The sequence below is a fragment of the Sapajus apella genome, unplaced genomic scaffold (assembly GCF_009761245.1).
Source record: "Sapajus apella isolate SASKATOON/1434 unplaced genomic scaffold, GSC_monkey_1.0 scaffold233, whole genome shotgun sequence".
In the NCBI taxonomy this organism is placed as follows: domain Eukaryota; kingdom Metazoa; phylum Chordata; class Mammalia; order Primates; family Cebidae; genus Sapajus; species Sapajus apella.
Window position 1 is genome coordinate 173,122 of NW_022437173.1, and position 72,089 is coordinate 245,210.

Consider the following 72,089-nt stretch of genomic DNA (forward strand, 5'->3'; position numbering starts at 1 on the left):
CAATTAGCAGCAAGCATCTGTAACCTGGGGACCCCCACCCCCTCCCCCAAGTTGCCTTTGATTTTACTTCCTCCAAACTGCCTTTAAAAACTTGTGAGCCTCGGATGGTCCGAGTATGACCTCCATCTCCCATGTGGCATGGCCAGCTTCGTGTCTATCAAAGTCTCTCCTGCCATGCCCTGGTCTCCCTTTATGCAGAGGGTGAGAAAAACCCCTGGCAAAGCGACATTAGAATCGTGTTGAAGAGGGGATAGATAGCTGCAGGCTCTGCCCGCGCTTATGCTGGCCAGGCCAGGCTGACCAGCTTGGGCCCCCAATACAGCTGTCTCACCCCGGCCTGAGCACCCTGGTCAGTGGCCTCTCCACATTCCTCTGGCAGGGAACTCTCAGAGGTAAGTCACAGGCCTTCGGTGATGGCTGCCACTGGGGTCCTTCCCTTGCTGCCCTCAGGTTGGGGAGGGAACAAAGAACCCGAACTCTTCTGTGGCTCCAGACTGTCCACCACAGCCTCCCTGCCCAAAGGGGCTTGCCACCTCCTGGCTTCCAGTGCCCACCCCCCACACATCCTGGGCATTTCAGCCGAGACCCAGAGAATGTCCTGCCAACCCTATCCAACAGGCCTGGGATCTTCCCCCAGGCTCTCACCACTGGAGTGCTCTGCCTGCCCAGGCTGGAGAGTTGGTAAGTGAGCAGCGGACCAGCCCGCCTCTCCCCATCACAGTCAGCAGCTGAGGCCAGGCACAGTGGTTCATGCCTGTAATCCCAGCACTTGGGGAAGCTGAGGCAGGCGGATCACGAGGTCAGCAGTTCGAGACCAGCCTGGCCAACACAGTGAAACCCCATCTCTACTAAAAATACAAAAATTAGCTGGGCGTGGTGTCAGGTGCCTGTAATCCCAGCTACTCGGGAGGCTGAGGCAGGAAAATCACTTGAACCCAGGAGGCGGACGTTGCAATGAGCTGGGATAGCAGCATTGCACTCCAGCCTGAGTCACAGAGCAAGACTCCATCTCCAAAAAAAAAAAAAAAAAAAAATGCTGGTGCGGTGGCTCATACCTATAATCCCAGCACTCTGGGAGGCCGACGAGGGTGGATCACAAGGTCAAGTGATGGAGACCATCCTGGCCAACATGGTGAAACTCCATCTCTACTAAAAATACAAACATTAGCTGGGTGTGGTGGTGCGCACCTGCAAGCCCAGCTCCTAGAGAGGCTGAGGCAGGAGAATCGTTCGAACCTAGGGGGTGGAGGGTGCACTGAGTGGAGATCATGCCACTGCACTCCAGCCTGGTGACAGAGTAAGACTCCATCTTAAAAAAAAAAAAAAAAAAAAAACCACAGTCAGCACCTGAAGCTGCACTGGCCCCACCTTTGTTCCAGCCCCATCGGGACTCATACACACGTTCCAGTGGGCCATCTAGGGCTCAGGGACTGGGGAACAGCCCACCCCATTCCAACACTGCTGGTACCTGACCACTTCCCCCAGACCCTGAGGTGGGGCCCACGCAGCCAGCCACCGCCACAACACACACCTGCACAGGCCCAGAGGTGGAGCCCCTTCTATATCAGGCAGCAGTGCCACTGGACCAGGCTGAGTGACCCTGTGCAGTCCCCCAAACCACTCCATGGAGTGCCATGAAACACATGTTTCCCGGGGCTCTCCACCACTTTGTGGTCCTGGGAAAGAGTACAGTGTGCTGGCTGGGAGCAGTGGCTCATGCCTGTAATCCCAGCACTTTGGGAGGCCAAGACGGGTGTAACCCCTGAGGTCAGGAGTTCCAGACCAGCCTGACCAACATGGTGAAACCCTGTCTCTACTAAATGCAAAAAATTAGCCGGGCGTGGTGGTACATGCGTAATCCCAACTACTTGGGAGGCTGAGGCAGGAGAATTGCTTGAACCCAGGGAGTTGGAGGTTGTAGTGGGTGGAGATTATGCCATCATACTCCAGCCTGGGCAACAGGAGCAAAACTCTGTCTCAAAAAACAAACAAACAAAATATATATAGCATGTAACCCATAAATACATACACCTACTATGTACCTCCAATTTTAATTAAAATATTTTTTTCTTTTTTTGGTAATTAAAATAATTTTAAAATGGCCATATTACCTCAAAGCAATCTAGAATTATCAAACTACCAATATTATTTTCCACAGAATTATAAAAAACTATTGTAGGCCAGGTGCAGTAGCTCAAGCCTGTAATTAGAGCACTTTGAGAGGCCGAAGCGGGCGGATGACTTGAGGTCAGGAGTTTGAGACCAGCCTGGACAATGTGACGAAACCCATCTCTACTAACAGTACAAAATTAGCCAGGTGTGGCAGTGTATGCTTGTAATTCCAGCTATTCAGGACCCTGAGGCAGGAGACTTGCCTGAACCCGGGAGGCGGAGGTTGCAGTGAGCTGAGATTGCACCATTGCACTCCAGCCTGGGTGACAGAGTGAGACTTTGTCTCAAAAAAAAAAAAAAAACTATTGTAAAATTCATACAGAGCCTCAAATGAGCCCAATAGCCAAATTAATCTTTTTTTTTTTTTGAGACAAAGTCTTGCTCTGTTGCCAGTCTGGAGTGCAGTGGTATAATCTCAGCTCACTGCAATGACTGTCTCCTGGGTTCAAGCGATTCCCCTGCCTCAGGCTCCCGAGTAGCTGGGACTACAGGTACCCTCCACCATGACCGGCTAACTTTTTGTACTTTAGTAGAGATGGGGTTTCAACCATAGCCAGGATGGTCTGGATCTCCTGAACTCACGATCCACCCACCTCAGCCTCTCAAAGGGCTGATTACAGGCGTAAGCCATGGGGCCTGGCAGCCAAAGCAATCTTAATTAAAGAGAACAAAGCTGAAGGCATGACATTCCAGACTGTACAGGGCTACACTAACTGGGAGCTTCCTGATAGCTGAAGATTTGGGGCTCCTGGAGGGAGGTGTGCTGAGGGAGGGCATGGAAGGTCCTCACCCCATCTCCCATACCTTGTCCTATGCATCTCTTCATTTGTGTCCTTTGTAATGTCCTTTATGATAAGCCAGTAAATGTAAAACAAACAAACAAAAAAGTATACAGCAACCAAAACAGCATGTTATTGGTACAAAAAGAGACACATAGGCCAAGCGCAGTGGCTCATGCCTGTAGTCCCAGCACTTTGGGAGGCCGAGGCGGGCAGATCATTTGAGGTCAGGAGTTTGAGACCAGCCTGGCCAACATTGTGAAACCCCATCTCTACTAAAGGTACAAAAATTAGCTGGGCGTGGTGGTGGGTGCCTGTAATTCCAGCTACTTGGCAGGCTGAGGCAGGAGGATCACTTGAACCCGGAGGCAGGGGTTACAGTAAGCTGAGATTTCACCACTGCACTCCAGCCTGGGTGACAGATCAAAATTCCATCTCAAAAAAAAAAAAAAAAAAAGAAAAAGAGACACAGAGAGTAATGGAAAGAATAGAGAACCCAGAAATAAAGCCACATACATATAAGCTTCTGATGATTGACAAAGCTGACAAAAATGAGCAATGGGGAAAGGACCTCAAATTCAATAAATGGTGCTGGAATAACTGGCTAGCCATATGCAGAAGACTGACACAGGGCAGGGTGTAGTGTGGCTCATGTCTGTAATCCCAGCACTTTGGGAGGGCAAAGTGAGATAGCTTTGAGTCCAAGGTTCAAAACCAACCTAGGCAACAACATGGCCAGACCCTGTCTCTGCAAAAATTAAAGAAAAATTAACTGAGAGTGGTGGTGTGTGTCTGTAGTCCCAGGTATTTGTGAGGCTGAGGTGGGAGGATCACTTGAGCCTGGAGGCAGAGGCTGCAGTGAGCCAGCATCTCACTGGTGGGTGCCTGTAGTCAGCTACTTGGGAGGCTGAGGCAGGAGAATCGCTTGAACCTGGGAGGCAGAGGTTGCAGTGAGCCAAGATCACAGCATTGCACTCCAGCTTGGGCAACAAGAGTGCAGCCTGGGCAACAAGAGTGAAAATCTGTAACAAAAAAAAAAAAAAGATTTGAATATGAGACATCAAACCATAAAAATCCTAGTGGCTCATGCCCATAATCCCAGCGCTTTCGGAGGCTGAGGCAGGCAGGTCACCCGATGTCAGGAAGCCAATGTGGGAGAATGCTTGAGCCCAGGAATCCAAGATCAGCCTGGGCAACATGGCAAGACCCCATCTTTTTTTTTTTTTCTTTTTATCTTGACTCACTGCAACCTCCGCTTCTCAGGTTCAAAATATTTTCCTGCCTCAGCCTCCCGAGTAGCTGGGATTACAGGCACCCACCACCACGACGGACTAATTTTTGTATTTTTAGTAGAGACGGGGTTTTGCCATGTTGGTCAGGCTGGTCTCAAACTCCTGACCTCAGGTGATCCACCTGCCTAGGCCTCCCAAAGTGCTGGGATTACAGGCGTGAGCCACTGTGCCCAGCCCAGAGTCTTGCTATGTTGCCCAGGCTGGTCTCAAACTCCTGTCCTCTAGTGATTCTACTGCCTTGCCTTCTAAAGTGCTGGGAGTACAGTTGTGCACCACTGTTCCAGGACCTCTTTTTGTACATTCTAGGGGATAAGAGTGGTTTTCGCATTTTTCTTTTTCTTTTTTTTTTTTGAGGCAGGGTCTTTTTCTAACACCCAGGCTGGAATGCAGTTCTGCAGTCATGGCTCACTGCAGCCTTGACCTCTGAGGCTCAAGGGATGCTCCTACCTCAGCCTTTTGAGTAGCTGGGACTACAGGTGAGTGCCACCATGCCCTTCTGAGCTTTTTATTTATTTATTTTGTAGAGACGAGGTCTCTTGATGCTGCCCAGGATAGTCTCTTGAGCTCAAGAGATTCTCCTGCCTTGGCCTCCCAAAATGCTGGGATTAAAAGTGTGAGTCACCAAGCCCTGCCAGTTTTCACATTTGTTAAAGCTTGTAAAAATTAAGAGGAGTACGTGACAGAGAACAGATGTGCCCTGCAAAATATGTGTCTAGTAAAATACTAACTGGCCTTTAACAGAGAGTTTGCTGAACCTTGGTGTTGTGAAAACTTGTGAAATAAATAACTCCAGGTTTAGTGGAAGCTCAGGTGAGGATGCCCCATACGTTTGTCCAAAGACAGAGCAAGTGAAATGTGCTCAGCGTTATTTTGTTGGTCTTGCTGTGTGCATGGGTTCAGATGGGGTTTGTTTTGGTGATGAGTTTCACGCAGCCACAGGTGCCTAAAAGACATCAGAACCTTCCCCGTTGCTCTTCCGCTTCTATAACTTTGTGTAATTACTGCCTCTCTACACCATGATGTCTGCTCTGCAGTAAATAATTTCTCATGAATTCTTTTTCTCTTTTTTTTTTTTTTGACATGGAGTCTCACTGTTATTGCCCTGGACTGGAGTGAGGTAGCATGATCGCAGCTCACTGCAACCTTCACCTCCCAGGTTCCAGCAATTCTCCTGCCCCGGCCTCCCGAGTAGCTGAGATTACAGGTGCCTGCCACCATGCCCAGCCAAGGTAGCAGCGAGCTGAGACTGTGCCATTGCACCACTCTCCCCTGTGCCTAAGGTTCTCCCTCAGGCTGTAGTGTCTGCCCTGGGTCTCCACGGCTGCTCTCATGAGCACTCCAGTCCTCTTCCAGCCTTAAGACCTCTCTCCTGAACTCTATCCCTTCTCTCCCAGAATTCACCCCTGAATTCTAGCTATCCTTTCCCATGAGCCAGGACCTCCCATGCCCATGAGCCACTCATCTGCCCCCTCGAACTCACTCCCATGCGGTCTAGAGTCCTTTCCCAACTATATCCTCCAATTCCTACTGTGGACTCTGGTCCTTTCCCTGAGATAATCCTATCCTCAGGCCAGAACCATCTTAAGACAACTCCCAGGTCTCTCCCCTGAGTCTGTGTCCTCAACTCCCCCAGAACTCTGTCAGAGGTGCTGGAACCAAAGCAACTCCATTTTGAGTGCAGGCTAGGAAAATGAGACTGAAACTTGCTGGGCTGCATTCTGAGAAATTCAGGCATTACTAACCTCTCATGTTTACGGTTTCGGGAACAAGTTAATAATGGTTACTAAGCAGACCCAGACTTGGGAGTGTCCACATATCCTGATACCTGGAGAGCAAAGGCATTCCTAATTTTGCTTTAAAGATAGTATCAATTCTTGCAAAAACAGTAATTAAGAAAAGTAACCCTTTATCATAAACCCTTGTGGCAGAGCACATCTCCCCATACATATGCGGGTAGAGGCATTCCTCCTTGTACTTTCGGGAGCATCCTATTCTGTCTAGGGAGCAGCTGCCCTTTCACCACTTTTTCTGTTTTTGAGACGGAGTCTCCCTCTGTCGCTCAGGCTGGAGTGCAGCAGCGCCATCTCTGCTCACTGCAACCTCCACCTCCTGGGTTCAAGCGATTCTCCTGCCTCAGCCTCCGGAGTAGCTGGGATTACAAGTATGTGCCACCATGCCTGGCTAATTTTGTTTTTATAGTAGAGATGGGGTTTCACCATGTTGGCCAGGCTGGTCTTGAACTGACCTCAGGTGACCGCCTGCCTCGGCTTCCCAAAGTGCTGGGATTACTGGTATGAGCCGCCGCACCCGGACCCACCACTTTACTTTTTTTTTTTAACGTATTTTTAAATTTTTTCCTTTAGTGATTTGTGAGACGTTTTACTTCCTTAATAAACTTGCTTTCGCTTTGCACAGAGGACTCGTCCTAAAATCTTTCCTGTGTGAGATCCAAGAACCCTCTCTTGGGGTCTGGACCCGCACCCCTTTCCTGTAACAACTCTCCTCTGGGCGCTGACCCCTTCCCTAGGACCAGTCCACTTGCCTCCCTTCCGCCCTGTCCCTGCTGTGGGGCACCGCCAGGATTTGGTAGAGGTCCGGTCTGCTGGCGCTGTTCCTTCTTGAAAAGGTTGTGTCTGACTACCCAACAAAGAGACCTGCGCATCTTTGATTTTATTTATTAATATTTTTGATTGACAAATAATTGGATTACACTGATTGAGTGGAACGTCATGTTCCAATGCATGTACACAGTGCGGAATGATTAAATCAGGCTGATTAACGCGTCCATCACCTTGCTTCCTTCTCCGTTTTCCCTGTGGTGAGACATCTGAAATTTACTTTGTTACTGTGACTTTAATTGAATCATTCTGGTCTCTGCCTAGAGGGTCAGCACGTTGTGGTTGTACTCTACATTTCCTGGAGGAGCAATGACATTGAATACATTTTCACTTGTTGATTGGCCATTTGCAGATCTTCTCTTGTGATGTAAGTTTTCTCCCCTTTAAATTGATTTGTTTTTTAAACATGAGGGATTCTTTATATTTTCCACGTGAGTTCCTTTGTCAGGTGTAGTAGAGCAAACATCTTCTTCCAGTCCTGTTTCTTGTCTTTTTTCTATCTTAACCACATCATTTGATGAACAGAATTTTGTACTTTTGCTGATGAAGTCTAACAACTTTTTAAGTCTGCTGTGTTTTGCCTACTAAGAAATCATTGCGTAACTCACGGTTGTGACAATAATCTCTTAATGGTTTCTTCTAGAAGATCAACAGTCTTTTCCAGACTCACAGCAGCCACAGGGCGTTTTCTTGTAAAAATTCACTAATGGCAATACTAATGGTAGTAATGATCATAAAAACAACAATAGTTATTTATTGAACTTACACAATATTCCAGTTACACTTTCAAAGACTTTACATGTACCAAACATTTAATTTCCAGTTTCCACAACAGCAGTCTCGGGTAGATGTGATTATCCTTATGTACAAATAATGCACATGGTGTCCACGTGGCAAACATTGCACAGGGGTAGTGAGCCTTTAGCCCATGTCTCACAGGGAATAGGGTGGGGGATGGCGGGGACAACTGGTAGAGCGGGTGCCATGACTAAAGGCTTTCTCACGTGTTACATTAGCAGGGTTATTCCACAGATGCCACGGAATAAACACAGGATGGTATGGGTAGTCTTTATGTATTCATTAAACTAACCTACACAATAAAAACGTTTACACCAAAAACACAATCATTAAGAATTAAGAAAAAGTGATTTTTCCACTCTTCGAATTTGCCTCTAGAATAACTTGATATTCTGTAAGCAGAAGAGTGATCAGTGGGCTGGGCATGGTTGCTCATGCCTGTAATCCCAGCACTTTGGGAAGCCGAGGCAGGTGGATCACCTGAGGTCAGGAGTTTGAGACCAGCCTGGGCAACATGGTGAAACCTGTCTGTACCAAAAATAAAAAAATTTGCCAGGCATGGTGGTGCCTGTAATCCCAGCTACTGGAGAGGCTGAAACAGGAGAACTGCTTGAACCTGGGAGGCAGAGGTTGCAGTGAGCCAAGATCGTACCACTGCACTCCAGTCTGGGCAAGAATGAGACTCTGTGTCCAAAAAAAAAAAAAGATCAGTGAAGGCTTTCCTATGTTCAACAGTATCATGAGTTTTTCTCATGTTGAGGAAGGCATGAATGTAGTCTAGAGGCCTTCATACATTCTTTGTACAGAAGCCCCCTCTCACCTGAGGGGGATACGTTCCAAGACACCCGGTGGATACCTGAAACCATAGATAGTACTGACTGTGTTTTTTTCCTGTACATATATACAATATTATATACTACATTTTTTCCCTGTACAAACATATCTAAAGTTTAATTTATAAATTAGGCACAGTAAGAGATTACCAACAATAACTAATAAAATAGAACAATTGTAACAATATGCTGTAATAAAATTATGTGAACGTATCTCTCTCTCCCAAAATATCTTATTGTCATGTAGCTCTTAGCAACCTCAGTATACACTTTTTTCCCTTTTCCTTATTGAGAACTTTCACCTTTTCACTTAAAAGGAAGCACTTTGTGGCTTCTCTTTGGCATATCCAAATTACCAGCATCACTACTCTTGCGCTTTGGGGCCACTGTTAAGTGAAGTAAAGATTACTTGAGCACAAGCACTGTGATGCCATGATAGTCGATCTGATCACCAAGGCGGCTACTAGGTGACTAGCAGGGTGGCAGCATATACAGCGCGGATGTGGCGGACCAAGGGGCGAGTCGCATCCCTGGCTGGCTGCAGCAGGACAGCAAGAGATGTCATCACGCTACTCAGAAGGGCACACCATTTGAGCCTTACAATTTATTTCTGGAATTTTCCATTTAATATTTTTGAACTGCAGTTGACTGCAGGTAAAAAAAAACGTGGAGAGTGAAACCACGGATAACAGCGGGCGGCTGTGTTCAGAGGGCGCTTCAACTGTTGTGGATCCTCTGATGTTCTTGGAGGAGGTTTAGCTGGTGACATGCCTTCCCACATTCCTTACATTCATAGGATTTCGGCCCACTGTGTGTTTTCAGGTGCTGTGTAAGCTGATGGCCATGACTAAAGCTCTTCCCACATTCTGTACACCCGTAGGGCTTCACCCCGGTATGAATTCGCTCGTGTTTCACAAGGCTCGAGCCGTAAATGAAAGCCTTCCCACACTCCTTACATTTATACGGGGTTTCGCCCGTGTGGATTCTCTCATGCTGAGTGAGATGATAGCCACAATTGAAAGCCTTCCCACATTCTGTGCATTTGTACGGCTTCTCCCCCGTGTGTATCCTCTCGTGCTTCACAAGGCTGGAACCCCAGCGAAAGGCCTTCCCGCATTCCTTACACTCGTGGGGCTTCTCCCCAGTATGGATCTTCTGATGCTGAGTAAGGTAATTTACTCGAGTGAAGGCCTTCCCACATTCTTGACATTCATAGGGTTTCTCACCTGTGTGAATTCTTTTATGCTGAATGAGGCTTGAGCCACAAATAAAGGCCTTCCCACAGTCTTTACATTCGTAAGGCTTCTCCCCACTGTGAATTCTCTTGTGCTGAATGAGTTTGTATACGCGGCTAAAAGTCTTCCCACAGTCTTTGCACTCGTAGTCTTTCTCCCCAGTGTGGAACCTCTGGTGCTGGGTGAGCTCGTCACCTCGCCGGAAGGCCTTGCCACAGTCTTTGCATTCGTAGGGTTTCTCCCCAGTATGGATTCTTTTATGAATAACGAGGCTTGAGCCCCATCGAAAAGCCTTCCCACAGTCTTTACATTCATACGGCTTCTCCCCGGTATGGATTTTCTGATGCTGAGTAAGCTGATTGCCCCACCGGAAGGCCTTCTTACATTCTTTACATTCGTAAGGTTTCTCACCAGTATGGATTTTCTGATGTTGACTAAGTTGATAGCCACGACTAAAGGCCTTCCCGCAATCCTTACATTCAAAGGAATTCTCCTTATGATGTCTCTGATGGGATCTGGGAGGGGTGCCTTCTCTGGTAGTGGGCCTTTTTACACAGTTGATGACCATTCGATTGACATACCTGCCTCTCGAGCGCTGTGGTCTTTCAGGCGTACCTTCATATATCCAGTTATGGCCAAGGGATTTACTTCTTCTATCTGAATTCCTTTTGGAAACGCGTATTTCATGAAGGCTTTTTTCTGTAGGTAAATTCTTAGTCTCATAGGCTGACTCCAAATCTGGAAAAAAAGAATATTTTGTTTCCTTTAGAGGGACACAAACACAAATAAACCTAATCACAAACCAAAAACTCTTCTAATAGAAAAAAAAAATTATCCAGTAGAATAAATGTGAATCACCCAGGGTTCTTATTCAATGTAGATTCTACTTCTGGCACGACGATACTTAATAAGAAGTAATCAGAGACATTTGTTCTAAAGTGAAACATGAAAAAGTCCCGACAGTTAGTCTCATGATTTCCTATATCTATTATTTCCTATTTTGATGATGAAAACACGTATTTGTAGATGATGTGATGATATACTTGGAAAACAAAAGAAAACCATATATAGAAGTAGCGTAGCAAAACAAAGTGCAGTTGGATAGCTGCGTGTAAAGCATTCTGAAACTGATACACACATGTTGGCAATATTATTAAAAGTAACTGGGTAAAGGCCCGGGAGTGGTGGCTCATGCCTGTAATCCCAGCACTTTGGGAGGTCAAGGCAGGCAGATCACCTGAGGTCAGGAGTTTGAGACCAGCCTGCCAACATGGCAAAACCTTGTGTCTACTAAAAGTACAAAAATTAGCCAGGCATGGTGGTGTGTGCCTGTAATCCCAGCTACTCAGGAGTCTGAGGCAGGAAAATCGTTTGAACCTGGCAGGCAGAGTTTGTCATGAGCTGAAATTGTGCCACTGCACTCCAGCCTGGGTGATAGAATGCGACTCTGTCTCAAAAAAAAAGGTAACTGAGTAAAAGGATACAACATTCAAAAGCAACAAAAAATATAATTTACAAGACTAAAAAAAAAAATGTAAAAAAAAAAACGATAAGGAAAACTTTGGAACTTGAGCATCAATAAGGGGGCTAACAGCAAAGGACTGAGAAACATCTAACATTTAAATCTATGAGTTCATAATGATACTACAAAATGTTCAATGGCCAGCTTTGGAGCATGCTAGGAAACCAGTCCTTTATTATAAAAACTGACAATTGGCTGAGTGCAACGGCTCACACCAGTAATCCCAGCACTTTGGGAGACTGAGGTGGGTGGATTACTTGACCTCAGGAGTTCAAAACCAGCCTGGGAAACAGTGAAACCCTGTCTCTATAAAAAAAATACAAAAATTAGCCAGGCATGGTGGTGTGCACCTATAGTCTCAGCTACTCAGGAGGCTGAGGTGGGAGGATGGCTTGAGCTCAGGAAGTCAAGGCTGCAGGAAGCCCAGACTGCATTACCGCACTCCAGCCTTGGTGGCAGAGTGAGACCCTGTTTCAAAAAATATAAAAAGAGAGAGAGAAAGAATACAACATAAAAACTGACAAAGAAAAAGAACAAAGTTTTTATCCTTCTTATCCAATACGAGCAGTGCCACTGCAGAAGCACTTAGCAGATGGAATAAACTTTCTCTTTAAATTATGACAGCTAATAAATGAAGGAGCAGTGATAAGCGTGCAGCATTTGAACCCACAGTGTAATGAACTGTAAGCACTGTCAATGACTGACTGCCAACAGCAAAGAGCTATAACCAGGTATTAGGTGCTTTATGGTAGAGGAACATTAACAGCACCCAGGAAGCAATACTGCCAACACTTACATATAAGAAAAGGCAAACAGGCACTTAAAGCGAGGCTAACCAACTTTCAGGAATGATAAAGAACAGAGGAGGGCCGGGCGCAGTGACTCATGCCTGTAATTTCAGCACTTTGGGAGGCTGAGGTGGGTGGATCACGAGGTCAGGAGTTTGAGACCAACCTGGCCAACATGGTGAAATCCCGTCTCTACTAAAAATACAAAAATTAGCTGGGCATGGTAGCATGTGCCTATAATCCCAGCTACTCAGGAGGCTGAGGCAGGAGAATCGCTTGAACCCAGGAGGCGGAGGTTGCAGTGAGCCGAGATTGTGCCATTACACTGTAGCCTGGGTGACAGAGTGAGACTGTCTCAAAAAAAAAAAAAAAATAACAAAGGATGATGTCACCTCTACCCCTGCTACTAAAGGTGTGGCCCACAGACCAGCAGCACCAGCAACACATGAGATGGGGTTAAATAAGACAGGAAAAACAAGGTGACAGGGACATGGGGTGCAGAGGCTTTGGGCCTAAACCTTTGTAGAGAGCTTCTCCAACACCTCAGGGTACCCCTGGCTCCCTGCTCAGTGGGGATGCTCTTTGTAAGGATGGCTGACGGGCTCGCACTTTCCTTTGTATGGTGGTCTTGTCTTTTCCCTCACAACTATCAAGTCTCATTCCCTTAATTCTATAAGACGATGCAGTTGGCTTGGAAATGATATGGTCTGCTTTAAAAAAGACAAAAAAATGCCAAAGGATGTAGACCTTAAGGAAGAATTTCAAGCTCAAAAATTAAAAGAAGAAATTATTTTTATTTTTTTGAGATAGTGTCTTGCTCTGTCACCTAGGCTGGAGTGCAGAGGCACGACGTCAGCTCACTGCAGTCTCTGCCTCCTGGGTTCCAGTGATTCTCCTGCCTCAGCCTCCTGAGTAGCTGGGATAACAGATGCAAGCCACTGAGCCTGGCCTAATTTTTTTTTATTTTTCAGTAGAGATGGGGTTTGACCACGCTGCCCAGGCTGGTCTTCAGGTGATCTGCCCACCTCAGCCTCCCAAAGTGCTGGGATTACAGGCATGAGCCACTGTACTGGCTTTAATTTTTATTATTTTTATTATTATTATTTTTTTTTTTTGAGACGGAGTTTTGCTCTTGTTACCCAGGCTGGAGTGCAATGGCGCGATCTCGGCTCACCGCAACCTCCGCCTCCTGGGTTCAGGCAATTCTCCTGCCTCAGCCTCCTGAGTAGCTGGGATTACAGGCACGCGCCACCATGCCCAGCTAATTTTTTTTTTGTATTTTTAGTAGAGACGGGGTTTCACCATGTTGACCAGGATGGTCTCGATCTCTTGACCTCGTGATCCACCCGCCTCGGCCTCCCAAAGTGCTGGGATTACAGGCTTGAGCCACCGCGCCCGGCCCAATTTTTATTATTTTTGAGACAGAGTCTTGCTGTCACCTAGGTTGGAGTGCACTGGCATGATCTCAGCTCACTGCAACCTCCACTTCCTGGGTCCAAACAATTCTCCTGTGCAAGCCTCCAGAGTAGCTGGGATCATAGGTGTGCACCACCATGCCCAGCCAATTTTTAATTTTTAAATTTTTTTTGTAGAGATGGGGTTTCTCCACGTTGATCAGGCTGGTCTCGAACTCCTGATCTCAGGTCATCTGCCTCCCTCGGCCTCCCAAAGTGCTGGGATTATAGGCATGAGCCACCACACCCGGCCCCAGCTAATTTTTTATATTTTTAGTAGAGATAGGGTTTACTATGTTGGCCCAGCTGGTCTCAAACTCCTGAACTCAAGTGATCCGCCCACCTCGGCCTCCCAAAGTGCTGGGATTACAGGTACGAGCCACTGCACCCGGCCAAGAAAAGGTCCTATTTTAAATTTCTGTACGCATTATGCCTGGAGGCAAGTGGAATATGACGGCTGGCAGCATGGAATCTGGGGCCCAACATTGTTAGATTCAATTCTAGCTCCTGCTCTGTCTGACCACTCCACTTTGTGCTTCAGTATCCTCATCTCCAAAATAGACAATGATTGTGCCTGTCTCATCTGCTTGTGAGAACGAAATGGTATGTACTCACATACATAGTGCTTAGAACAGTGTATGGCACAGAGTAAGTAATACGTATATATAGCTTACATGTGTTTATATATATTGCTTGTGTGTGTGTGTGTGTACGTAAATATACGTATATATATTTAGTGATGGGGTCTTGATATGTTGCCCAGCCTGGAGTACAGTGGTGTGATCATAGTGAACTGCAGCCTTAAACTCCTGGACTGAAGTGATCCTCCTGCCTCAGTCTTCCGAGCAGCTGGGATTACAGGCAGTGTCACCATAGATGGCTTAGCTATTAATATCGTTGTTATTTTACTAGAAGAAAAATAAGTTTCCAGAGATGTTTACAAGATACTGTCATTCAATGTTTAACTCAAAGTTCAGGGACTGTAACTTTCAACCTTACTTCAGGTATGACATGTAAGAAATGAAATATGGCTGGGCACGGTGGCTCACGCCTGTAATCCCAACAATTTGGGAGGCTGAGGTGGGTGGATCACAGGGTCTGTAGTTCAAGACCAGCCTGGCCAACACAGTGAAACCCCATCTCTACTGAAAATACAAAAACATGGCGGGCACCTGTAATCCCAGCTACTCGGGAGGCTAAGACAGGAGAATCACTTGAACCCGGGAGGCGAATGTTGCAGAGAGCCAAGACCGCCCCACTGCACTCCAACCTGGGCAACAGAGTGAGACTCTGCCTCAAAAAAAAAAAAAAAAAGAAATGAAATATGCTCACTCTGGTTTTACACAAATTCTGTTTGTCTAATCTACTCTATTTCAAGCACATAGGCTGGCTCACTGGAACAAATCAGGGCACTGCATCCACATGTTTTCCCTACAGATAGGTCCCTATAGTACCACAGACCACCAACAGTAATTTGGGTATAAACATAATATTATAGGACAAACTGGTTCCTTTGAAGATGGTCATGAAATAAATATCCCAGAATTCCAACTCACTCCATGGACATTAGGAAGAAAGCTGATTACGGGGGAGCCTGACAAAGGTGGGAAGATAACCGATGGATTTGAGAGGAAGGTGTGTGATGCTCATGGCCACACCAGTAAGACTCAACACACTCCTTGGGAACAGGAAGAAGAAATTCAACTAGTTTCTGGAAAGATGGTCCTGACATTCACAGTGGAGAGCTGATATTCCAGGAAGCAGTCTAAGTTATGTGGGTTGTGCAACTCACCCAGTGAGACCACATTACTGTAGTTTTCCAGCATCACATCCCAGTACAGGTCCCTCTGAGCAGAATTCAGACAGGCCCACTCCTCCTGAGAAAAGTCTATGGCTACGTCAGCGAACGTCACCAAATCCTGAAACAGAAACCCACATATGCGTGATGATGTGAAAGGAAACAGCTTCCAGCTGAAGGAGACAAGAGGCCACCCTTATGCTAAATATCCTGCTAGTAAAAAAAAAAAAAAAAAAAAAAAAAAAAGAGGCCACCCTCTGGGTAGGTTGAGCACCATGAGTAGACTGAACGCCTGTAGCACAGGCAGGGAGCGGAGAGGACATCAGCGTAACTGACGGAAGCAGAATACCTACATGTCACTCAAAAGCCATACCACTGCAGAGAAAATGACTTCTACTGTGCAGAATCCTCCATTAGTCAAACCTGCCAGGAAGTTTACAAGCAGTGTCTGCTCCGTGCCTGCCTTAAAAGTTCTCAACAAATGTGGGTTCCTACAGCATCTTTTTTTTTTTTTAAGGGGGGAAAAATCAAGATTTTTAAGTTTTAGTTCAGAAAATGGAGTTTGCATGTTTAAATGTTTTCAATCCTCAAGTTCATCATGCCGAACTACATTTTAAGCAGCCTTCCTTTTAGGCATTAAAAAAATTCCCACACAGATAAGCCAGACTGTTTATTATAGTTATCCACTTAGATTGACCAAAACACCTAAGGCTTTCTCCAATTCTGGGGTATGTGATCATCTCCTACTTCCATACTAGAAGATCTTCACATTTGTTGCCATCTACCAACCCTGACTTTTTTCTTTTTTTGAGAAAAAGTCTTGCTCTATTGCCCAGACTTGGCTCACTGCAACGTTCACCTCCTGGGTTCAAGTAATTCTCCTGCATCAGCCTCCCAAGTAACTGGAATTATAGACACGTGCCACCATACCCTGCTAATTTTGGTATTTTTAGTACAGAAGAGGTTTTACCATGTTGGCCAGGCTTGTCTGGAACACTTGACCACAAGCAGTCTGCCCACCTGGGCATCCCAAAGTGCTGGGATTACAGGTGTGAGCCACTGTACCTGGCCCCCTGTTCCTGATTTAGAGGATAAGAATGTCAGATTATTTGGAATCATCTTGCAGTCTGACAGGTCCATTCAATAAGAAAATTTATCTTCCAGTTTCCCCGGCAAGAACATGAGCTCTGTTCAAAGGTCCTAATCATAGCCCTATCTACTTCCAAAAGTCCCATGAAGCCTGGGATCTCAACACACATTAAGACTGACGCCAGGGCCGGGCGCGGTGGCACACGCCTGTAATCCCAGCACTTTGGGAGGCCGAGGCGGGTGGATCACGAGGTCAAGAGATCGAGACCATCCTGGTCAACATGGTGAAACCCCGTCTCTACTAAAAATACAAAAACTTAGCTGGACATGGTGGCGCGTGCCTATAATCCCAGCTACTCAGGAGGCTGAGGCAGGAGAATTGCCTGAACCCAGGAGGCGGAGGTTGCGGTGAGCCGAGATCACGCCATTGCACTCCAGCCTGGGTAACAAGAGTGAAACTCCGTCTCAAAAAAAAAGACTGACGCCAGCGAAGGAGCATCCCCTCCTAACTACGCAGAAAACAAGACCAGTGGAGGATTTGTTTCTCATGTGGTCAAATGGGACCAACATATCTAACTTATCAAGCCATGGACTTAAGTATTTTCTTCAAAGGACTTTGTTACTTCACTGCTCTGACATTACTTTTGCCAAAAAAGTGAGTAATAGGACATACTAAGGTGCTCACTCATTTCCCAAAAACGCAGATACGGAGCTACATGGCATTATCATTCACTAGGAATAGAAAGAATCGGCCAGGCGTGGTGGCTCACACTTGTAATCTAAGCACTTTGGAGGCCAAGGCGGGCAGATCACCTGAGGTCGGGAGTTCAAGACCAGCCTGACCAACATGGTAAAACCCTGTCTTAAAAAAAATAAATAAATAAAAATAAAAATTAAAAAAAATGAAAGAATCAGGAAATAGGTAATTATAAAGAGTTTGACTAGATAAAAGTCTTCAGATAAATCACAAGCATATGCACAAAACCCAAATATCACAGTTCAAGAAGGAAAGAGAAATACACACTTACCTGGGCCATTGTTTTAGAACTGAACAACTGATCAGTCTTCTTGGGGTTGCCTCTGCAGAAGACACAGATTCCAACAGGCTAGAGCTAGGGGTGGAAAAAGAGAGATTAAAATCAGGGGTGGCCAGGCACGGTGGCTCACGCCTGTAATACCAGCACTCTGGGAGGCCAAAGCGGGCGGATTACCTGAGGTCAGGAGTTCAAGACAAACCTGATCAACATGGAGAAACCCCATCTCTACTAAAAATACAAAATTAGCCGGGCGTAGTGGCACATGCCTGTAATCCCAGCTACTTGGAAGGCTGAGGCAGAAGAATCACTTGAACTTGGGAGGCAGAGGTTGCGGTGAACTGAGATCTTGCCACTGCACTCCAGCCTGGGCAACAAGAAACAAGAGTGAAACTCCATCTCAAAAAGAAAAAAAAAAAAAAAAAAAACGGTGCACCCTGGGTCCCCAAAGTGATATAATATGACCTTTCGGCTCCTCTGTCTTTGCTTCCCAAAACAAACACGTAACTGTGACATATCTGGGAAAAATTAAAGAGTATTATGGATCAAACCTAAATCAAGCTCTCAATGAAACCTCAGGAAATCTAGCTGCACGAAGCAGAGGATGCTTTACTTTTTCTTTCTTTCTTTTTTTTTTTTTGTCTCAAAGGCAGGCCCAGACAATTAAACAGAAGGATTTAGTTTCTGGCCAGCCCCCTATCAGGGACTGACAGGTGGGATGTAATAAAGTATGCGGTCTTGTCCAAAAAGAAGTCTGGCCTTTGCCCTCTGCTTCTGAAAAGTAATCTATATTATATCTACTAGGAATGTCTTTGTTTCTGATGAGGGCATCCGTTTATCCCAACAAAGAGTCAGTATATTCAGAATTATCTGGTCATGAACCTGACATCAGTGGCTGTCCTCAGGATGATGTCCCATTCCTGGCTCCTTTCTGAGTGTGTGACCTGGAATTATCCACAGGCCTTGACCACAGGCTGCCTTGCACTTCTTCTGTTTAGTTTCCATTGGTGCATTATTGACACTGTACAGGCAGCAGCTGAGTCCACTGAATCAGACTCTCATTCCAAGTACTAATAGCCTCAGCATCTGACATATTGTAGGCACTGAACAAATGTCTAATTTTGACTCAAAATTCTACATTCTGGAATTTATGACAAGGAAATAGCTATAGTAGTCTACAAATGCATGCCTAAGAATGTTAAAAAAAAAAAAAAAATAGGGCCGGGTGTGGTGGCTCATGCCTATAATTCCAGCACTTTGGGATTATAGGCACAAAGAGGGCAGATCATACGGTCAGGAGTTCGAGACCAGCCTGGCCAATAGGGGAAACCCCATCTCTACTAAAAATACAAAAAAATTAGCCAGGTGTGGTGGTACATGCCTGTAATCCCAGCTACTTGGGAGGCTGAGGCAGGAGAATTACTTGAACCCAGGAGGCAGAGGTTGCAGTGAGCTGAGATTGAGCACTTGTACTCCAGCCTAGGCAACACAGCAAGACTCCTTCTAGGGGTGGTTAAAAAAAAAGAAAAAATAAAGGAACAGTGAAAAAAAACCCACCTTACAGAACCTATCCTGAGAAATCCAACTTGAAAACATTAGCAAGAGGGTGAATCTTTTTTTTTTTTTTTTTTTTTTTTTGAGACAGTTTTGCTCTGTTGCCCAGGCTGGAGTGCAGTGGTGCAATCTTGGCTCACTGCAGCCTCTGCCTCCCAAGTTCAAGTCATTCTCCTGCCTCAGCTTCCTGAGCAGCTGAGACTATAGGTGCATACCACCACACCCAGCTAACTTTTGTATTTTTAGTAGAGATGGAGTTTCACCATGTTGGCCAAGATGGTCTCGATCTCCTGATCTCAAGATCTGCCTGCCTTGGCATCCCAAAGTGCTGGGATTGCAGGCATGAGCCACCACGCCTGGTGTGAATCTTGTGTTCTATGTGAAATGAAAGATACATGTGAATATTTTTAACTATAGTCATCTTATTCGTTTATCTTGCAAATGTTACTTACACAGTCCGAATTTGTTACCTGTATCTGTAACCTTGCTAATGCTATCCGGAAAGCCCATATTTGTAAGACACCCAATGATTTATTAGCTTTTACCAGTGATTACTGTCATGTTCTGGAAAAGAAACATGAAAATTCTGAATCTCTAGTTTTTTTGTTTTTTATTTTTTATTTTTATTTATTTATTTATTTATTTTATAGCTGCCCATCACTGATGTTTTTATTTTTTTTTGAGAAGGTCTCACTCTTTCACCCAGGCTGGATGGCAGTAAGCAGCCTTAACTCACTGTAGCTTTAACCGTCTGGACTGTAAGGAATCCTCCCACTTCAGCTTCCTAAGTAGCTGGGACCACAGGCACACACCATCACGCCTGGCTAATTTTTTAATTTTTTGGAGAGATGGGGTCTCACTATATTGCTCAGGCTGGTCTCAAACTCCTGGCCTCAAGCAATCCTTCCACCTTAGAATCTCTAATTTTAAAGGCTGTCTTTCTTGATAATTTGCTGCCATAGATTAGATTCAAAACTAGATTTAAAGAGTCTCTGGTGTATTTACATGATTAATTAGCAAGATTCCATGCTCCAGAAAGAAAATACATACATGCTTAAAGGCAAAAAGGAGGACTAGAAACATTAATTACAAAAACGAGGACTAGAAACAGTAATTACCTCTGGATTGTAATTATGGGTAATTTAGAGACTTTTCTCTAAGAGCTCTTTAGGGACTAATTTTTTTTTCCCCCAAGCAAGCCTGCATTAAGTCCATTATAAGAAATTTAACGAGATAGTCTCAAAAAAAAAAGCAAACGCAAACATATTTATGGGGGAGAAGGCACACTGTAGTCGTTAAGGAAACTCTGCACGGATAGGCCTGCCTCTTAAATGTGTGTATGCGTGTGCTGTGTGTACATATATTTTGAGACAGGGAGTCACTCTGTCACCGCTGGAGTATAGTGGCGTGAACACAGGTTACAGCAGCTTCAATCTCCTCGGTTCAAGTGATCCTCCCACCTCAGCCTCCCTAGTAACTGGGACCACAGGTGCACATGCCTGGCTAACTTCCGTATTTTTGTAGAGGTGGAATCTTGTCATTTTGCCCACCTCTCAAATATGTCTCTTTGGTAATTCCAGTACTTTCAAATGTGTTACCTTGCATGGCAAAGGAAAATTAAGGTTGCAGATGGACTTAACACTGCTAATCAGCTGACTCTTAAGATAGAGAAGATTATCTTTATTTTTTTACTTTTTATTTTATTTTTATAATAGAGACAAAGTTTCTCCACGTTGGTCAGGCTGGTCTCAAACTCCTGACCTCAGGTGATCCGCCCGCCTCAGCCTCCCAAAGTGCTGGGATTACAGGCGTGAGCCACTGCGCCCAGCCGGGAAGATTATCTTAAAGTTATACCGGAAGGCACAACACATAATGACCAGAGTCCTTAAAATTAGAAGAGGAGGTGGGCCAGGCACAGTGGCTCATGCCTGTAATCACAGCACTGAGGGTGGGAGGATAGCTTGAGCTCATGAGATCATGAGCAGCCTGGGCAATGCAGTCAGACCCTGTCTCTTAAAAAAAAAAAAAATTAAAAAAAAAAAGTTTGCCCTTTTAGCCACAGAGTCTATGGTATTTTGTTATAACAGACTGAATCAACTAACACAAAAATTAAGAAGAGTGTGCAAAATAGAAGACAGGCTAGATGCAGTGGCTCATGCTTATAATCCCAGCACTTTGGGAGGCTGAGGCAGGTGAATTACCTGAGGGAAGGAGTTTGAGACCAGCTGGGGCAACGTGGTGAAACCCCGCCTCTACTAAAAATACAAAAATTAGCTGGATGTGGTGGTACATGTCTGTAATCTCAGCTACTGGGAGTATGAGGCAGGAGAATTGCTTGAACCCAGGAGGCAGAGGTTGCAGTGAGCTGACACCACACCACTGCATGCCAGTATGGGCAACAGAGTGAGATTCCACTTCAAAAAAAAACAAAGACAGAAGACAGTTTAGTACAGAAAATGTGCTTAATAAATGTGATCAGAGGCCGGGTGCGGTGGCTCACACCTGTAATCCCAGCACTTTGGGAGGCCGACGCGGGTGGATCACGAAGTCAAGAGATCGAGACCATCCTGGTCAACATGGTGAAACCCCGTCTCTACTAAAAACACAAAAAATCAGCTGGGCCTGGTGGCGTGTGCCTGTAATCCCAGCTACGCAGGAGGCCGAGGCAGGAGAATTGCCTGAACCCAGGAGGCGGAGGTTGCGGTGAGCCGAGATCGCGCCATTGCACTCCAGCCTGGGTAACGAGCGAAACTCTGTCTCAAAAAAAAAAAAATGTGATCAGGCTGGGGCAGCAGCAGAGACGCTGGGGCTACAGGTTGCGCTGTCACCTGTCACACACACCTCCCTTCACTGAATACAACTGTCATGTTGGATAGGTCTTATTCAATAGAATTTCTAGGTACTTTTGACACGTTCTGTTGTTTATAACTATTAGCAGTGCTTAATATTATGCCATATGCATTTTTCTTTCTTATGGCTATCTCTAAATTTACTTCCTTGTAGCTGCAGTGTATTCTATGAAATAAATGTGGTATGATTACTTAACATTTGAATCATCCTGAACAGTAATTGTGGTCAAGGTAACACAGTCCTTGATTCTCTATCAACGGTCTAAATGTCTTTGAGAACGATAAAAAGTCTAAATGTCTTTCATGGCCTTCTTAATGCCATGAAATTACAGAATATCTCCTCAGGGGAAAAAAAAAGACACTGATAAACATACACAGTAAGTGTATATAACAATGATCCTTGGAAAATTATAAATGGAGTTAAAAATCAGCTGGACCTGCCCAGGCATCGTGGCTCACACCTGTAATCCAGCACTTTGGGAGGCTCAGGTGGGTGGATCACCTGAGGCCAGGAGTTTGAGACCAGCCTGGCCAACATGGAGAAACCATGTGTCTACTAATAACATAAAAATTAGCCGGGCATGGTGGTGGAGGCCTTTAATTCCATCCAGCTACTTGGGAGGCTGAGACGGGAGAATCGCTTGAACCCAGGAGGCAGAGGTTGCACTGAGAAGAGACTGCGCCACTGCACTTCAGTCTGTGCAAGAAGAACTAAACGTTGTCTCAAAAAAAAAAAAAAAAAAAAAAAAAATCAGCCGGACCTGTAAGCACATGTCTATAGTCCCAGCTACTCAGATAGGAAAGGAGAAAAAAATCTCTTGAGCCCACGGGTTCAAGGTTACGGTGAGCTGTGATCGCACCACTGTACTCCGGCCTGGGGGACAAAGGGAGACCTCATCTCTTTTTTTAAAAAAAAAACACAGAACAGCTTGTGCATGGTGGCTGATGCCTGTAATCCCAGAACTTTGGAAAGCTGCGGCGGGCAGACTGCTTGAGCTCAGGAGTTCGAGATGAGCCTTGGCAACATAGTGAAACCTGTCTCTACAAAAAACACAAAAATTGGTCCCAGCTACTCAGGAAGCTAAGATAGAAGGATCACTTGAGGCCGGGAGGTTAAGACTGCAGTGAACTGTGATTGCACCACTGCACTCCAGCCTGGGAGACAGAGTAAGATCCTGCCTCAAACAAAAAACAATCCCACAAAACAAAATGAAAACAAACAACAACACAAAAAATAGGACTTCAGGTTAAGGATTCCAATTCTAAATCATTTAAAGCTGTGGTTCATTTTGTGGAAGGCCCTCTGGTTAAGGATAACAGTTCTAGACCATTTGAGGCTGTGGTTCATTTTGTGAACTTGCGAACACCCATCCCAGTTACCTTCCTATGTACGTTGCTTCTGATGTACAGACATCCAGACTTAACACATAACAGCAGCACTCACTGCACACTTACACTCCGGGGTGCTCGTCTGTGGGTTTTATGCATGTTCATGTATTTCACCCTCCTCACAAGCCTATCTTCTTCAGAAGGCTCAAAAAGCTAAGAGGCAGAAACAGGACTCAAATCTTGGTCACCTACATTCAATGTTTGGTCTTAAGTCTTATAAACACATATCATTTAATTAAAAAACAAAAGGAAACACACCTGAACCTGTAAGATTTTTAAAGATTCGTCTTCCTCCTCGGGGATGCTTTTTCTGAAGGATGCTGGCCTGGGGGAAACAGAATTTCGGGAGGACAAGCAACCTGCCATACCTAATGAAACCAATGAGAAATACGAGGCCCCGAGATGGAGTTTCTGAGATTCCTGAAGAGCAGGCTGAGGTTAATGAGATGATGAAGCGCGGAACCGCCTCTCTCCCCGTCTCCCACACCAGGGACTTGTCCCTCTACAGGAGAAGAAGTACTCCTAAGGCCACCATCTCCTGTCACTCAGGCGGCCTGCATGGAGAGCACGTCTGGCTCTGAAAGTGTCACCTCATGGCTGTTTCTGCCTTTTTGTTGGTGAATTTCCCGGTGGGGCTCAGGTGCTCTCCTCTCTCTGCAAGCCCTTGTTCTCAGGCAGGTAGCGTTTGGTTAGAGGGTGAAGGCAGGCGCTGCAACAGCAACGCTGGAGCTACAGGTCGCGCTGCCACACACTCCTGCGCCACCCAGAAGGCCCGATCATCCTCATGCAGTACAAGGCTGCACGGCTCAGCCTCACCACAGCACACGCTGTCCCGAGACACATCTGTGTTCGTCACACCCACTAACGCCCAGCACGGCCATGCTGCCGGCCCCGCCACCCCACACCGTGCAAAGGCGCATCCGTGGGCCATGGAGACCGTCCGGGCCGCCGCCCCCACAGAGCCTCCAGAGCTCACCTGGCAGAGCAGAGTCCCAGGAACCTCCGCGCCAACGAGGTTCACAGGCGCACCCCAAAGCCTCTGAAGCACCCCCGGGCCCCAGTTATGGGAAGAACCTGGCTGTGTTACCCCAAACTCTCTCTCCAGCAAGTGCGTCACCGTCAAAAGCCCGGTACCCGTCTCTCCCTTGGAGCCACGCGCGCCAATCTCACCTGCACGGACTGGCGGAGAGGCAACGGCTGCGTCACCAGTGCAGACGCGCACCCGGCACGGCCCCCACTGACGCTCGCGCGCACCCGTGTCACAGTTACGGGGACAGAGCCACCGCGTCAGCCTCGCACTCCCACGCAAGTGCGTCACACACTGGGTCCCACCACCTCTGGAGGCCAGAGCGCATGCGCATGCGCACCCCGGACCCGGGAAGAACCTCGCGCACCCAGCGGCCAGAGCGCGCAGGCAGCAGCAGAGCCCGACACGCATGTGCACACAGATCCTGACACGCATGTGTGCGCGCAATCGTGTGTGTGGTCACTTAGACCTTGACACGCATGTACAGCCACACAGACCCCTACACACATGTGCGCGTGCACCCTTCCTACCCTTCCTTCCTTGGCCTCTCCCGAAGCCGCAGGCACACTCTGCGGTCCCCCAACTCTCATGCTCCCGGCACCCCTGGATTCCTCCTGGGAAGGGAAGGCCCCACTCAGGCCGAACCACACCAGGGCCTCTGGAAGAGGTAAGAGGCTTGAGGAGAACTCCGGACCGTGTCCGGGGAAACCAGAGCCCCAAACCCCGTGTCCCAGCATGCAGCGCCTTAAACACTTGGGGGAGGTGGGGCGGCCTCTGGGAAACGAAGTCCGGCATGGTCCCAGGCAGGGGTGGAGAGGGGCCGTGTCACCTCAGCTGGTACCTGTCTGGTCTCTGAGGGGGGTGATGCCGGGGAGCCATGGCTGTCCTCAGAAGGGTGTCCTCTCCTAGCCCCTCTGGGGCATCACCTGGATTTCTCTGCACGGGCTGCCCTGTGTTCCTTATTGGACTGTAAACAATATGCAGGCAGCAGTTATGCCTGGTTAGTCACGCTCTCAGCCTAAATACTGTCACAGGGTCTACAAAATGTTGTGGGTACTTAACAAGTCTCATTTTGACTCAAAATTCCACTTTTTGGAGTTCATCCCACGGAAATAGCTATAGTAGTACACAAATGTATGCTTAGTATGTTCAGAGATTATCTTGTGTGTGTGTGAAAGCTTTTTTCTTTTTTTTAAATTGATACAACTGTAGATTCTTAGGTAGTTGTACACATAAAACTGAGAGCGCCTACGTATGTTTCACCTGGTTACCCGAGCTGGTGATTGTAGTGTATAAAGTATAATATCACTGCCAGGACATCATCCATTGATGTTATCCAAATTTCAAGACAGTATTTTTTTTTTTTTTTTTTTTTGAGATGTAGTTTTGCTCTTGTTGCCCAGGCTGGAGTGCAATGGCATGGTCTCAGCTCACGGCAACCTCCACCTCCTGGGTTCAAGTGATGTTCCTGCCTGAGACACCTGAGTAGGTGGGATTACAGGCATGTGCCACCATGCCCGGCTAATTTTGTATTTTTAGTAGAGACGGAGTTTCTCCATGTCGGGTCAGGCTGGTCTCGAACTCCTAATCTCAAGTGATCTGTCTGTCTCAATCTCCCAAATTGCTGGGATTACAGGCGAGAGCCACTGTGCTTGGCCAAGATAGTAATTTTTAAAAATGTAAATCTTGCAGAAGATAGAGGAAAATATCACAGTAAAGGACAGAATAAATTACAGTCTGCTATATAATGGCATAAAATACATTTACTAGGTCGGGCGCGGTGGCTCACGCCTGTAATGCCAGCACTTTGGGAGGCTGAGATGGATGGATCACCTAACGTCAGGAGTTCGAGACCAGCCTGGCCAACATGGTGACACCCCATCTCAAAAAAATAAAATAAAATAAATAAATGAAATACATTTACTAATGGTGATACTGATTCACATAAATTGAAACAGTGTATCATGAATAACTAAGAGAGGAAGGTAGGTTTGAAAAGGTATGTATAATTTGGGAGGAGATATTTTGGTGAGATTAAGAACACAGGCTCTGAGCTCTAACAGTTATTAACTGCTGGTTTCCTCACTAGTAAAACTGGAATAATACTATAAGGTATGACTGTCTCAACTATTTAGTATCAGAATATCTAATACATACAGTAATATATAAAAATTTTTTAAGTTTGTGGTTACTACTGAAGATCAGTAACATTACATTATCCTGAATCCAGTCTTAAAAAAGAAACTCATCTGCTGTTTTTAATTGTTTTGAAACAGGGTCTCGCTTTGTCACTCAGGCTGGAGAGCGGTGGTATGACCTCAACCTCTGTCTCCTAGGCTCAAGTCATCTTCCCACCTTAGTCTCTCAAGAGCTGGAATTGCAGGTGCACACCACCATGTCTGGCTAGTTTCTGTATTTTTTCATTTTTATTTTATAGAGATGGGGTCTCAATACACTGCCCAGGCTGGCCTTGAACTCCTGAGCTCAAGCAATCTGCCTCCTTGGCCTCCCAAAGTGCTGGCATTACAGGTGAGGGCCACTGCACCCAGCCTGCTGTTTTTTTATTATGCTAAAATATGTACTTGTCAAACCAGCTGTCTATATAGTGTATGCTAATTAAAAAGAACTTTCAGAGCCTGATGTTAAGAATGAAATTTGTTTTGTTTAAGCATGCTAGGTAAAAAGATTCTAAGACACATAAAGAGGAAATGTTCCCTCTCACAAGCAAGCAGGGGAACAGAGAGATGATTCTGCATCAAAAACTGTGCTCAAATAATACCATCTTAGAAGATGTCAAACTGGGAACATTAGAAAGAGGATGAATCATGTGTTCTAGGAATTTATGCAAACCATTTTAATTGCCACTGTACTCAATTTCACTTATCTTGGATTTGTTATTTGTATAGTAGTTGTTTTTTATTTGTACATGTAATCATAGATATGTTACTTGTACAAGCGCATTTGTAAGGCAACAGGCGTCAGTGATTACTGTCATGGTCTTTGAAAGAACCATTAAAATCATAGAAAATCTAATTCTGAAAGGCTGTAGAGCCATCCCTCAGTATCCAGATTTGTTCTAGAACCCGCCTGGATATCGAAATCCTCCAATGCTTGAGACCCTTATACAAAGTGGTGTAGTATTGGCACATAACCTATGCACATTCTCCTGTACACTTTAGATCATCTGTAGATTCTTCATATTTAACATATGTGCTATGGTAATAATTTTCATACTGTATTGTTTAGAATGAGAAGAATAAAGGTCTACACACGTTCAGTACAGATGCAAACATCCTATTTTTTTCCCAAAAATATTTTTGACCTGTGGTTGAATCCACAGACACAGAACTTATTCCAAGGGTGCTATTTTTTAAAATAATTTATTGCCATGGGATTAGTTTCAGATGATGTGTCTCTAATCCCATAAGGTGTAAATATATGAGAGGTTTTGCAAAACAAGACAAAGATCACTGACACACCCCTCCCATCCCCATATGCTCACAGGTAAAATATGACCCGTGGCTGGGCTGGATGCCTTTTACAGATGACCATTTGGAAAGTCTTTGATTCATTTACTTTATCAATTACAAGGATGTACTGCTCCAGAAACAAAAACACGTACATGTTTAGAGGGGAAGCAGAAGACTATAAACATATATACCAAAATATTATTAGCAATAATTATCTCTAGATGGGATTATGGGTAATTAATTTTAAGATTCTTCCTTATGAGCTCCTTAGAGGACTGCATTTTTTTGCCGTTGGCCTGCATTAATCCCATTATAAGAAATTTAAGTTAAGGGAGTCCTAATTTAAAAAAATGATTAATGGCTGGGTGTGGGGCTCACACCTGTAATCCCAGCACTTTGGGAGGACAAGGTAGACAGATCACCTGAGGTCAGGAGTTCGAGACCAGCCTGGCCAACATGGCAAAACCCCGTCTTTATTTAAAAAAAAAAAAAAAAAAGAAACCCCATCTCTACTAAAAATACAAAAATTAGCTGGACGTGGTGGCAGGGGCCTGTAATCCCAGCTACTTGGGAGGCTGAAACAGGAGAATATTGCTTGAACCCAGGAGGTGTAGGTTGCAATGAGCCAAGATCTGGCCACTGCACTCCAGCCTGGGTGACAGAGTGAGATTCCATCTCAAAAATAAAAAGACAAAATAGACTTTAAATCAAAAACTGTAAAGAGAAGCAAAGAATGTCATTATATAATAAAATCAGTCCATCAATCAAGATGATATACTAACATAGATATGTATGCATCCATAATTGGAGCTCTTAAATACGTAAAACAAACATTAAGAAATCTGAAGGGAGAGTTAGATTTTAATACAATGATAAGAGGACTTCAAATCCTACTTTCAACAAAGGAAAGATCATTCAGACAGAAAAATTAACAAGGAAACACTGACTTGAATTACAGTTCAGACCAAATGAACCTCACGGTTGTATTCTGCACCGTCTGTCTAATAGCAGCAGCCTGTACATTCTTCTCAACATTCTCCAGGACAGATCAATCTTAAGAAATTTCTGAGGACTGAAATCATATGAACCATCTTTCCCAACCACAAGGACATAAAGCTAAAATCAGTAACAGGAAAAATGTAGGTAAATTTAAAAATATGTGGATATTAAGCAACATGATACTAAACAACCAATGGGCCAGGGAAGAAATTGTAAAACTATTTTGAGACACAACATCTCAGATCTTAAAGGATGCAAGAGAGGCAGTTCTAAGCCGGAAGTTTATAGCAATAAACAGCTACATCAAGAAAGAAGGAAGATCTCAAGCAAACTAACATTTCACCTCAAGGAGCCAGAAAACAAACAAATGGAGTCCAAAGATAAGAAGAAAGGAAATAATAAAGATTAGAGCAAAAAATAAGTAAAATACAGGCTAGAAAACAATATGAAAAATATTTTTTAAAGTGGTTTTTTTTTTTGGTTTTTTTTTTTTTTTTTTTTTGAGACAGAGTCCCCACTGTTCCCATAGATAGGATTTCTGAGGTTAGAATCATGAGACTTCTAATTGCATAAGATATTTCTCAGGTCCCAAATTCCAGTGAAACAGATGACGCCAAGCAGTCTGAAGGCATCCACAGAGGAATGGAATCAACATGAGAACAGTTTCTTCATCTTCCTGTCCCATGACTCTACCCTGCACTCTTCAACCAGGGATTTCCACACTGTGGCCTACTCCAAAACCCTTAGCAACCCTAGCTCCAAACTCCTTAGGAAGGCAGATTTGATTTTCATCCCATCTCTCTGTCCTGCAACCTTACAGTAAAGCTGCTTTCTTTGTTGCAACCTGGTGTACTGTTGTGCAGTGCTCATGGGGCAATGGACTATTAGGGTTATAATACTGGCATGAAAACATATACAATGGAAGAATAGAGCCCAGAAACAAACCCAAATTCATGGTCAACTGATCTTTGACAAAGGTGCCAAAATCACACAATGGGGAAAGGGTGATCTCTTCAATAAATGGTGTTGGGAAAACTGGATATTTGCATGCAGAAGAATGCAAGTGGACACTTATTTTACGCCATATAGAAAATGAGGCCAGGAGCAGTAGCTCACACCTATAATCCCAGCACTTTGGGAGGCCGAGGTGGGTGGATCACTTGAGGTCAGGAGTTCAAGACCAGCCTGGCCAACATGGTGAAACTCCATCTCTACAAAAAATACAAAAATTAACTGGGTGTGGTGGCAGGAGCCTGTAATCCCAGCTAGTCAGGAGACTGAGGCAGCTGAGGCAGGAAAACCACTTGAACCTGGGAGGTGGAGGTTGCAGTGAGCCGGGATCATGCCGCTGCACTCTAGCCTGGGTGACAGAGTGAGACTCAGTCTCAAAAAAAAAAAAGAAGTCAAAACGGATTAAAGACATAAAAGTAAGACCAGTAAACTGTAAAATTACGAGGAGAATACATAGGGAAAATTTTCCTTCACACTGCCCTTGGCAATGAGTTTTTGGCTATCACACTAGATCATCCTACAAAAGCAAAAATAAGTAAATGGGACTATGTCAAACTAAAAATCTTCCACATAGCAAAGGAAACAGCAAAGTGAAAAGGTAGCCTACAGACTGGGAGAGAATATCTGTAAACTATATATCTGATAAGGGGTTAATATCCAAAATAGGGCCAGGCATGGGGGCTCATGCCTGTAATCCCAGAACTTTGGAAGGCTGAGGTGGGAGGATAGCTTGAGCCCAGGAGTTTAAGATCAGCCTGGGCAATATGGTGAGACTCCCATATCTACAAAAAAACTGAAAAATTAGGCCGGGCGCGGTGGCTCAAGCCTGTAATCCCAGCACTTTGGGAGGCCGAGGCGGGTGGATCACGAGGTCAAGAGATCGAGACCATCCTGGTCAACATGGTGAAACCCCGTCTCTATTAAAAATACAAAAAATTAGCTGGGCATGGTGGTGCATGCCTGTAATCCCAGCTACTCAGGAAGCTGAGGCAGGAGAATTGCCTGAACCCAGGAGGCGGAGGTTGCGGTGAGCCGAGATCGCGCCATTGCACTCCAGCCTGGGTAACATGCGTGAAACTCCGTCTCAAAAAAAAAAAAAAAAAAAAAAACAACTGAAAAATTAGCCAGACATGATGGCATGTGCCTGTAGCCCCAGCTACTCAGGAGGCTGAGTGAGGCAGAAGGATTGCTTGGGTCCAGGAGGTGAAGGCTGCAGTGAGCTATGATTGCTCCATGGCACCCCAGCCTGGATGACAGAGCAAGACCCTGTCTAAATAACAAAAATAAACAAAAACAACAAAATACATAAGGAACTCAAACAACTCAACAGCAAAAAGCAAACAACCCTGATGATAAATGGGCAGACAACTTGAACAGCCATTTCTTGATAGAACACATACAAATTGCCATAAGTTTGTGAAAAATTGCTCAAGGTCACTGGTATTATTCAGGGAAACACAAAGTTAAACCACAATGAGATACCAACTCATCCATGTAAGAATGGCTTTTACTAAAAATAAAAAATAAAGATAACATGTTGGCAAGGATGTGGGGAAAAGAGGACCCTTGTACACTGTTGGTCAGAATGCAAATTAGTACAGCCATTATGGAAAACACTATGGAGATTCCTCAAAAAACTAAAAACTATCATATGACTCAGCAATCCCACTCTGGGTATATACCTGAAGAAAATGTAATTAGTATGTCAGAGTGACACCTCTGCTCCCATGTCCACTGAGAGGCGTTATTCACAGTAGCCCAGATAAGGAATCAAGCTACATACTCATCAGGAATGGATAAAGCAAGTGTACAGATACACAATGCACAATGCAATGCCATTCAGCCTTTAAAAAGAAGGAAATCCTGTTATGGTAACAACATGAACTAGACACAGACAAATCCTGCATGATGTAATTTACATGTGGAGTGTAAAAAAAATCAAACTCACAGAAAAAGAGAGGAGGTTACCAGGGGCTGGGAGGGTGATGGGGAATGAGAAGATTAAAGGAGATCAAATGGGAATAATTTCTGGAGATTTATTGTCTAGCATGGTGACTAAATACAACGAATAATATTGTGTACTTTAAATATGCCAGGAGAGTAGATTTAAATGTTCTCATTGCAAATATGATTATCAGTGAGTTGAGGGACATGTTAGTCAGCTTGATTTGTCATTCCATAGTGTATACACAGATCAAAACCTCTGTATACCATACACATATATAAATTGCCACTTAAATCAAAATGAAAAATTAACATTACATATATAATAATCCAAAATAAGTAAAAGGAAAAAATTGTATATGGAACCATAAGTGGCCTACAAAGCATCAAATCTTCACTACCTAATCTTACAGAAGACATCTGCCAACCTCTGCCCTAGATCTGTAACTCATACTCAACATTAAACCATGTGGTTTCTCACAGTTCACACTAAGGGAGAACTGAAGAAAAACAGAAGCTGTCAGCTCAAAGAAGTCCAAGTTAACAGAATAAATTTTGATTTACTGCATAGTGAAAAACATCCCTTCCTTTGATGACACAGAAATTTGTTCCAACTCCACTCTTTTTTTTTTTTTTTTTTTTTAAGAGATGGGGTTTCACCATGTTGGCCAGGCTGGTCTCGAACTCCTGACTTCAGGTGATCTACCCACCTTGGCCTCCCAAAGTGCTGGGATTACAAGTGTGAGCCACCGCACCCAACCCAAACTCCACTCTTAAAAGCCTCACAAAGCTGACAACTTTGCCAGGTGCTGACTAAACAAGTTAATTTTCTCTTTTCTTGTGCTCTAAACATCAGTCCCATGGAAAATACCAAAGATATCTGTGTTTGACTCCACCTAAAAACCAATCCCTTCCTTACAAACACACACTGTAAAATAAAGCGCTAACATCAACCTCTAGGAGGTATTTTTCTATACCATCAGATCTTAGAAAACCACAGCACACAGGATGTCAACAATCTGACAAATGGGTTTGTGAATACTCAGAGGAGAGGGCCGGTCACCAAGGGTTACAGAGAGGAATATACCTGCATGGCCCTTGCCACATCTGCTGGGGAGGAATTACTGGGAGATTGCTATTGGGGGTATATTTGGGGCCATAAAGAGTAAACAGTCCTAACTCATATAAACACAAATCATTTAATGAACAAAAAAGGTAACTCATGTGGAGAGTGGACTTTAAGACACATACTAAGTCAGTGCAAAAGCAATTGCCATTAAAGGTAATGGCAAAAACCACAATTGCTTAATTATTTAGGTTGGTGCAAAAGTAATTACAATTTTTGCCATTACCTTTAATGACAATTACTTTTGCACCAACCTAAATAATTCTTCCCTCTCAGCATGCTTTTTCTGAAGGATGCCACCCTAATGGAAAAGGAAGAATGAGACCCTAGGGTCTTTCTGGAGCACAGGCTGCATTAGCAAATACCCTCCAGGGCATACCTGCCCCCAGGCCATAGCCAAAACCAATCCGAATTAAGAGGACACTGGCATTTGTGAGTTTCAGAGTTCTTGGGGACTAACCTGTATTTACTGGGGTTCTAGAACACACGGTTCCCTGAAACCCACCTACCAAGTTAATCATCTCTCCCCTCCATGAGGACTTGCACTCCAGAGGCTTTCTGTCACTGCCACACAGGAGCCTGTACGGAAAACACTTCTGGCTTGAACATTGTTACCTATGGCTATGACTGTGCCCTTTTTGTAGGTTAAGTTAATGACAGGGTCCTGGCTCTCACATCCCCCACTAGGAGCCGCTGCTCTCAGGCAGGTATGACATGGTTGGAAGGTGAAGGCAGAGGAGGCAGCAGAGATGATGGAAATACAGATGTCAGACTGTGGGTCAGTGACTGGTCTAGGATTGTATGTGACTGACTGGGGGCGTGGCCTACTGAGTGTCCATGGGGGGATGTTAGAGGGGCCGTGCCACCCCAGCTGGGACCGTGTCTGGCCTTTGAGTGGGGTGATGCCAGGTGAGCGATAGCTATCCTCAGAAGGGTGTCCCCACCTAACCCCTCTGGACGTCACCTGGAGTTCTCGGCAGGCCACCAGCACAGGCTGCCCCAAGCTGCTATTTCATGTCCCTTCCTGGCTGTGCTGTAAACAAAGTGCCGGCAGCAGTTGTGCCCTGTTCATCACGCGCTCATTCCTAGTACCGATGTCACAGGGTGTGGCACAGTGCAGGCTCTTAACGAACGTCTTTTTTTGTCCTTTCTATTTTTCAGAATGAGGATCACAGGAAAACAAACATCTAATTTTGACTCAAAATTCCACATTTGGAATTTATTCCAAGAAAACAGAAAAGTACACAAATGTATGTGAAAGGGTGATCAAGGAAAATTTCTTTTCTAGGAAAGCAATTTCTTTTTCTAAAAAACTGAGATAACTGTAGGTTCACATGTAGTTGTAAATAATAATACAGACAGATCTGGTGTACCCTTAACCTGACTTACACCAGTAGTGATACCTTCTAAAACTACAGTACAGTATATCACAGCCAGGACACTGACATAGAATCCATCCCTGATCTTACCTACAATTTCCAGAGAATAATACTGTTTTAACAATGAAAAAATAGAATGTCTCACAGGAGATGATAGATTAAATAAATTATGGTCTGCTATATGATGGCATGGAACACTAATAATATTCTTACTGAGAATTGAGACAATTTGAGAAAATCTTCTGAGAAAATGTTTATGATGAATTACCAAGTGAAGAAGGTAAATTAAAAAGGTGTATATAATTGGACAGAGATGTTTTGGTGAAATTACAAACACAGGCCATGTGCTCTGACTTTCGAGATGTGAATTTGCACTCTGGCAGTTAACGTCACAGTGCCTGTTTCATCACTGATAAAATGGAATAAAGACACTACAGGGCAAGATTGTTACAAATGGCAAGTAAGACAATCTATGTAAAACACTCGATAGCATGTTTATTACAGTAATAAACACATTAATACGGTAGTATGGTATTACAATTAATATGGTATTACCATTAATATGGTAATATGGTATTATATGGTAATATGGTATTGACCATGGGGTACCTGCCTGAGAGCAGCGGCCCCTAGTGAGACGTGAGAGCCAGGACCCTGTCATTAACAGTGTTCAATACCATGATAATATGGTATCACAATTAATATGGCATTACCGTTAATACAGCAATATGCATTAATAAATATATTAATATAGTAATATGGTTATTACTGAAGATCAACTCATGTCAGCCAATCTTCCTTTTTAAAAAATTTTTCTATTATTTTTAATTTAAAAAATTCATAATAAAGGCCAGGTTGCAGTGGCTCACACCTGTAACCCCAGCACTTTGGGAGGCCAAGGCAGGCAGATCATGAGGTCAGGAGTTCAAGACCAGCCTGGCCAACATGGTGACACCCCGTCTCTATTAAAGATACAAAAATTAGCTGGGCATGGTGGTGCATGCCTGTAGTCCCAGCTACTCGGGAGGCTGAGGTAGCAGAATCACTTGAACCCGGGAGGTGGAGGTTGCAGATCGAGCCATTGCACTCCAGCCTGGGTGACAGAGCGAGACTCTAGCTCCAAAAAAAAAAAAAAAAAAAAAAAAAGAAAATTCATAATAGAGATAGGGTCTCACCACATTGCCCAGGCTGATCTTGAGCTTCTGGGCTCAAGCGATCCTCCTGCCTCACAGCCTCCCAAAGTGCTTTAGATTATAGGTGTGAGTTACCATGCATGGCCCCCTCCTTTTTTTTCCTAATGGTAAAATTTGCCTTCCTTGAACCCGCTGTCCATGTAATCAATATTAGCCAAAAATAGCATTCGGAGTCTGATGTTAAGAATGAAATCATTTTGTTTAGCAAAATGAATACATTAGCAAAAGAGATTCTAAGAAATATAGAGGAAATGTTCCCTTTCCATCAGCAATTAGGGGGACAGAGACATTGTTCTGCACAAGAAAATCGAATTTAATGACTCTAATCTGAGAAGATGCCAATTTTGAGAACACTAGCAAGAGGTTGAATCTTGTGTTCCATGGGATAAGGGAGATACACAGGAGATACTGTCATCTAATTCTTTTTCTATCTTGGAAATGTTACTCAGACAGTCCATATTTGTTACTTGCACAAAGAATCTTGCTAATGTTACATGGAAAGTCTGTATCTGCAAGGCATCCAGTAATTAATGTTCACTAGTCATTACTGTGATGTCCCGGGAAAGAAACATTACAATTCTATAACCTAATTCTATTTTTTTTTTTTTTTTTTTTTTTTTTTGGGACGGAGTTTCGCTCGTTACCCAGGCTGGAGTGCAATGGCGCTCTCGGCTCACCGCAACCTCCGCCTGCTGGGTTCAGGCAATTCTCCTGCCTCAGCCTCCTGCGTAGCTGGGATTACAGGCACGCGCCACCATGCCCAGCTAATTTTTTGTATTTTTAGTAGAGACGGGGTTTCACCGTGTTGACCAGGATGGTCTTGATCTCTTGACCTCGTGATCCACCCGCCTCGGCCTCCCAAAGTGCTGGGATTACAGGCGTGAGCCACCGCACCCGGCCTATAACCTAATTCTAAAGGGCTGTCTTTCTTGAAAATTGGTTGCCATAGGTTAGATTCAGGTGATGTATTTCTAATCCTATAAGGTAGAAATATGTGAGAAATATTTCAAAGCAAGGCAAAGATCACTGGCATAACCCTTCGATTCCCTACCCTAACCCTCATTACACAGGTGTAGGGAGACTCATGGCTGGGTTAGATTCCTTTTATTAATTAAGATTTGGAGTCTTTGGCTCATTTATGATTAATTAGCAAGATTCAATACTCCAAAAACAAACAAAACACACACACATGCTTAAAGGCAAAGAAGAGGACTAGAAACATAAATACCATCATTTCGAATGTTTTTTTCTTGGGTTTTTTTTTTAAGACACTGTCTCCCTTTGTCACCCAGGCTCACAGTGCAGTGGTATAATCATGGCTCACTGCACCCTGGAACTCCTAAACTCAAGTGATCAGACCACCTCAGCCTTCTGAGTAGCTGAAACTATAAGTATGCACCACCATCCCTGGCTAATTTTTTTTTTTTTGAGACAGAGTCTCCTTTTGTGGCCAGACTGGAGTGCAGTGGCTTGATCTCAGCTCACTGCAACCCCCGCCTCCCGGGTTCAAGCGATTCTCCTGCCTCACCCTCCTGAGTAGCTGGGACTACAGGCATGTGCCACCATGCCCAGCTAATTTTTGTATTTTTAGTAGAGATAGAGTTTCACCATGTTGGTCAGGATGGTCTCCATCTCTTGACCTCATGATCTGCCCGCCTCAGCTTCCCAAAGTGCTGGGACAACAGGCGTGAGCCACGGCGCCTGGCCAATTTTTGTCAATTTTTAATTTTTGTAGTGACAGAGTCTCACTGTTGCCCAGGCTGGCCTCAAACTCCTGGCCTCAAGTGATCCTCCCACTCTGGCCTCCCAAAGTGCCACCCGTTTAAAATGTTAATCAGTGATTATCTCTGGATGGTACAATTATGGGTAATTTGGAGATTCTTCTTTAAGGGCTTCTTGGGAACTCTTTTTCCCCGTCATCAGGCCTGCATTAATCCTATTCAAAGGGTACAGCAGCTTGTGCCTGTAATTCCAGTACTTGAGAGACTGAAGTGGGAAGATCACTTTAGCCCAGGAGATTGAGACTGCAGTGAACTATTATCAAGCCACTGCACTCAAACATGAGCAACAGAACACAACCTTGTCTGTAAGAAAAAAAAAAAATCACGTAAAAAAAGAAATATGACTGCATAACATTTTTTTTAAAAAAAAAAAAGGACCATAGGCCAGGCGTGGTGGCTCACACCTGTAATCCCAGCACTTTGGGAGGCTGAGGTGGGTGGATCATGAGGTCAAGAGATCGAGACCATCCAGGCCAACATGGTGAAACCCCGTCTCTACAAAAATACAAAAATTAACCGGGTGTGGTGGCACGCGCCTGTGGTCCCAGCTACTCTGGAGGCTGAGTCAGAAGAATCGCTTGAACCCAGGAGACGGAGGTTGCAGCGAGCTGAGATTGTGCCACTGCACTCCAGCCTGGAGACAGAGCAAGACTCCATCTCAAAACAAAACAAAACAAAAAAAAAACATAGTTATGGGGGAGCTAGTACATTGTTATCATGAAGGAAACTCTGAATGGATTGGCCTGGCCTGTGTGAGGCCAAATCATTACCTCTGAAATATCTCAGTATGCTAATTCTGGCACCTTACATGGCCAAGGGGAATGAAGGTTGCAGAAGGACTAAAATTGCTAATCGGCTGACACTGACATAGGGGAGATTATCCTGAGTTACCTCAGTGGGCCCTCAAAATTAGAAGATGAACAGAAACATGTGAAGAGAGAAGTAAAGAGTGATGTGATGGAAAAAGGACTTGATCTGTCTTTGTAGGCTTTGATGATGGAAGAAGGGGTCACGAACCAAGGAATGTGGGCAGCATCTAGCAGCCAGCAAAAGCAAGGACACAGAATACCTCCTACAGGATGGGCACAGTAGCTCACATCTGTAATCCCAGAACTTTGGAAGGCCGAGGCCAGCTAATTAATCACCTGAGGTCAGGAGTTTGAGACCAGCCTGGACAACATGGCGAAACTCCATCTCTACTAAAAATACAAAAATTAGCCAGGCGTGGTGGTGCACATCTGTAATCCCAGCTACTCAGGAGGCTGATGCAGGAGAATTGCACAAACCCAGGAGCTGGAGGTTGCAGTGGGCTGAGATCATGCCGTTGCACTCCAGCCTGAGCCAACTTCTGTCCAAAAAAAAAGAAAAGGACCTGAGAGAGCTCTCACTTTCTTTCCTCCACGGGGAGGACATAGCAAGATGGTGACAGTCTCCAACCTGGCAGAGGACCCGCATCAGAACTTGACTATGCTGGCGCCCTCTTCTTGGACTTCCAGAACTGTGAGCAATAAATGTTTGTTGTTTCAGCCACCAGTCTATGGTTCTTCGTAATACTAGACGGAACAGACTAAGGTAAGAATAAATGAAGGAGTCTGTGCAAAACAGAAGAAAGTATGGTACAAAAACGTGCTCAATAAATGTGGCCAGGCTACTTTCTTCCAAAGGATTCATGAATAATCCTAAATAATAAATTAAAATGTCATGTTGGATAAGGCATTTACAAAAGTCTTATTCAATGGAATTTCTAGGCAATTTAAGCATTTCCTTCATTTTCGGTTGTTAATAACTGTTAGCAGAATTTATTATCATGTCAGCTGCATTTTTCTTTCTTGTGGCTATCACTAAACTTACTTCTTTGTAGCTGCAGAGTGTTCCATGAAATGAATGTGGCATAGTTACTTAACCATTTTCATCATCCTGAACAGTAATTGTGGTCAAGGTAACACAGTTTTTGATTCTAGACCAATGGATCCAAGTGTCTTTGGGGCATGTACACCCTTCTTAGTGCCATGAAATTATACAGTATCTCCTTAGGGTGGTGGTGGTGGACCAATACACTAACACTGATGATATACAGAATGTCCCTCATGAAGTTTTAAGTGGAGTAAAGGAAAGCCCTCAAGTTAAGGATAACAGTTCTAGACCATTTGAGGTTGTGGTTCATTCTGTGAACTTGTAAACACCCATCCCAGTTACCTTCATATGTACGTTGCTCCTGATGTATAGACATCCAGACTTAACACGTAACAGCAGCACTCACTGCACACTTACACTCCGGGGTGCTGGTCTGTCGGTTTTATGCATGTTCATGCATTTCACCCTCCTCACAAGCCTATCTTCAGAAGGCTCAAAAAGTTAAAAGGCAGAAACAGGACTCAAATCTTGGTCACCTACATTCAATGTTTGGTCTTGTCTTATAAACACTTATCATTTAATTAAAAAAAAAAGAAAGGAAAGGAAACTCACCTGAAAATTTAAGATGTTTAACGATTCGTCTTCCTCTTTGGGGATGCTTTTTCTGAAGGATGCTGGCCTAGGGGAAACAAAACCAGAAGGGTAAGACACTACATCTTTCGGAAGGACAAGCAACATTAGAAAACACCTGGCATACCTAATGAAACCAATGAGAAATACTAGGCCCCGAGATGGGGTTTCTGAGACTCCTGAAGAGCACGCTGAGGTTAGAGATGATGAAGCGCGGAACCGCCTCTCTTCTCTCCCCGTCTCCCACACCAGGGACTTGTCCCTCTACAGGAGAAGCAGTACTCCTAAAGCCACCATCTCCTGTCACTCAGGCGGCCTGCATGGAGAGCACGTCTGGCTCTGAAAGCGTCACCTCATGGCTGTTTCTGCCTTTTTGTTGGTGAATTTCCTGGCGGGGCTCAGGTGCTCTCCTCTCTCTGCAGCCCTTGTTCTCAGGCAGGTAGCGTTTGGTTAGAGGGTGAAGGCAGGGGCTGCAACAGTAACGCTGGAGCTACAGGTCGCGCTGCCACACACTCCTGCGCCACCCAGAAGGCCCGATCACCCTCACGCACTACAAGCCTGCACGGCTCAGCCTCACCACAGCACACGCTGTCCCGAGACACATCTGTGGTCGTCACACCCACTAACGCCCAGCACGGCCATGCTGCCGGCCCCGCCACCCCAAACCGTGCAAAGGCGCATCCGTGGGCCACGGAGACCGTCCCGGCTACGCCCTCACACGGCCCCCAGAGTTCGCCTCGCAGTCCCGGGGACGCGCCAACGAGGTCTGCGTCGCCCCAAAGCCTCTGAAGCACCCCCGGGCCCCAGTTATGGGAAGAACCTGGCTGTGTTACCCCAAACTCTCTCTAGCAAGTGCGTCACCGTCAGAAGCCCGGTGCCCGTCTCCCTTGGAGCCACGCGAGCCAATCTCACCTGCGCGGACTGGCGAAGAGGCAATGGCTGCGTCACCAGTGCAGACGCGCAGCCGGAACGGCACCCACGGCCCCAATGACGCTCACGGGCACCCGTGTCACAGTTAAGGGGACAGAGCCGCCGCGTCAGCCTCGCACTCCCACGCAAGTACGTCACACGCTTGGTCCTGCCACCAACCCCCACCGGAGGACAGTGCGCATGCGCACCCCGGACTCGGGCGGGGCCTCGCGCACCCAGGTGCCAGAGCGCACAGGCGGCAGCAGAGCCCGGCACGCATGTGCACAGAGCCCGACACGTATGTGCACGTACAGAGACCCTGACACATAGCGTGCTGAGACGCTGACGTGCATGTGTGGGCACACAGACCCTGACAGGCGTGTGCGTAAGCAGACACCGACACGCATGTGTGCATGGGGCCTGACACGCATTGGCAGGCATAACAGAGCCTAACACGTATGTGCGCGTGCACAGATGCTGACACACTGACACGTGTGTGCGTACCCCTACCACCTCTTTCCCTCCTCCACCTCTCCCGAAGCCGCAGACGCACCCGGTGGTCCCCCGATGGTATCCCTGGGTTCCTCCTGGGAAGCGAATGCCCGGCTCAGGCCCGACCAATCCGGGGCCTTGGGAGAGGGTGAGAAGCTTGAGGACGCAGGACCGTGTCCGGGGAAACCAGAGCCCCAAGCCCCATGTCCCAGCATGCAGCGCGGCGTACTCCTGAATGGTCTCTGGGAAACGTAGTCCAGTTTGTTCCCAAGCAGGGGACTCAGGGTTGTTCCCAGGCCAATGCTGGCGCAGGCAGCCCCATGCTAAGCCCTTCCTGCCCCTGGCAGACGTCCCTTCCTGGACCCTGCAGACGCACCTTCCCGGGTGGAGAGGGACTGTGTCACCCCAGCTGGGACCTCCTCTGGTCTCTGAGCGGGGTGATGCCGGGCGAGCCATGACTGTTCTCAGAAGGGTGTCCTCTCCTAGCCCCTCTGGGGTGTCACCTGGATTTCTCTGCAGGCCGCAGGCTGCCCCGAGCTGCTATTCGGTGTCCCTTCCTTGCTGGACTGTAAACAATGTGCAGGCAGCAGTTATGCCCCGTTAGTCAAGCTCTCATTCCAAGTATGAATGTCACAGGGTCTATAGGATGTTGCAGGTACTTAACCACAGTCTCAGTTCGACTCAAAATTCCACGTTTTGGTATTTATGCCAAGGAAGTAGCTATAGCTGTACACAAACGTATGTTGAAGTATGTTCACGAAATACTTTTTTCCTGTAAATGTTTTTCTCTTTTAAGTAGATAGCCTATAGATTCATATGTAGTTACAAGAAATAAAATGGAGAGATCTTGTGTACCTTTCACCTGGTTACCCCCGCTGGTGACTGTAGTGTAAAATACCACAACCGGAACATTAACACTGATATAATCCACTGACATTACCCAGAATTTCCAGAGAATAATTTTTAAGAATGAAAATCTTGCAGTGGGAGATAAAGGAAAATCAGATTAAATCATGGTATGTTATACAATGACATAGAGTACATTTGCTACTAATACTCATTAATTGAGAAAGAAGTTCTGATGAAACAGTAAGTGAAAAAGGTAGGTGAAAAAGATACATATAATTTGAGCAGAGATGTTTTAGTGAAATTAACACAGGCTCTGTGGTCTGATTTGAGGCTGTTAATCTGAGTTCTGATAGTTATTAACTTCACAGTGTGGTAAACTTTCCTTACTGGTAAAACTGCAAGAAAAATAGAACAATGTATGACTATCTCAACAGGATCATCTACATGAAACACACAGTAATATAATAATTAAGATAAACCAGCTGTTATTATTAAAAACCAATAACATCTCAATCCATTTTCATAAAAGTAACAATTTTGCTATTTCCTTTTAACTAGGGAGACAGAGACATGATATTTCCTAAAAAATTTAGTTTAAATAATCTTATCAGCCTGGCACAGTGGCTCACACGTGTAATTCCAGCACTTTGGGAGGCCAAGGTGGGCGGATCACTTGAGGTCGCGAGTTCAGACCAGCCTGGCCCATGGCGAAACCCTGTCTCTACTAAAGATACAAAAATAAGCTGGGCATAGTGGTGGGCAGCTGGAATCCCAACTTCTCAGGAGGCTGAGTCAGGAGAATCGCTTGAACCTGGGAGGCAGAGGTTGCAGTGGGCCAAGATTGCACCACTGCACTCCAGCCTGGGTGACAGAGTAAAACACCGTCTCAAAAAAAAACAAACAAAAAAAGTGAACATGTTAAACTAGTGCTATCTCATTCCATTTCATATACCTTTGAAATGTTATGGTCAATATTTGTTACTTTCACATACAACCTTGGGGATGTTTCCAAAGTCCATATTTGTAGGTTACCCAGTGACTATTTTCAATATTCATCAATGATTAATTTTTCTAAGCAAGGAAACTGGCATCCCTCCTCTCCCCACATGAACATAGATATAATGTGACCCATGGTTGGGCTAGATTCCTTTTACAAACTATGATTTGGAGACTTTTTGCCTCATTTACATGATTAATAGGATCCAGTAATCGAGAAACACATACATGCTTAGAGGTGGAGAGGAAGACAGTAAACATACATACTAAATGTTAACAGTAATTATCTTTGGATGGTATAAATATGGGTAATTATGGCTGGTTGCAGGGGCTCATGCCTGTAATCCCAGCACTTTGAGAGGCAGAGGTGGTCGGACGATCACTTGAGACCAGTCTTGGCCAACACAGAGAAACCCCAACTCTACTAAAAAGACAAAAATTAGCTGAGTGTGGTGGTGGGCACCCGTAATCCCAACTACTCAGAAGGCTGAGGCAGGAGATCACTTGTAGCCGGGAGGTGGAGATTGGAGTGAGCTGAGATCGCGCCACTGCACTCCAGCTTGGGTGACAAGAGCAAGATTCTGTCTAAATAAATAAATAAGGGTAATTTTTAGTTTCTTCTTTGTGTGCTGCTGCTTTTTTTTTTAGAGATGGGGTTTCACCATGTTGATCAGGCTGGTCTTGAACTCCTAATCTTGTGATCCACCCGCCTCGGCCTCCCAAAGTGCTGGGATTACAGGCATGAGCCACCGTGCTCGGCCTCTTTGTGTGCTTTTTAGGGGATAAATTTTCTTTTTTTGGTCACAGGCCTTCAATAATCCTATTATAAAATATATAATCTTAGGGAGCCCCAAATTGAAAAAAAATAGATAAGGAAAAAGGACCATTGTTATAGGGGAGTGGGTACATTCTAGTTATTAAGGTAAATCTGATGGACAACCCTGTGGTAGGCAGAATATATCCACATCCTACATCTGGAACCTGGGACTATATTAGGCAAGAGAAATAAGGTTGTAAAGATGGACTTAAACTGCTAACCAGCCATCCTTAAGATAGGGAGATTACCCTGAATTATCCAGGTGGGCCTGCTGCAATTACCAAGTTCCTTAAAAGTAGATAAGGGAGTTGTCGGGTGCAGTGGCTCATGCCTGTAATTCCAGCAGTTTTGGAGGCTGAGGAGGGCCTATCACTTGAGGTCAGAAGTTCAAGACCAGCCTGGCCAACATGGTGAAACCCTGTCTCTACTAAAAATACAAAAATTAGCCAGCTTGGTGGCAGGCGCCTGTAATCTCAGCTACTCAGGAAGATGAGGCAGGAGAATCACTTGAACCTGGGAGGCGGAAATTGCAGTGAGCCAAGATCACACCATTGCACTCCAGCCTGAGGGACAAGAGTGAGACTTAGTCTCAAAAAAAAAAAAGGTAGATGAGGGAGTTCCAAAGAAGAGAAGGATGTGATGACAGAAACATGTATGGAATGAGGTGATACTACAAGAACAATTTGACTTGTCTTTTCCGGGTTTAAAGACGTAGGATGGGGCCGGACACAGTGGATCATGCCTGTAATCCCAACATTTTGGGAGGCTGAGGCAGGCGGATCACTTAAGGTCAAGAGTTCAAGACCAGCCTGGCCAACATGGTGAAACCCCATCTCTACTAAAAAAATATAAAAATTAGCCAAGCATGGTGGCCCATGCCTGTAATCCCAGCTACTCAGGATGCTGAGGCAGGAGAATCACTTGAATCTGGGAAGTGGAGGTTGCAGTGAGCTGAGATGGTGTCAATGCACCACAGGCCGGGTGACAGAATGAGACTCCATGTCAAAACAAAAAAGATATAGGATGGGATCATGAGCTAAGGAGTCTGGGCAGCCTCTAGAAGTTGGGAAAGGCCATGAAAGAGAATGCCTCCTAGAGCCACCAAAAAGCAACGCAGTCTTCAATATATTGGTTTTAGCCCAGTGAGACCCACTTCACACTTCTAACTTTTAGGACTTAAGATGTCACCCCCGATCTCAAATCACCTTTCACTGTGTCTCAGCAATACAGTCAGATCGTGAGCTCAATAAAGCAGCTAAGTTACCTGTGTAGACTGAATTAAGAGTGTGTAATGCAGACAGAAGAATGTTTGACACATTGTATATGTTACTTATCAAGTGTCTAATTAAAGATAATTTTTAGATAATTTAAAATTTTCATGCATATTTTTGTTTATAACAATTAGTATTATTTAATATAATGCCATATGCATTTTTCCTGTCTTAGGACTATCTCAATGTATTTCTTGACTACTAAACAGTTGTATTAGTTCATTTGGGCTGCTACAACAAAATATCTTAGACTGAGTAATTTATACACAATAGAAATTTATTGCTCACTGTTTTAGAGGCTGGGAAGTTCAAGGTGCCTGCAGATTTGGTGTCTGATGAGGACTTGTCCTCCTAATGGAGACTTCTTCCTGTGTCCTGACGTGGTGGAAGGGATGGAAACTGTGTCCTCAAATGGCAGAATGGGCAAAAATGCACTCCCTTCAGACATTGTTTTTTGTTGTTTTTTTTTTGAGTTGGAGTTTCACTCTTGGTGCCCAAGGTGGAGTGCAATGGCGTGATCTCGGCTCACTGCAACCTCCCTCTCCCAGGTTCAAGCGATTCTCCTGCCTCAGCCTCCCGAGTAGCTGGGATTACAGGCATGCCACCATGCCTGGTTACTTTCTGTATTTTTAGCACAGACGGGGTTTCACCATGTTGGTCAGGCTAGTCTTGAATCCTGACCTCAGGTGATCCACCTGCCTTGTCCTCCCAAAGTACTGAGATTACAGACATGAGCCACCACCATGCCTGGCCAACAGGTTTCATGCTTATCACAATCCTAACTTCATAAAGCTCTAAGAGCCAGGAAGAGGCAAAGGCAGAAATGAAACCCTGATACTCTAGATCAGGCGCAGGAAACTAGAGCCCGTAGGACAAACCTGGCCCACACCCTATTCTGTATGGACAAAGAGCTAAGAATGGTTTCCACACCTTAAACAGTGGTAAAAACAACAGAGAAGGAAGAGGCAGCATAACTTCCCACTCCTTAACTATAAGATACATATAGTGATGTCCTTCCTAAGCGTACAATATGGAGGGGAGAAAAAAATAACTTTACAGTGTAGAAAACTGGAAACACCAAGGGTGGTGGGGAGGGAACAAAACAACAACAACAAAAAACTGAGAAACACTATCTCAGCTAGGTGATCGAGGTCAACTTCAACAGTTACTGGTTATGTTGATAGGATGTACTCTTCCGATGACGTGAAAAAGTAGCATTTACCTCTGTGATCATCCTTTCCTGACTTCTCCTGACTCCATAACTCCAGTCTAATCAAGACAAGAAACACCAGAGCAGCTGGGCATGGTGGCTCACACCTGTAATCCCAGCACTCTGGGAGCCTAAGGCAGGTGGAGCATGAGGTCAGGAGTTCGAGCCCAGCCTGGTCAACACAGAGAAATCCTGTCTCTACTAAAAATAGAAAAATTAGCCAGGTGTGGTGGTGCATGCCTGTAGTCCCAGCTACTTGGGAGGCTGAGGCAGGAGAATCACTTGAACCCAGAGGCGGAAGCTGCAGTGAGCCGAGATCGCGTCATTGCACTCCAGCCTGGGTGAGAGAGTGAGACTCTGTCTCAAAAAAAAGAAAGAAACACCAGAGTAATTCCAACACAGGAACATCCTATGAAACATATGTAACCTCTCAAAATTGTCAATGTTATGAAAAACAAGGAAAGCTTGAGAAACTGTCATAGCCAAGAGGAGTCACAATCTCAGGTCACTGCAACCTCTTCCTCCTGGGTTCAAGTGATTCTCCTGCCTCAGCCTCCTGAGTAGCTGGGATTACAGGTGCATGCCTTAGTAGAGATGGGGTTTCACCATGTTGGTCAGGCTGGTCTCGAACTCCTGACCTTGTGATCTGCCCACCTCAGCCTCCCAAAGTGCTGGGATTACAAGCGTGAGCCACCAGGCCTGGCCTTTGAATACTTTTAAGTTCTGAGATAACATGTGTAGAATGTGCTGGCTTGTTACATAGGTATATACATGCCGTGGTGGTCTGCTGCACCCATCAACCCATCATTGACGTTAGGTATTTCTCTTAACAGTATCCTTCCCCTAACCCCCCACTCTCCAACAGGCCCCGGTGTGTGATGTTCCCCTCCCTGTCCATGTGTTCTCACTGTTCAACTCCCACTTATGAATGAGAACATGTGGCGTTTGGTTTTCTGTTGCTGTGTTAGTTTGCTGACAATGATGGTTTCCAGCTTCATCCACGTCCCTGCAAAGGACATGAACTCATCCTTTTTTATGCTGCCAGTCAAGTGTTTTGTGGGAGCCTAGGGATTTAGTTAGGAGTTTGTGAAACTATGGTGGAACCTAAGACCTAGGAAGATTGTTTTGAGAGGGCTGATCTGCACTCAGATGGCAGAACTAAGCATCACTGTCTCAGCTCCAGACTCAGAAACAGCCCCATTACCCTGTGGACTCACTACAGCACAGTCTGGCCTTGTTCCTTCTTGAAAGCCACCTGCAAAGAACTCCAGAAAAAGTCACACAATCTAGCATTTCAGTCTCTATTATGGACCTTGAAATTACCCAGTAACTCAGAACCACCTGCCTCAACTTTGGTCCCAGACCAGCTCTGCCTGCAAGAGTACCCAAAGGGAGATATGCCTGACCAAGTCCCAGGAGCAGGCTGCCTCCACAGCCTCAGTCCCATAGCAAAGCCTGACGTTGTCCTGTATCTAGGACCAAGCCCTCCTGTGGTTGCTCTCCTGGGGCAGCTTTGCCCGCCATGGGACCTTCAGGGAGAAGGCCCATCTGAGTAACCGTGACAGGCTTGCCAAAGTCAATATCCTTGCAGATCCTAAAATTTCCTTGAAGCAAAAACAAAACAAAACAAATTTCCTTGAATCTGTGTCCCAGTCCCAATCAGTTGCAGTCTGGGAGCAATTCTGTCTGTACGGAGAACTAGACAGTAGTAAGCCTGTTAGTTCCCCAGTATGTTGACCTGCTGAACCTGGTCCCACTGTGGTACTTGAATCAGCAATGGAAATCGGCTCTGGCCATTCTTAAGTGTGCTGTGAAAGTACGGTTTCCAGCCCAGGAATCCATCAAGAGACATACATGCCTATCTGTTTCCCAGGGACAAGCATGAATACTTTGGTCTCTGCTGCGGACCATGAAGCAGCCATATAATTTGGTTCCAGTCTGTTTCAGCTGCAGAGTATGGCAGTACTGCTTGTCCAGTGATCCAATGGGAACCGACTTAGAGATACAAAGAAGCCATGCCATTCTGCATATCTGGTAACAGATGCCACTTATGGACCCTGAAGTGGACCCTCATCCCAGCACCAGCCCTAGGACCAATTTTATGAACCCACTGGAGTCAACTCAGAAATGATAGAAGATTCATATTCTGGAGCGTCCTGGTAGCAAGGCTGTCAACCATGAAACCCACTGTGGACCCAATAGCAGCCATGTGACCCAGCTCCAATCTGACTCAGCTGCAATCTGGGAGGCAACCCCATCAGCCTGGGTACCTAAAGGGGGTAGGCATTAACATGCTGAAGTAGTCTGTAAGGATTGGAAGAGAAGTTTGCTACATCAAATGCACAGACACCAAATGCAAGGCTACACAGGTAACAAAGAATGAGGCAAACATGACACCACTGCAACTGTTCTCAGGGAAATGGGTATCTATGAAATAAAAATAGAAACTGTAAAGAAGAAGCAAACAGAAATCCTAGAGCTGATGAATACAATGACAAACTCAAAAATTCAAAGGAGCATTAATAGCAGAGTCAATCACACAAAAGAAACAATTAGTGAACTCGAAGACAGGTCATATGAAATTAGCCAATTAGAAGAACAAAAAGAAAAAAGGTCAAAAAGAGTGAAGAAACCATAGGGGACCTATGGAATACCATCAAATATATGAATATATGAATTATGGGGGTGAAAGAGAAGAGAGAGAGAGAAAGATGCAGAAAGATAAAGAAACACTGGGTAAAAATTTGCCAAATCTTGGCAGAGATTTGGACATCCAGTCCATGAACTGAAAGGACTTCAAGAAAGATCAATATAAGGAAAGAATATTCTGAGACACATTATCAGAAGTTGTCAAAGAGAGAATCTTGAAGGCAGCAATAGTAAGAGACTTGTTACATATAAGAAAATTTCCATAAGGCTCTCAGACTTCTCAACAGAAACTCCCTTTTTAGCCAAGAGGGAGTGGCATAATATATTCAAAATGGTGAAAGAAGGCCAGGCATGGTGGCTCATGCCTGTAATCCCAGCACTTTGGGAGGCTGAGGTGGGTAGATCAGCTGAGTTTAGGAGTTTGAGACCTGCCTGGCCAACATGTTGAAACGCCATCTCTGCTAAAAATACAAAAATTAGCTGGGCGTTGTGGTGCGCACCTGTAATCCTCAGTCTACTTGGGAGACTGAGGCAGGAGGATCGCTTGAACCCAGGAGGCAGAGGTTGCAGTGAGCCGAGACCATGCCATTGCACTCCAGCCTGGATGACAGAGCGAGACTCCAGCCTGGATGACAGAGCAAGACTCCATCTCAAAAAAAAAAAAAAAAGAAGAAGAAGAAGAAGAAGAAATGAAGGAGAGAGAGATATTCCAAGACAAAGTTGAGAGTTCATTACCACATGATCCACATTACCAAAAATACTAAAGTTCTTCAAGTTGAAAGGAAAAAGCATCAAATAACATAAAATTGTAGGAGTCTAAAACTCTTCAGGAAAGGTAAATACACAGTCATATTCACAACACTCTAATAAGGTAATGGTGGTATGTTAATCACCTTGAACTCTAGTTAGAAAGTTAAATGACAAAGTTTTCAACGTCAAAATCAGTCTAAATTAGATAAGATGTTTTATATAGGTTCCATAACAGTTATAAAGAAAAAAATCTAGTAGATACATAAAAAATAAAGGCTCAAAACATACCACTACAAAAATTCAATAGATCATAGGGTATATCAACAAGAACTGGAAAAAAGGATTAAGAGACATATAAAACAGTTAAGTAAGGAATTAACAAAATGGCCAAAGTCAATCCTTATTTACCAATAATTAATTATTTTAAATGTAAATGGTAAAACCTCCAATCAAAAGACCAATAACCTCCAATAAACAAAACCTCCAATAACCTCCAATTATTGAATGAATAAATACAAGAATAAATAAAAACACAAGATCCAACAGTATGACACCTACAAGAGACTCACTTTGGCCTTAAGAATGCAAGTAGATGAATGGGAGTGGTGGCTCACACCTATAATTCCAGCACTTTGGGAAGCCAAATTGGGAGGATCACTTGAGCCCAGATGTTTGTGACTAGACTGGGCAACACAGGGAGACCCAGTCTCTAGAAAAAATAAAAAGAAAATTAGCTGGGTGTGGTGACAAATGTCTGTGGTCTCAGCTACTCAGGAGGCTAGGTGGGAGGATCACTTGAGTCCAGGAGGTCAAGAGGCTAGAGTGGGCCCTGATCCTACCACTGCACTCCAGCCTTGGCTACAGAATGAGACCCTGTCTCAAAATACAAAACACAAAAGAAAAACACACACATACACGTAGACATAGACAAAAATAAGGGAATGGAAGATATTCCCCACAAATGGCAACAAAAGAGAGCAAGGGTAACTATATAGTCAACCACTAACAACATGGGTTTGGAGCACATGGGTCTATTTAGAAATATCAAAAAGTTAGGTTATGTCATGACTGCATAATGTTAGATATAAGTCTATTTTTACATCTGCTACCATAAAATATACACAAATTATACTTAAAATTTATCAAAACGTAGGCACACAAACTGTATATGACACCATTCAGCCAGAAATGTAAACAAATGAAAGATGCAATATTAAATTGTAACTGCATAAAATTCACTGTAATAATTTCATAGTCACCTCGTGTTGCTATTGCAGTTAGCTCAAGTATTGTGAATATGTGCTTAAAACGCTGTGAGATGCTAGTCATCTCCTTGTGAGCAGTTCATCTTCCCAGTAAATTGTGTATTGCAGGAAAAAGTGATCTCTTATAGTTCTTGTGTTATTTATTTATTTATTTATTTATTTATTTATTTTTGTGAGACAGAGTCTTGCTCTGTCGCCCAGGTTCGAGTGCAGTGGTGTGATCTCAGCCCACTGCAACCTCTGCCTCCCAGGTTGAAGCAATTCTCCTGCCTCAGCCACTGAGTAATTAGGATTACACCACCACAGTCAGCTAATTTTTGTATTTTTAGTAGAGACAGGGTTTCACCAGGTTGGCCAGGCTGGTCTCAAACTCCTGACCTTGTAATCCGCCCACCTCAGCCTCCCAAAGTGCTGGAATTACAGGTGTGAGCCACCGTGCCAGGCCTCTTTTGTATTGTGATTGCAATACTGTAAACCTTGAATAACACCATGGAACCCATATGAAGTGCCACTAGTGATGCTGGAAGTGCTCCAAAGAAGCAAAAAATAGTTATGACATTACAAGATAAAGCTGAATCGCTTGATATGTACTGTAGACTGACTGCAGCTGTGGTTGTGTGTCATTTTAGAGAGACGATTCATGTTGCAAATGGACTATGTAAATGCATGGTATTGACAAATACAGTACTGTAATTGTATTTTCTTTCTTTCTTTCTTTCTTTAATTACATTTTTCACCGTGTTGGTCAGGCCGGTCTTGAACTCCTGACCTCAGGTGATCTGCCCGCCTTGGCTTCCAAAGTGCTTGGATTACAGGCGTGAGCCACCACGCCCAGCTCTTTCTTCTTTTTTGAGATGGAGTCTCACTCTGTCACCCTGGGTAGAGTGCAGTGGTGCAATCTTGGCTCACTGCAACCTCCACCTACTGGATTCAAGCAATTCTCCTGCTTCAGCCTCCTGAGCAGCTGGGATTACAGGCGCCTGCCACAATTCCCACCTGATTTTTGTATTTTTAGTGGAGACAGTGTTTTACCATGTTGGCTAGGCTGGTCTCAAACTCCTGACCTCAAGTGATCCACCCACCTTAGCCTCCCAAAGTGCTGGGATTACAGGCATAAGCCTCCATGCTGGGTGTATTTTCCTTATGATTTTCTTTTCTTTTCTCTAGCTTACTTTATTGTAGGAGTATTGCATATAACACATATACCATTCAATATATGTGTTAATTGCCCTTATGTAATTAATAAGGCTTCCATTTCAACAGTAGTCTATTAAATTTTTAGGGAGTCAAAAGTCATATGTGGACTTTTGACTACACGGTGAGTTGTCACCCCAACCCCCATGTTGTTCAACGGTCAATTGTACTTTTATCAGACAAAACAGAATTTAAGTCAAAAAGTATAAGAGCCAAAAAAAGTCATTAAAGAATTATAAAGGGATCAATTTATGAAGGAGATGTATCAGTTGTAAATATGTATGTACCCAACACTGGATCATATAAATATATAAAGCATGCATTAAGAGATCTGAAGGGTCAAATAGACTGCAATACAATAATAGAAGGGAACTTCAAATCCTACTTTCAACAAAGGAAAGCTTATTCAGCAGGAAATCAATAAGAAAACACTGGAATTAAATTTTACTTTAGACCAAATGGACCTATCAGACATATACAGAGCATCCCATCCAACAATAGCAGAATACATATTCTTCTCAAGCATACATAAAACATTCTCCAGGACAGATAAACATATTAGGCCAAAGAACAAGTCTTAAGAAATGTAAGGCAACTGAAATCCTATCAAGCACCTTTTTCAACCACAGTGGTATTAAGCCAGAAATCAACAACAGGAGGAAGTTAGGTAAATTCACAAATATATGAAAATTAAACGACATGAAACTAAGTAACCAATAGGTCAAGGAAGAAATTAGAAGTTTAATTTAAAAATATTTTGAAATAAATGTAAAAGGAAACAATATACCAAATCTTAAGGAATGCAGGGAAAGCAGTTCTAGGAGGGAAGTTTATAGGAATAAACACTTTCATTAAGAAAAGAGAAAGATCTCGAACAAACATTACTTCTCAAGGAACTCAAAAAAGAACAAATGAACCTAAGTTAATGAAAGGAAATAATAAAGATCAGAGTAAAAATAGAGACCAGAGAAACAATATGGGAAGATTAACAAAACTAAGAGTTGATTTTTTGAAAAGATACACAAGATTGAAAAACCATGAGACTAACAAAGACAGGGGAAGGGAGGGTTGGAAAAAAAAAAAAAAAGAACAAAGGACAAAAAGAGGAAAAACTCAAAAATCAATGAAGTCAGAAATGAAAATGGAGACATTACAACTCATGCCACAGAAATACAAAGGATCACAAGAGACTACAATGAACAATTAGATGCCAAAAAAATTGGATAACCCAGAAGATTAATTCTTAAAACACATAACCTACCAAGAGTGAATCATGAAGAAACAGAAAAATCCAAACACATCAGTAATGAGTAAAAAGACAGAATAAAGAATACAAAATCTCTGATCAAAGAACAGCCCAGGACTTGACGACAGCTTGATTGCTGTATTCTACCAAACAGTCACAAAATACCACTTCAGAAACTCTTCCAAAAGTTATAGAGGAAGGAATACTTCCAAGTTACTGCAGTATCACTCACAATACCCAAGTGTTAACCAGTAGAGGAATAGATAAAGAAAATGTGGTATGCATCACAATGAAATACTACTCAGCCTTAGAAAACAAGAAAATCCAGTCATTTGTGATAACATGGGTGAAACTAGAGGGTATGATATTAAGTGAAATAAGCCAGGCATAGAAAGGCAAACTTGCATTATCTCAACTATTTGTGGAGTGTCAAAAAGCTGAAGTAATAGAAACAAAGAGTGGAATGCTGGTTACCAGAGGCTGGGACAGGAGTGGAAACAGGGACATGAACGGCTATAAAGGTTTAGTTGGAATGGAGGAATAAATTCTCTATATCTATTTTACAACCTGGTGACTACAATGAATAACAATGTATATTTGAAAATGCTAAGAGTAGATGTTAAATGTTCTGATCACAAAAATAATAGCTAGTAAGGTGAAGGATATGTTATTTACTTTGATTTCACCACTCCACAAGGCATACATAAATCAAAACATAATGTTGTACATGATAAGCACATAATTTATCTGTCAAATAAAAATAAAAAATAAAGGATGTCATTTTAATAAATAAAACCATCAATTCAAATAAATAAATTAATAAAAAGAACTATATGTAGCCCATAAATCACAATATTTACTGAACCTTTTAATGGAAAAAATTTGCCAACATCTGTCCTAGATCCAGAACTTCATTCAAAATCAAACCACATTGCTCCTCATAGTGCACACAAAGCAAGTGGAAAAACAAACCCTAAAGCTGTCAGCTTCAAAGAAAACATAGTAAACAGAACAGATTTCAGTTTATTGATTACTTGGAAAACATTTACACCTTTGATGACACAGAAGTTTGCTCAAACTCCACTCTTGAAAGCCTCACAAAACTGACAACCTTGTCACGTCGTCAAGCCACATACTTTCCTGCTGTGATATGAAAATCAGGCCTAGGGAAAAGACTAAAGACCGGTGGTGTTGGGTTCCACTTAAAAACGAATCCTTTCCTCACCAAACCACACTCTAATATAAAGCACTAATGTTAAGCTCCAGGAGGTATTTTTCTTTGTTGAGACAGAGTTTCACTCTTGTTGCCCAGGCTGGAGTGCAATGGTGCGATCTCGGTTCACCGCAACCTCTGCCTCCTGGTTTCAAGTGATTCCCCTGCCTCAGCCTCCTGAGTAGCTGGGATTACAGACATGCACCACCATACCTAACTAATTTTGTATTTTTAGTAGGGATAGGGTTTCTCTGTGTTGGTCAGGCTGGTCTTGAACTCCTGATCTCAGGTGATCCATCTACCTCGGCCTTCCAAAGTGCTGGGATTACAGGTGTGAGCTACCATGCCCGGCCTCCAGGAGGTATTTTTCTATACCATCAGATTCTTAGAAGAGCAGAGCGCACAGAAAGAGCTACACAATTTGCCAAACAGGTACATGAATAACATTCAGAAGAGAAGACTTGGGCAATGAGGAGTACATTGAGGGATATACCTGTATGAACCCTCTCGCACCTCCTTGGAAAGAATGACTGGGATAAATTGTTATAGTGAGAATAGTTTGGGGCAAGGAAAGTAAGTAGTCCTGTCTTATAAACACTAATCATTTAATGAATAAAAGGTAATTCACTTGAACCTTAATTTTAAGATGGGTAAATGATTCTTCCTCTCAAGGGATGCGTTTTCAGAAGGATGTTGGTTTAGGGGAAAAAGGAGGATAAGAATGAGAAGCTAGGGTCTTTCCAGGTGCACAGCCTACGTTAGAAAATATCTCATAAGGCACATCTGCCCTCAGGCCATTTCTATAACAATCAGAAATAAGAGGGTACTGGGATCAGAGTATTTCAGAAATTCCTGGGGTCTACACTGTATTAACCGGGGTTGTAGACTGGGTAGGTGTCCTCCCTCTATATGGATGGTCACCCTGCATGGGCCCCATTGCCCCCAGGATACTTGCACACCTGTCACAATTATGGGGACAGAGCTGGCACATGAACTCCACGCAAGTGTGTCTTCTATTCACACCTGAGGCCCCAGTTACCCCTGCTGATACCAATGCACACGCACACACAGACACGTATTTCCAAGTGAGTCAGAGCACCAACTGGCAAAAATGACTGAAACGCCAAGCGAGGCCCTGTAAATACCGACAGTTGTCTTGAGGCTGCTTCCTTTTATGCCTTGACAGGAGTGTGAATTTTACTTCTGATCTTGTCCTTCAAGCCATGATGGCCCAGCAAGCAAGTGTTAATTCACCTTACACTGTTGGTCTTTCCTTTGCATCAAACATTATTAGAAAAATACAAGTTATAAAACAAATTCCATTTGTCTACACATGGAGCCTGTGAATTCAGAATTCTTTGGTCTTGGCCATGGTAAGTGAATTCTTGCAGAATCTGGTCGTTTAAAAGTACACGGCATTCCCCCCATCACCACTGCGTCCCAACCTTACCCCTCCTTCTGCCATGTGATGTGCCTGCTCCCCCTTCACCTTCCAAGTAAAGTGGAGTAAAAGCTCGAGGCCTCCCTAGAAGCCAAGTGGATGTCAGATGTCGATGCCATGCTTCCTTTTCAGCCTTCAGAACCATGAGCCAATAAACAAACACCTTTATAAATGACCCAGTCTCAGGTATTTCTTTATAACAATGCAAGAATGACTCAACACAGTGGGTGCTGTCAGAATGATGTTCCTTCCTAGCACCTCTCAGGGGACATCACCTGGAATTCTCGACAGTCCTTGATCACAGGCTACCCCGAGCTGCTTCTATTCAGTTTGCTCTCCTTGTTGGGTTATAAACAATGTACAGGTATCAGCTGTGTACTTTTAGTTATTATCTCATTCTTAGTGCTAATATCACAGAGTTTGGTGTACTGCAGACACTAAGTCTGATTTTGACTCAAAATCCTGGTTTTCAAAATTTATCCAAAGTACACAGCTACAGTCATACACAAATATTTGTGCAAGAATATTCAGGGAATTTTTTTCTCTGTGAATTATCTTTAGAATGGAGATAAAGATTCATATGCAGCTGTAAGAAACAATACAGTGAGAGAGATCCTGTTTACCTTTTACCTAATTTACACCAATGACGGTTGAACTACAGTGTAACACCACAACTAGAACACTGTTGTCAGTGCAATCAGTTGATATTATTCTACTTCTCCAGAGAATACTTTTTAAAAAAATCAAAAAGAGGCCAGGCGCGGTGGCTCACACCTGTAATCCCAGCACTTTGGGAGGCCAAGGCGGTGGATCACGAGGTCAAGAGATCGAGACCATCCTGGTCAACATGGTGAAACCCCGTCTCTACTAAAAATACAAAAAATTAGCTGGGCATGGTGGTGCATGCCTGTAATCCCAGCGACTCAGGAGGCTGAGGCAGGAGAATTGCCTGAACCCAGGAGGCGGAGGTTGCGGTGAGCCGAGATCGCGCCATTGCACTCCAGCCTGGGTAACAAGGGTGAAACTCTGTCTCAAAAAAAAAAAAAAAAATTAGCTAGGTGTGGTGGCGTGCGCCTATAGTCCCAGCTACTTGGGAGGCTGAGGCAGAAGCATTGCTTGAACCCGGGAGGCGGAGGGTGCAGTAAGCCAAGCTTGCACCACTGCATTCCAGCCTGGCACCTGGCAACAGCGCGAGACTGTCTCAAAAAAAAAAAAAAAAAAAAAAAAAAACCAACATAAAAAAGATAGGCTGGGCATGGTGGGTCATGCCTGTAATCCCAGCACTTTGGGAGGACAAGGCAGGCAGATCACCTGAGGTCAGGAGTTCGAGAACAGCCTGGCCAACATGGTGAAACTCCATCTGACTAAAAATACAAAAAAAATCATCCAGGCGTGTTGGCAGGCGCCTGTAGTCCCAGATACTTGGGAGGCTAAGGCAGGAGAATCGCTCAAACCCAGGAGGCGGAGGCTGCAGTGGGCCGAGATTGTGCCACTGCACTCCAGCCTGGGCAACAGAGCAAGACTCTATCTCAAAAAAAAAAAAAAAAAACCTCACAGTAGAGGACAGATCAAATAAATAAATAAGGGCCGGGCGCAGTGGCTTACGCCTGTAATCCCAGTACTTTGGGAGGCCAAGGCGGGTGGATCACGAGGTCAAGAGATCGAGACCATCCTGGTCAACATGGTGAAACCCCATCTCTACTAAAAATATAAAAAATTAGCTGGGCATGGTGGTGCGTGCCTGTAATCCCAGCTACTCAGGAGGCTGAGGCAGGAGAATTGCCTGAACCCAGGAGGCGGAGGTTGCGGTAAGCCGAGATCGCGCCATTGCACTCCAGCCTGGGTAACAAGAGCGAAACTCCGACTCAAATAAATAAATAAATAGATAAATAGATAAATAAATAAATGCATGCTGATCTGCTATATCATGACATAAAATACATTTACTAATGATACTGATCCATATAATTGAGACAGCATTTATGATGAATTACCAAGTAAAGAAGGTAGGTTTAAAAGGTACGTATAATTTGGGCAGAGGTACTTTGGTGAAATTAAGAACACAGACTCTGTGGTACAACTTTCAGGGTGTGAATCTAAACTCTGACAGTTATATCCTCACAGTGGAATTCAGATTCCACTGGTGAAGCCAGAATACAAATACTAGAAGCAGCAGCTATCTCAATTATCAAGTAAGATAATCTACATAAAAGATAATGACACATAACAACTGCTTTATGTGTTAGCTGTTATTATTAAAGATCAATGATATTACATGCCCATTAATCCATTTTTAGAAAAGAAACACAAGGCTGTTGTTTTTTTCTTGTGCTAAAATACATGCTTCTCAGTCAGCTATCAATATCATGAATGCCAACTAAAAATAGCTTTCCAAGCCTGATGTTAAGCATGAATTTATTTTAATCAGCAAAATTACCAAAAATGATTCTAAGACACATAAGAAAATGTTCCCTCTCTACCAGCAACCAGGGAAATAGAGGCATGATTCTGCATGAGAAATCAAGTTTAAAGACTCTAATCTAAAAAAGGATACCAAACTGAGAATATTAGCAAGAGAATGAATCATGTGTTCTATGTGATACGGGAGATTTATGTAATTATTTCAAATTATTGCTATCTTAGTCATTTCATATATTTGGATTTCATATCTTGGATTTGTTACTTATACATGTAATCATGGAAATGTTACTTGTATAATATGTATTTGTAAGGCATCAGACGTCACTGATTATCATTTTTTGTCAAAGAAACATTAAAATCACAGAAAATCTAATTCTGAAACCCTCTCTTTCTTGACAATTTGCAGTCAGTTTGAAATGGCATATCTCTAATCCTATAAGATGTAAACACATGAGGTTTTTCAAAGCAGGAGAAAGATAACTGGCATGCCTCTCTCCTCTCCACATGTGCACAAATGTAATGTGACCCATGGCTGGGTTGGATTTCATTTACAAACTATAACTTAAAGAGTCTTTAACTCTTACTTGGTATATTCTCAGGAGTTTTGGGTAAAATAAAAAAAATAAATAAATAAAAATAAAGAGTCTTTAACTCATTTACATGATCAATTAGCAGGATTTAATGCTCCAGAAACACACACACGTTTAGTCGGGAGTGGGAGACAGGAAACATAGAAAATGTTAACAGTAAGTATCTCTGGATGGTACAATTGGGAGTAATTTTGAGTTTCTTCTTTATGAGCTCTTATGCAAACTAATTTTTTTCATAGCAGGCCTGCATGAATTGCATTATAAGAAATATAAAAAACAGGGATCTGGGAAAAAAAATAAAAAACAAAAACAAACAAACAAACAAACAAACAAATAAATAAATAAATAAAATATAACTTAAGGAAGTCCTAAATGTAAAAAAATGATTACTTGGGCTGGGCACAGTGGCTTATGCCTGTAATCGAAGCACTTTGGGAGGCCAAGGTGGATGGATCGCCTGAGGTCAGGTCATTGAGACCAGCCTGACCAATATGGTAAAAACCTATCTCTACTAAATATACAAAAATTAGCCGGCCACAGTGGCACGCACCTGAAGTTCCAGCTACTCAGGAGGCTGAGGCAGGAAATCACTTGAACCTAGGAGGCGGAGGTTGCAGTGAGCCAAGATGGTGCCACTGCACTGCAGTCTGGGCAACAGTGACACTTCAGCTCCAAAAAAATAAAAATAAAAATAAATTTAAAAATGATTACTCACGTTAAAAGAAATCAGAGTTATGAAGGTGCTGGTACCCTGTAGTTATTAACGAATGTTTGAATGGATAGGCTTGTGGAAAGCAAAATAAGTGTATCTCAAAAATGTCCATACCCTAATTCATGAATGCGGGCATATGTGTTGTTGCATGGCAAGGGAAATTTCAGTTGTAGATGGACTTAAGTTGCTAATCAGCTACCCTTAAGATGGGGACATTATCCTGAATTGTGCCAGTGTGCCCACTGTAATCACAGAGTCATTAGAAGTAGATGACGGGGGTCAGAAGAGAAATAGGTAATGACAGGGGCAGAGACAAAGAGAGGTGAAGTGAGAATGACTTGTCTGTGCTGACTGTGATAACACTGAGTTGGGGGGACCCAAGGAATGCCAGCCTCTAGAAGCCAGGAAAGGAAGGAAACAGAAAGGCTCCTAAAGTCTGCAAAAAGGAACACAGCCTTTACATCTCGGTTTTAGCCCTATGAAGCCTACATGACTTCTGATGGCTTAAGATAAATTTTGTTGTTTTAAACTACTAAATCTGACGGTTTGTTACAGCACAGAAAGAAACTGACACTAAGCCTAATATTGGAAAAACAGAGTGACTGAAGCAAATGTCACCTCCCTGATTGTGAAGATCCTTTCACTATGTCTTGGCAATACTTATGAAATGAGGCAAAAGCAGTTCTAATAGGGAAGTTTAAAGCAGTAAACACCTACTTTAAAAAAGAAAGCCCTCAAACAACCTAACATCACACCAAAAGGAACTAACAAAAGAATAAACTAAGCCTAAAGTAGTAGAACAAAGTTAATAATTAAGGTAAAGGCAGAAATAAATAAAAGAGTAGAACAACAACAGAAAAATATCAATGCAACTGTTTGCTTTTTAAAATATAAACAACTCACAAACGTTTAACTAGACTAACAATGAAAGAATGAGAGAATATTCAAACTAAAAAATCAGAAATAAGAGACATTACAAGTCATACTACAGTAAAACAGAGGACCACAAGTGACTACTATGAAAATTTATATGCCAAAAAAATTGAATAATGTAGAAGAATTGAACAAATTCCTAGTAATATACAATCTACCAAGATTGAATCACGATGAAATACAAAATCTGAACACACCCACAACAGGTAAGGAGGTTGAATAAGCAAATCTCTCCTATGAAAGACCAGGACCTGATGCACTCACTGCTGAATTCTACCAAACATTCAAAAACCTAATACAACGCTTCTCAAACTCTTCCAGAAAATTCAAGAGAAGGGACTATCTCCAACCTCATTTTATAAGACCAGCATGACCAAACCCAACAAGGACGCTGCAAGACAAGAAAAATTAGCGGCCAATACCTCTGATGGACATAAAAGCAACAATTTTACTCAGCAAAATACTAGCAAAATGAACTCAGCAGCATGTAAAAAGGATCATTCACCATGATCAAGTAGGATTTATCCAGGAATGCAAGTATAGTTCAACATATACAAATCTATAAATGTGATATAGCACATTAACAGAATGAATAGTAAAATCCACATGATCATCACAATAGATGCAGAAAAAGCATCTGACAAAATTCAAAAGCGTTTCCTAATATAAACTCTCAACAGGTTCGGTATAGAGAAATGTACCTCAATATAATAAAGGTGATATAACACAAGCAGTTAACTAACATCATAATCAATGGTGGAAAGGTGAAAGATCAGGAACAAGACAAGGATTCCTACTCTTACTACGTCTAATCAATACAGTACTAGAAGCCTTAGGCAGAGCAATTAGACAAGAAAAGAAATAAAATCGGCAGGGTGCAGTGACTCACGCCTGTAATCCCAGCCCTTTGGGAGGCTGAGACGGGTGGATCACTTAAGGTCAGGAGTTTGAGACCAGCCTGGCCAACACGGCGAAACCCCATCTCTACTAAAAATACAAAAATTAGCTGGGCATAGCAGTGTGTGCCATAATCCCAGCTACTTGGGAGGCCGAGGCCGAAGAATTGCTTGAACCCAGGAGGCGGAGGTTGCAGTGAGCTGAGATTGTGCCCCATTGCACTCCAGCCTGGTGACAGAGCGAGACTCTGTCTCAAAAAAAAAAAAGAAAAGAAATAAAAGCCAATCAAACAGGAAGGGAAGAAGTTAAACTGTCCCTGTTCGCAGATGACATGATCTTATACATATAGAAAACCCTAAAAATTCCATCAAAAAATGATTAGAAATAATAAAGGAATTCAGTAAAGTTATAGTAGCAACATCAACATAAAAAAATCAATAGTATCCCTATACACTAACAATTCTTTGAAATAGAAATCAAGGCTGGGCATGGTGGCTAATAGGCAAATGAATCGCATCCAATTAAAAAACTTCTGCACAGCACAACAATCAGCAGAGTGAAGAGAGAACCTATGTATTTGAAGGAAATATGTGCAAACCATACATCTGATAAGCAGTTAATATTCACAATGTATAAGAAACTCACACAACTCAGGAGTGTGAAAAAAAAAGTGATTAAAAATTAGGCCAAAGGCAGGGCATGGTGGCTCACATTTGTAATACTAGCACTTTGGGAGGCCAAGGTGAGCGGATCACTTGAGGTCAGGAGTTCAAGACCAGCCTGGTCAACATGGTGAAACCCCATCTCTACTAAAAATACAAAAATTAGCCAGGCATGGTGGCATGCACCTGTAATCCCAGCAACTCAGGAAGCTGAGGCAGGAGAATCACTGGAACCCAGGGGGTGGAGGTTACAGTGAGCCAAGATTGTGCCATTGCACTCCAGCCTGGGTAAACAAGAGCAAAACTCCATCTCAAAATAATAATAATAATAATAATAATAATAATAATAATATGTATATGTAGTATATTTGAAAATTGCTAAGAGAGTATCGTTTAAATGTTCTCATGACAAAAATAATTATTGAGGTGACGGATATGTTCATCAGCTTGATTTAATCATCATAATGTATACATATATCTAAACACATACACAATAAATCAATTTGTCATTTGCCAATTATTTAAAAATTTAAAAAAATTAACCATGTTAAAAAAGTAAATAATGACTACCATAATAAAAAAATAAACAAAAGACCAAAGATATCTGGTGTTTCCTTCCACCTAAAACCAAATCCCTTCCTTACCAAGCCACACTGTAATATAAAGTGCTAGAATTAATCTCTTCTATACCATTAGACTTGTAGACAAGCAGAGTACACAGGACTTGAACCATTTGACAAACAGGTAGGTGACTACTTAGAGAAGAGGGTGGGTCAATGGAGACTACGAGGAGGAATGACCTGCAGGGCCCTGTCATATCTGGGGAAGAATTCGGATAAATGGCTATTTGGAGGGATATGTGCCACAGGAAAGTAAATAGTCCTAAGTTGTATAAACACACATCACTAAATGAACAAAAAGGTAACTCACTGCTACTTGGCTTTGGGACGTATAACAGTTCTTCCTCCTCTGGGATGCTTTTCTTGAGGGCCAGATGGCCTAGAGGGGAAAGGAAGATCAGAATGAGGCACCAGAACCTTTCTGGATCACAAGTTATGTTAGAAAATAGTGCACACCCACCCCCAGGTCACAGCTAAAATCCATCAGAAATAAGAGGGCACAGGGATCTGAGTTTTTCAGAGAAATGCTGGGAGACTGGGCCTTTCTAGGAACTGGGGTTCTGAAACATGGAGCTGCCCCTCTCACCGCCTCCCATGCAGGTACCTCTTTCCTCCCCAAAGGGAATTCTATTCCTGAGGTTACTTCCTCTTGTTTCTGCATGGAGAGCTCTTCTGGCTCCAAAATTGCCATCTCGTGGCTCCTTGTGAACTCTTCTTCCTGGTCATTTTCACAACAGCGTTGAGGCTCTCACGTCACTTTGGGACCACTGCTCTCTAGCAAGCACCACATGGTTGGAAGGCGAGGGCACAGCAAGCAGCGGAGACACTAGAAATACAGATGACACAGTCGCACACACCGGTGCTCACCCAAAGTCCAAGCACACAGGCCCGATCCCGACCTGTCACAGCGGCACACTCGCTGTCCCTTTCACACCTTTCACACCCGCAAACGCCCACGCCGGACAGACACTGCCTGTCCCTGTCAACCCGACAGAAGTGCAGAAGCACATTTCAGAGGCACGGAGACCCGTCCTGGCCGTGCCACCCTCGCAGAGCCCACCGGCATTGACCTCACACGGAGTGGAGGTGCAGAGAGACACAGTCCGGCTGCGTCACCCCTACAGGTGCCCTTACAGCCCGGCCCTATGGCCCTCACAGGCGTCCACACACATCGTGTCACAGTTTATGGGTACAGGGCCCGGCCGTGTTAACCCCGCATGCCTCACAGCGATGGGAAGAGGGGGCTGGTTCGCGTTACCCCAGAGACGCTCGCATTCACTTAACTCAGTTACTGGGCCACGGCGGGGGGACCCGCCAGGCAACACACACACACACACACACTCCTCTCTTCTCTCTCTCTCTCTCTCTCTCTCTCTCTCGCACTTCCCCTTCCCAAGCCTCAGGCCGAAACTTCTTCATTTTAGGGCCTCCTCGTCCCAAGTGGCTCCCTCACCGCCATTCCCCGCGGAACCCCGCCCTGGCTTTCTCCTGAGAGGCAAATAGCTCCCGGCTCGGGGCCTAACCACACCCGGGACACGACAAGATGAAACAGGGCCTCAGGCGCAGTCGTGACAAGGTCCGGGGGCAACCATTTTTAAAAATTCCGCGAGGATGAAGCACGCCCCTCAGCCGGCGATGGGGCTTGCTCTTCATTGGACTGTGCCCCAGAGGCCTCTGGGAAATGAAGTCCGTAACCCGGGAATCCACAGAGTTGGAAGCGGCCGCCAGGATTTCCCAGCATGCAACTCAACACGGTCTTAAGGACGCGGTGCCTTGAGGGCTTCTTGAGGAAATGTAGTCCATAACCAGGGAATCGACGTAGCTGGAAGGGCGCCCATCAGTGTTTCGCAGCGTGTAAGAGGACACGGCCCTAATGGAGCCGTGCCCCAGCGACCTCTGGGAAATGCTCACTGCGCGGGAATCCTCAGCGTTAGAAGCGCGGCTCTCAGAAAGCTCTTCGTCGGTGTCTCTTCCCACTGTTAGAGCAGCTGCGCCTCACAGACTTCAGGGGAAGCGTATTTCAGATTGGGAGAATCCTCAAATGCTGGAAGCCATCGGCTTTCTCCCGTCCTGAAACTTCTGCTCCTAAAAAGCACCACAAAAAAACTCCTGGGAAAAGTGGTTAAGGCCTGGGAGCCTACAGTTCTAATTGCTCCCAACTTGCATTTGGGATCCGTCTGTAGGGGAGGCATGACCCCGCGGCCTTCTGGGAAATGTAGTCTGCAACGCCCAGAAATCACACCTGTAATCCCAGCACTTTGGGAGGGAGACCGAGGCGGCTGTATCACCAGAGGTCAGGAGTTCGAGACCCTCCTGGCCAACATGGTGAAACCCCCATCGCTACTAAAAATGCAAAAATTAGCCGGGCGTGGTGGCAGGCGCCTGTAATCCCAGCTACTTGGGAGGCTGAGGGAGGAGAATCGCTTGAACCCGAGAGGCAGAGGTTGCAGTCAGCCGAAATTGCGCCACTGCACTCCAGCCTGGGCAACAAGAGCAAAACTCCATCTCAAAAATAATAATAATAATAATACACCCGGCCGGGCGCGGTGGCTCAAGCCTGTAATCCCAGCACTTTGGGAGGCCGAGGCGGGTGGATCACAAGGTCAAGAGATCGAGACCATCCTGGTCAACATGGTGAAACCCCCATCTACTAAAAATACAAAAAATTAGCTGGGCATGGTGGCACGTGCCTGTAATCCCAGCGACTCAGGAGGCTGGGGCAGGAGAATTGCCTGAACCCAGGAGGCGGAGGTGGCGGTGAGCCGAGATCGCGCCATTGCACTCTAGCCTGGGTAACAAGAGCGAGACTCCGTCTCAAATAATAATAATAATAATAATAATAATACACCCAGAAAGCTTAGAAGTTCTGATTTGGGAAAAGTTGAAAAATTTCCCAGCACCTGTGCCTCCTCCAGACGGTTCTTGGAAATACAGCCCCGAGCTGGAAATGCCTCTAGAAAGTGTTAGGTAGGATGTGAGATTTTGGGGGCATTTCAGTACTGCCCGTCCCCCCACCCCCGCATTAGATTGGGGGAGGGTCCAGACACGTGTGTAGGGATCTTGAGTAGGTTCCATGGAAGTGACCCGGTCCTGGCATGGTCTGTGCCAAGGCTCTCTCTGTACCTGCGGGACTTTGTGTTTTGTTCTCTGATGCTGTCCCTGTCTTGAGAGCACTGCCTGACTCTTCGAATGTCTCTGTGAGTGTTATCTTGAGACTGCCCCTGTGATCGTGACCTGGCCTTTTGTTGTTTCTGTTGGTGATGTGGTTTCTACCTGTGAGATTGTTTCCTGGGTGTTAGGTTTTCAAGGAAAGGCAAAGGTTAAAGACACACACACACACACACACACACACACACACACACACACGCAATGGCTGGACAGCAACACAGGCATGTTGCAGACACTTCAGAAGTGGGGGACCAGCTTGATACCAGAGTCTGCTCTGGCTTAAAGTCTGGGGTAGGTATGGGCAGGAGGGGCCTGAGCAGTATGGCTTGCTGCTGGGCAGGATATTGACAAGATGTTTTTATGCTCAGGCGGTTTGGCCCTTTTTCTGCTGGGATGCCATCAGGGTGTTCCTTGAACCTTTGTCCAGCAAGATATTATAGGGATTTTTTTTTTTAAGTTGGGCTTTGCCTGGTAGGGTATGATGAGGATGTTTCTTTTGGGTTGTTTTCTGCCTTGTGGTCAGCTGGTGGGGCAGGATGTTTCTCACGGCCCCAACCCCCATGGAATGCTTCACTTTGACCAAGTCTGCAAAATAGCAGGGGGCTTACAAAAGGGTGCAATTTAGACTAGCACTGGGGTGTGAGATGCTTTGTCCGAAAAAGTATATGCAGATGTTGGAATAGAACCCAATGGTGGCTGTGTCTGATTTGAGATTGTGTGGGCTTATCAGGGAGCCTCCTGGAGTTGAGGCAAGGGAGGGTGCCTGTGAGGTTTTTGGTCTTGATTATGCCATGGATGAGATTGTATGTTTTTATGAACATGTGGCTAAGACTACTGTATAAAGCACCCTTGACATACGTAACTCCACCTTAGGAAAAGACTCTGTCTTGCATTCCACAGGACACTTTCCAACAGGGACAAGATGTTTTGCTTAATAAACAAATAATAAAGACTGCATCCAACCAGACAAGGACATAAACAAGCACATTCTTCTACTATCAGTCCCTCCCAGAGGACTCTTCCCATAAAAACAGCAGGGCTTCAGCAGCTTGGAATGACCATCTTCACTGAGAACTGTCCTGCTGTCATTGGCGATAAGAACTTGGCATCTGCTGCTAAAGCCTCTGCCCACATCAAAGACTTCTCTTTGGGAGACCAAGACCGGATGGGCCTGCCCAGCCCTGACCAGGAGATTCTTTTTTTCTTTGTTGCTCTCCCTAGATTGAGTTATTAACCCTTTCTCCTATGTCTTTTCTCTTGATGTTAAACATTACTTTGTTTACTATGAAATGTTTAATCTATAACAGTTATATATATTGATTAAGTACACTACTACGTGTGGTTTGCAATATTGACTGACTTGTGAAGTGGCTTGAGCCTGTGTGCCTGTGGCTCTCACTATGAAGTGAAAGAGCAGTACTGAAGAGAATTGCCTTATACGAGTCAGCGTTCGCCAGAGGGACAGAACTAATAGGATATATGTACATACACAAAAGGGAGTTTGTTAGGGAGAGTTCGCTTACACGATCACAAGGCGAAGTCCCATGTTAGGCCATCTGCAAGCTGAGGAAGAAAGAAGCCATTAGTGGCTCAGTCCAAGTCCAAAACCTCAGAAGCAGGGAAGCCAGGCATGCAGCCTTCAGCCTGTGGCCAAAGGCCTGAGAGCTCCCAGCAAACCAGCAGTGTAAGTCTAAGAGTCCAAAGGCCAAAGAACCTGGAATCTGATGTCCAAGGACAGGAGGAGCCGAAGGAAGCATCCAGCATGGGAGAGAGATGAAAGCCAGAACACTCAGCAGGCAAACGTGTCCCACCTTCCTCTGCCTACTGTGTTCTAGCCGAGCTGGCAGCCAATTGGATGATGTTCACCAACACTGAGTAGGGGTCTTCCTCTCTCCATCCACTGACTCAAATGTCAGTCTCCTCTGGCAACACCCTCATAGGCGCCCCAGAAACAATCTTTTGCCAGCTACCTAGGCTTCCTTTAATCCAACCAAGTTGATACCTAATGTTAACCATCACATGCCTCTTTGGGAACTCCATGCAGCTCATGGCTTTTGTGATTGAAACAGCATCAATAAAAGCCTGCCATTGTGGAAAGATACAAAGTATGTGGACCTGGTTATCTCTGACTTTAAGCCACTCTTGGGAATGGTGTGGTCAGCAGATTTGAAACTGCATGGGGAGAGTGATGAAGACATAAAGAGTCTCCTGGTCTGGGCAAGTCTGTTGGTCCTGCAAGAAAGAACCTTTGATGTGGGTAGAAACTTTGGCAGCAGATGTCAAGTGCTTATCACGAATGACAGCGGGATGATCGTCAGTTAAGACGGTCATTTAGAGCTGCTGAAGCCCTGATCGTTTTATGGCCAGAGTCCTCTGGGGAGGCTGATAGTGGAAGAATGTGCTTGTTTATGTCCTTATCTGGTGGGATGCAGTCTTTATTAGTTATTTACCAAGTGAAACATCTTGTCTCTGTTGCCAAAGTGCCCTGTGAAATGTAAGATAGAGTCTTTTTCTAAGATAGAGTTACGTATGTCAAGGGTGCTCTATACAACCACTAACAACTCTACAACTACGATACAATTCCATACAACAGCCATTTTCATTTTGATGGTTGTGCGGTTGTGTGCATTTTCTAGTGGGTATACAGAGCTCTGTTGGGGGATTTGTCAAATGGCGTTGCAACTCAACTACTGTTCGTAGCTGGGGATGAGTGGTTGTGATGATCTTAACCTACTCTACCAGGTGTGCCTGTCAGATTATATCTCTCTGAGTGTGTAATCGTGAACATGAGCCCAGCCTCATCTGAAACAAAGGGAATAATGCTGTTTCTTTTGAGAACATTAAACTTGTTAAAAGTATAGGCATGAAATTCTCCATTTATCTGGCGCTAATGTAGACATTTTATATTGAATCAATATATTTTTATGGAGTTGTGTGTTGTAAGTCAACACAACCTGTTTTTTAATTTTTAAATAAGAAAGAAGAATAAAAAACGATGACAGTTTAATCAATCCAAAGGAAGCAATAAAAAAGCAGCAGCTTGTACAAGCTGTGAAGAGTTCGCTTCCATTTTCTTGTGCTGTTTCGGGGCCTGGGTAACTATGTTTAAGGACTACAGATGTAACTTTCCACCTGGACATAGGTTTAGAGCCGAGAGTCAGGAAGTCAGGGACCCTCCTGGATGTTGGGTGAGGCATCTTTATCTTTTAATTCTCTGAACAAGAAAGTCGACTCAGAAAACACAAGTACTCTGTTTAAGTAAGAGTCTCCAGTTTATCCTTCAGAAACTATTTGCATTTTTTAAAACCATAGGCAATAAATACTTTTTTTTTTTTTTTGAGATGGAGTCTCCCTCTGTCACCCAAGCTGGGGTGCAATGGCGCAATCTCAGCTCACTGCAACCTCTGCCTCCTGGGTTCAAACAATTCTCCTGCCTCAGCCTCCCAAGTAGCTGGGATTACAGGCATCTGCCACCATGCCCAGCTAATTTTTGTATTTTCAGTAAAGACAGGGTTTCACCATGTTAGCCAGGCTGGTCTCGAACTCCTGACCTCAGGTGATCCACCCGCCTCAGACTCCTAAAATGCTGGGTGTGAGCCACCACGCCCGGCTATAAATACATATTTTTATGAGCAGTCTAAAATGCAAAACTAGCCTGCCACATCTTAGTTAGGACCTGGTTTCCATGTTGCAATTTGTTCCCTTTGAATATTTAAATACCTTCTGTTTAACAGAATTTCTTTTTACTCTACAATGTGGTAGTTAGCAAATGATGAGCAGTAGGTGGATGTGGGAGTTAAGAATTTCTTTTCTACCTTAGTTCCAAGAAATATATCAAATGTCCATAAGGAGGATTTTTTCTAACGATTGTTTTGTTCTTTTTTTCTGTAAGAGGCCCTCTCTGATGACACTATAAGTGTTTTTTGTTTGTTTTTTTGTTTCTGAGATGGTCTCACTCTGTCACCCAGGCTGCAGGCTGAAGTGCAGTGGCATGATCTCAGCTCACTGCAACCTTCACCTTCTGGGTTCAAGTGATTCTCCTGCCTCAGCCTCCCAAGTAGCTGGAATTATAGCACCTGCCGCCGCATTTAGCTAATTTTTGTATTTTTAGTTAGAAACAGGGTTTCACCACATCACCCAGACTGGTCTCGAACTCCTGACCTCAGGTGATCTGCACGCCTTGGCCTCCCAAAGTGCTGGGATTACAGGCGTTAGCCACCATGCCTGGCCTAAGTGGCTTCTTTGTAGCTAATGCTACTCAAAACTTCTCATTGGTCATCATCTTATTCAATAACATTGCTTTTATCAATATCACAGAAACCATTATTCTCCCTGGGAATAGTCTGTGGTCAGCCCTCATAAATGCACCTGGAAGCCCTCAGGCTGGACTTGGCCTTACCCTAGAATCACCTGGGGGCAAGGTAGTTAATTGAAACCGCACCGATGTTCCCCCCACCCCCGCCAGACCAATAGATAGAAGCTATGGGGAGGGCACAGGTGACAGTAATAATTGAACACGACCATTTGCTCTTAATTGGAAGCCTGGGCCGTGAGTCCCTTGGCTAAGCACTAACTCTCAAGCTTTAAGGTGAATATAAGTCATCTGGCATTCCCCAGCCACTGTAATAACGTTTGATTCTGCAGGTTTGAGGTATTGTTTCGTTTATGAACTGGCATCTTTAACAAGCTCCCTGTTAATGCCAATGTTGCGCCCCTCAGGGCCCATTGTCAGTAGCACTGAGCTACAGAAAGCATCCCCAGAATGCCAGAGCTCCTTACACCCAAATATCTGATCTCAGCACAGATGCATTTGGTTCCCAGGGGAGACCATAAACCACAGTCTTGAAAATTCACATTCTTTGCTGGCCCTTTAATGATTACAGAAGGTTCAAAAACACAATTAGTTTGTATTTTGAAAATAACATGTATAGCTGGGTGCAGTGGCTCTGTAATCCCAGCTCTTTGGGCGGCCAAGGCAGGCGGATCACCTGAGGTCAGGAGTTCGAGACCAGCCTGGCTAACATGGTAAAACCCACCTCTACTAAAAATACAAAAATTAGCTGAGCGTGGTGGCAGGCACTTGTAATCTCAGCTACTCGGGAGGCTGAGGCAGGAGAATCGCTTGAACCTGGGAGGCGGAGGTTGCAGTGAGCCGAGATGGCGCCACTGCACTCCAGCCTGGGAAACGAGAGCAAAACTCCATCTCAAAAAAAGAAAAGAAAAGAAAAAAACATGTATGCCTGGGGTGGAGCTGGAGTGGAAATCAGCTGATGGACCTGGTACAACGTTAAAGGCCTGGTTATGTGGTTTTATTCCATGTGCCAAGAGAAAAAAGATTTAAAATATATTAGCTATTGGGGAATATCAGCATGTATAAATCTGTTTTCAGGCAAAAATCACAATAGCCTAGATACAGACATATGGAAATACATCAAGAAATGTTTTTTTTTTTTTTTTTTTGATACGGGGTTTTTCTCTCTTTTTACCCAGGCTGGAGTGCAATGGCTCGATCTTGGCTCACCGCAACCTCTGCCTCCTGGGTTCAGGCAATTCTCCTGCCTCAGCCTCCTGAGTCGCTGGGATTACAGGCACACGCCACCATGCCCAGCTAATGTTTTGTATCTATAGTAGAGACGGGGTTTCACCGTGTTGACCAGGATGGTCTCGATCTCTTGACCTCATGATCCACCCGCCTCGGCCTCCCAAAGTGCTGGGATTACAGGCGTGAGCCACCGCGCCCAGCCAAGAAATTTTTTAAGGTATTCAAGAGGGAACTGTGAAATATAACTTAGTGATATTGGGGCATAATAATGGGAGAAAATATTTTAATTCATATATACCATACCTGTGATAAGGAGTTTATATCCAAAATATGTAAGGAACTCCCACAACTCAAAAGCAAATAATGTAATAGTAATAACCCTATTCAAAATGAGCAAAAGGGCTGGGCCAGGGGAATCACGCCTGTAATGCCAGCAGTTTGGAAGGCCTAGATGGGTGGATCACCTGAGGTCAGGAGTTCGAGACCAGCCTGGCCAACATGGTGAAACCCCATCTCTACTGAAAACACAAAAATTAGCTGGGCGTGGTGGCTCATACTTGTAATCCTAGCTACTCGAGGCTGAGGCAGGAGAATTGCTTGAACCCAGGAGGCAGAGGTGGCAGT

The 72,089-nt window shown here is 44.2% G+C and overlaps 1 protein-coding gene and 1 long non-coding RNA gene across 12 annotated transcripts; both read right to left on the minus strand.

Moving 5' to 3' along the window:
* Window positions 1-6,904: 6,904 nt before the first annotated feature.
* On the minus strand, window positions 6,905-41,667 carry ZNF331 (zinc finger protein 331). Of its 11 annotated transcripts, none has more exons than XM_032271446.1 (6): window positions 41,396-41,667; window positions 39,601-39,667; window positions 23,463-23,529; window positions 17,407-17,490; window positions 15,284-15,410; window positions 6,905-10,465 (listed from the first exon to the last, which is right to left on the minus strand). In XM_032271446.1, the coding sequence occupies exons 4-6, from the start codon at window positions 17,413-17,415 to the stop codon at window positions 9,210-9,212; spliced, it is 1,392 nt and encodes a 463-aa protein (XP_032127337.1). In that variant the 5' UTR covers window positions 17,416-17,490; window positions 23,463-23,529; window positions 39,601-39,667; window positions 41,396-41,667; the 3' UTR covers window positions 6,905-9,209. The 11 variants fall into 11 exon arrangements, with proteins under 11 accessions (XP_032127337.1, XP_032127336.1, XP_032127334.1 ...); XM_032271445.1 differs by lacking the exon at window positions 41,396-41,667 and adding an exon at window positions 41,081-41,227; XM_032271443.1 differs by lacking the exon at window positions 41,396-41,667 and adding an exon at window positions 40,531-40,731.
* Window positions 41,668-52,253: 10,586 nt separating this feature from the next.
* LOC116544862 lies at window positions 52,254-64,937 on the minus strand. Its single transcript, XR_004266072.1, has 3 exons — window positions 63,360-64,937; window positions 63,066-63,134; window positions 52,254-54,429 (listed from the first exon to the last, which is right to left on the minus strand). It is a non-coding gene; the product is annotated as an uncharacterized LOC116544862 (long non-coding RNA).
* Between the last annotated feature and the right edge of the window lie 7,152 nt (window positions 64,938-72,089).

Excerpts from the sequence above, each read along its gene's own strand:
- ZNF331 (XM_032271446.1), bottom strand. Across the intron at positions 10,466-15,283 it reads CAGTAATGTGGTCTCACTGG|ATTTGGAGTCAGCCTATGAG; the intron begins GTGAGTTGCACA and ends CTTTTTTTCCAG.